The sequence below is a fragment of the Xenopus laevis genome, chromosome 3L (assembly GCF_017654675.1).
Source record: "Xenopus laevis strain J_2021 chromosome 3L, Xenopus_laevis_v10.1, whole genome shotgun sequence".
Lineage (NCBI taxonomy): Eukaryota > Metazoa > Chordata > Amphibia > Anura > Pipidae > Xenopus > Xenopus laevis.
Window position 1 is genome coordinate 151305162 of NC_054375.1, and position 60948 is coordinate 151366109.

Here is a 60948-nt window from a genome sequence, read left to right on the forward strand (position 1 = left end):
ACATTTGCTCCAAGATTATCTACATGAAGGTTGTGCTGGACTTTTGCATTTCCCCCCTCTCCTGCAGTTTCCTCATCATGGAGTGAGTGCTGAACCTCTGTTTCCCTATGGGTGCCGCCATAACTGCCTATGAACTCATCAAACACTAGTCACGGCCCAGGGCTGCAGGAACATGCATGGAAGTTGTGAGCCACCAGAAGCAACCTGGAGTTGCAAAGCATGTCAGAGTTAGCCAGGAAAAGCTAAAAGAAGGATCCAGATCCAAGGAAGCTGGAATCTTTTAGGGCGATGACTGCCCTGGGCTTGGAAATCCCATAGATTTGCCACCTTTTTGCTGGTTTCATATCAACCAGATGGGGGGGAGTCGATTTTTCGAAGGGGCAGGTCCATGATGTCACTGGTGGAGTCGTAATGCAATCAGGGGTGGAGCAAGACATTATGGAGGCCCCCTTAAAAAAATAGTGGGTTTCAGCAGGCTACTTGGGGAGCAGGTGGATCTGGGAGTGGGGATATGAGGTGTGCAGGGGGAGGTGATCAGTGGCCGGGCTGTGTATAGAAAACGGATCCGCAAACACACTGGTTAATGAAGTCCCTGATGAAGGGTGGGTGTCCCCCCCCCCCCGAAACATTGAGTGTTCCCCCCCCCGAAACATTGAATGTTTGGTGGCTGAATAAAAGGGGATACTCCCAGACTGCATTAACCGGTGTGTGTGTGGATCCGTTTTCTATACACATGCGTTGCTAAGGGACCCGGCCGGGTCAACGGAAGAAACGCACCACCAGTTGCAGGATTGGTGAGCTACAGGTGTGCGGGTAGGAGAAATTACATTGTGTGGCCGGGGGCACATGACTAATTCTTACTAATTTACCTGCAAGTACATAGCCAGTAAATTAGTCATACCAGATCCGGCCTTGGATGGTATTTTACTGTCTAGGTCTGTAAAATATTGTCTGGGTGGCAACCCCAAAATCCCATCTCACTTGGGTACAATTAAAGGGTACAAAACATGGATAACAGGGACAGATTTAGGGCCTTACACACCTGGAGCAGTGCATTAGCATCGACCTATTAAAGGAGACAATAAAAAATACTATATGTACAGAGACAAAAATGTACATTTTAGGAATTGTTTCTCCCAAAGAAATATATGTCCTGCCCCATATTCTGCCCCAACCCAGTTTTACCATAATATTACACAATAGTTCCATTTAATAGAAATTAGATGTGCTTGTTGTTTTTGGAAATTGGAATTCAGTGGGATTTTAGCTATGATGTCACATTCTCAGCTGTGATGTCACTTCCTGCCTCCTTCCTGAGCTAATTGGATTTTGCTGCCGGGAGTCCTATTCTGAAAGCTGAATGTAAGAGCTTCTTGGTGGAGTGCAATTCCCCTCTCACTGCGAGATACTTCTCTTTTACCCGACTCAGCAAACAGAAGTCATGTGGGGAGAGATTACACAGCGATGTGCATTGTTCTGTGCAGTCACATGGCTTTGCGGTAACATGAAAGTAGCTCAGACCTTTATCATCCAAGTGCGAGGGAAATGCCCTGCTTTATAGTCGAGCAACCAGAGAATGGGTTGGTGCTTGTGGTGAGGGAGACGAGAAGGTTAAAGGGAAGGGGGGCAGCAGTGACACTTTGGGCTGTCTTTAAGGGGAACTTTTTAAACTTTATTTGTAATTGTAGCTGTTATTGAAGTGTTTGATTATCCCTTTCTATTCTGTCTCTTTGGTTCTGACTCTTTAAACTGATTAACAAACCTCCTACACTGCCCTACTGTCCACACCTTGCCATACTGTCTCCATATTCTCCTCAGGCCCAGACTAGCAATTGTTTATTGTGCTTAAAACACAAGGACTATGGTTTAATTTCTGTCCAAGAATACTTGTTGTACATCTTGCTGTGCTGTCTCAGTCTTGTCATACTGACCATTGTTCCATATTGCCACCATCATGCCCTTTTGTTGCCATCTTGCACTACTGTCTCCAACTTGTCCTGCAATATCTGTCTAGCTCTAATCTCTCAATTTTATCCCCCTAGGTCCTTCTTGTCCTACTGTCTTAGTTTTTGTCCTACACTCTAAATTTGGCCCTACTGTCTCATGCTTGCCCTACTGTCTCAGTCTGGCCCCACTGTCTTGGACCAAACCTACTTGTTCCACCTTATCCTAATATCTCCATCTTGTCCTACTGTCTTCCTCTTGCCCTACTGTCTCAAACTTTTAATTTCAGTGCAAAAATGCTTGTTATACATTTTGCTGTGCTGTCTCAGTCTTGTCATACTGTCACCATTGTTCCATATTGCCACCATCATGCCCTTTTGTTGTGTCTCCAACTTGTCCTACAACATCTTTCTAGCTCTAATCTCTCAGTCGTATACCCCTTGGTCCTTCTTGTCCTACTGTCTTAGTTTTGTCCTACACTCTTAATTTGGCCCTACTATCTCACTCTTGCCCTACTATCTCAGTCTGGCACTACTATCTCGGGCCAACCCTACTTTCTCCACCATGTCCTAATATCTCTATCTTGTCCTACTCTCTTCATCTTGCCCTACTGTCTCAAACTTTTAATTTCAGTGCAAGAATGATTGTTATATATTTTGCTTTGCTTTTCATACTGTCACCATTGTTCCATATTGCCACCATCATGCACTTTTGTTGCCATCTTGCACTACCGTCTCTGCCTTGTCCTACTATCTCTGTCTTGCTCTAATCTCTCAATCTTATCCTCCTTGGTCCTTCTTGGCCTACTGTCTAAATCTGGCTGTACTGTCTCAGGCCAGCCCTACTTTCTCAATCTTGTCCTAATATCTCCATATTGTCCTACTGTCTTCATCTTCCTCTACTGTCTATAACTTTTCCTACAATCTATATCTTCTCCCACTGTCTCCATCCATTTCCTACTGTCTTAATCTTGCCCTGCCAGCTATTCCTAAATCTTTCTTCTTACAAAGGAGCATTGCCTCAAAATATGTGAAGCACCGGTTGAAACACTTGAGACAGCTCTAGTGGCGCTACATAAGTAATGTTAAGTTGGCTTAACTGAAGTTTCAGTATTTGCCCATTATCTCTCAGAAGCTGGACACAGGTGTTCAATCCAAATCACAGACATGGAGCCTCACAAGCAAGAGAAGGCTTAGAGAAGATTAGAGATGCTGACCACATCCGTGCGGTATGGCTTCTCGGTAAAAGTCCTCACCAACTGTAAGACCCATAATATAACAGTTGGGTTATTAGTATTAATCCTTTGGAATAGAATTGTCAGGCAATTGCCATTGCCAGCAACACAAAGCCACATAAGACACATTTCCGACCGGGCAGCCATAACATACACTTGAGGTTCCTTCTGCCCACTTTCTATGTATCCAGGACACTCACTGCAAGGATGGACATATAGTATAGCCTGTGCAGGTGAATAATTTTTCTGGACAGGAGCCTATTGTTGTCCTGGCTTCTTGCACACCTTTAAAATAATCCAAGTTGTTTTGGGGCTTTAGTTGCCCCTTTTAATCCTTAAACTAAATCAATACAAGAATAATTTTTAATAAAAATAATACATGAAAAAAACCTTATATGTATAATTTAAAATGTCAATATTGTTAAGGTGACTTACAAATGCAGTCAAAAGGTATTACAGCAAACCAAGTAATTTACAATAAATAAATGTGTGAAGAAAAAAAAAGTTGTTTTTAAATTAATATCGAAGCCAGGCTGACCCTTTAAATGTTAAAGAGTCTGATGTCTGGGCAAAAATTAATATTCTCTCCGAGTGGCAGAAATTGCAACTGAAATAAACCCTAAATAACGTGGAGACTGAGCAGAACAGGCAGAGAACTATAGCAAAAGGAAAAAAGGTGCCAATTTGTTCAGCTGTTTGGGTTGCATATTTCAACCTAAAAACCTAAAAAAGGTTCTTGAACGGGGAACACTGCAACACTATTATTTTCTTCGGCTCCCAGGTATTCCTTGCAAGGGCTTGGAATAGGAGCTTGCACAAAATGGCCATTCTCTTATGTCAGATACGACACATGGCCTTACTCCAAACCTGCATCAGGAATACCTAGGAACTGAAGAAAAATGGTGCTACAGTGGTCCCCAGTCAAGTATCCCTCAACTTGCAGGTGGATTCTGGGATTTGATGTTCCACAACAGCTTGAAGGAGCAAAGTGGCTTACACTAGATGCACTAGATGCTCTTTTTGCACTTGCAGCTTATATCAGTGCAGGTTTGGGCATGCTAAACCAAACTGAGACCTAAGGTCTCATAGAAGGAAACGTGTCAGAGTGAGAGAGGGGCTGAGCTTTATGCATGCAACCTCTTGCGGTTTGTTCTCTTCTATAGATAACTTTTACTTGACTTTGTGGTAAGTGACAAATGAGTGTGTTCGTTTGACAGAGAGGATGGAGGCAGGGAAGGAGGGGGGTTTAGCCACAGATATGATTCATTAAGGAGAAACATGACCAGAACAATGGAACACGAGCAGAGGGAACTGGAACAGCTACCTGCCAAGTAGCTTTAAAACCTCCAACATCAATTTTCTGGTCTGAAATAAGTTGGTTTCACACGAGGAAAGTCTATAGACTGTCCATTACATAACAATGTTTCCTATTTGGTTTATTTTTCATTGTGGGATATGTCTAGCTTGTTTGAAGACAACAACAACAGGTTCCAATGCAAGATGACTTGTATGATGTAAGATGATCTTGTATTTCCTAAGAGTAAGACGTTGCCTTCAGTGTAGACTGAGTTTAGTTCACAGTGTCTAGTCCTCTCTGTGCAGGGCAAATATTTTAAAGTGCTCCTCCTAGAGCATGAAAACACCAAAAAAGGTTATGGTTCCATCCTTGACCTGGATAAGTTCTTTATTGGACATCTTGACATACACCTCTTCGCCCTTGTCTATCTGAAACGTACCTCCAAGGAAGCTGCTTCCTATCCACATTTTACCACCTTGGGTTTCGCAGAACTGCTTTTTATTTTCCATAAGGATTGTCTCTTCCTGCAAGTGTGGACTTTTCTTGTAAACCCCATGTTGAAATAAGTTGGAGGCATCTACTCTGGGACAGTCAACAGACCTCAGCTGCAATTTGGAGTAGATAAAGTAGATCCCGGTCTTACTGAAGAGGAGAGAACCATTTCTGTATTGAATCTCATGGAGAAATGATGAACCTTGTCTTGGCTCCCATAACAGCTGTGGTCCTGTATTCTTGTTTGTCCATTTGCAATCTGGAATGGGGATAAAGGAAGGAAGGATAAGCTAAGCCTGAATGGCAATATATACATCTGTTTTGAATTATTTGGAAATAATATTGTCTACCTTATTTAAGGCTCAAAGCAAGTGAAATATTATCTTAAGCTCTACATTTGTCATACCTGTGACATGAGCTGAGGGTACTGGTGGGCTCCTTGTGTCACCTAGAGATGAAAGGAAGAGACATGTCAATCTCTGCACATACAGGACATATAATGACAGACCAGGGTTCAATGGTGTACACAACCCAGGAAATTAGACTTGCATTATGTAAGACAATTGTCTACACTCACTACTAACTACTGCAATAGAACTTTAACAGGCTGGACTAGCATGAGACCTAAGGGGCTCCATGGACATAAATAATTTGGTCTTTCACAACAGAACAAGCTAAAATGTGTGACATGAAAGGGCCATTTCACAATCCCCCACACAGGGCTTTAGAGACACTCTTGGATGAAGTCAATAGAATTATGAAATTAGTTGGGGTTATAGGTGTTAGGGGTGATAATTAGGAGGCCTTCAACAAAACTGGCAAAGGAGCATAAAGCTGTTCCCCAAACAACAATCTATATATATATATATATATATGAAGAATCCCTGTACATCAAACAATATCTATAAATCCAAGTTATAATGATTTGATATATCACTCGAAGCATTACACGGCAGATGAATGTGAAAAACCAACAGAGGCAAAATGTAACGCAATGAGATAAAGGAAATATAAATGGGTCAGAGGGCTGAGTTGAAGTTCAGGGTTTTAACGCTTGTGGTAGAGGCAGGAAGAGGCAACAATGGGCCTCCTTACCCAAAATGTAGGGGTTTTTTTCACCTAAAACAGGGGACTTTGTTGCTGTGTTGTTTTTACATTCCAACAATATGTCATTTTTAAATCATCTATAGTTTGGACCATTACCCTTAGATGAGGAATCCTAGTGCTTTTAATGGAAATTACCTATACCATAGATCAGTTATCGCCAACCAGTGGCTCATGAGAAACAAATGTTCTCCAATCCCTTTGATGTTGTTCTCAGTGGCCTCGAAGCAGGAGCTTATTTTTGAATTCCAAGCTTGGAGGCAAGTTTTGGTTGCATAAAAAACAGGTGTACCGTCAAACAGAGTCAACTGTACCCTGCCAGTTCACATAGAGTCTACCAAAGAGCCAATCACAGACCTTTTCAGACTTTTTTCATGATTGTGTTGCTCTCCAACTCTTTTTACAGTTCAATGTTGCTCATGGGTAAAAAAGGTTGGGGACCCCTGCTGTAGATAATGCACAGCTGATTTTAATGAAGGATTGTCGTTAAACACTGTTGCTTTAATGTTTGTGCTTCGATGGGCCTCTGTATGACCCCATTTTTAACCTTTCCACATATTAATCTTGGCTAATATACCTTGTGACCTGGTATTGCAATCAGCTTTATCAACAGTAAGCATACATTTCATAGGTTAATAATCATTTACATACAATAAATGTTAGAAAAAATAGATACTTACTTGATTTAGTCATGTATTGTGCTTCAAAATTTTCATGCATCTTGAAAAGACATTAAACAAGAGTCAGACAGTGAACAAAAATGTTTTTAATTATAATCTATTCCCAACCCCATAGGTCAGTGGGTCCCAACTAAGGGTTCAGTGACTGATTTATCCACTGGTGCTCAGGTAAGGACAGCATGAAAACCTGGACTGTTGTTGCTCCTCAAGGATTGGTATCATGGACCATTCTCATAGGAAGACATAGATGATACTCCCTGATACTGCCAGTTGGTAAAACAATACCCAAAAGGTGTGCTGACTATTAATGACACCATGGTTGGACTGGCCTTCCAGACTAGAAAAGGATCTTTTGGTGGCACATGCCCAGGTTGGTCCAGGTCTAGGTCAATTCCCCCTCGCTCTTTCTTATTTCATATTCAGCATTATCTAAACAACATTGTATTGGGAGTGGGCCCTTGGTAACAGGTTGTCTTGTGGGCCCAATGAGGTCCAATTACACTTTTATTAGCAATAAGGTAAGACTGGCTGATTATGAAGATGGTAAGTCAACAACACAAAAAGGAAAAATAAATAGTACTTGGTATTGCCCTACAAACAGGAAGGAGCCTATGGTACTATGTATGTAAGATAGACACACTGAAGAAAAGTCTTCAGCTCTTGTTCTACAGGGAACTATAAGAATAATTATACAGATGAGAAGGAGGAGATGTTTTTTACATCCTGCATTACAGGTATTGGCAAACAGTGAGATAAACAAGAAGAGTCAGTCAGTCAGTGACCCAGATAGGAAAGATATGTTGTCCTTGGCAGTCAGTCACTGCTATGGATTGGGCTCTGAACTGGCAGAAGTTAGCAATTGTGGATGAGGCCCAGCCTAAAGGCCAGTTAGGCTTAGAATTTAGGGTGAGTGGTTATTCATTACCCTGGGTACCCCTGGAACTATAGCAGGGTAACTTTTACCCCAATGTTTCTATATATCTGTAACCTTGTTATGAGCTAAGGGGGCCCAGTCTGAAGGTCAGTTAGGGGGAGATTTGGGGTGAGTGATTATTTGTGCCCTGGGTACCCCTGGAACTATAGCAGGGTGACTGTTACCCCAATGTTTCTATATATCTGTAACCTTGTTATGAGCTAAGGGGGCCCAGTCTGAAGCTCAGTTAGGGGGAGATTTGGGGTGAGTGCTTATTTGTGTCCTGGGTACCCCTGGAACTATAGCAGGGTGACTGTTACCCCAATGTTTCTATATATCTGTAACCTTGTTATGAGCTAAGGGGGCCCAGTCTGAAGTTCAGTTAGGGGGAGATTTGGGGTGAGTGTTTATTTGTACCCTGGGTACCCCTGGAACTATAGCAGCATGACTGTTACCCCGATGTTTCTATATATCTGTAACCTTGTTATGAGCTAAGGGGCCCAGTCTGAAGTTCAGTTAGGGGGAGATTTGGGGTGAGTGCTTATTTGTACCCTGGGTATCCCTGGAACTATAGCAGGGTGACTGTTACCCCAATGTTTCTATATATCTGTAACCTTGTTATGAGCTAAGGGGGCCCAGTCTGAAGGTCAGTTAGGGGGAGATTTGGGGTGAGTGCTTATTTGTACCCTGGGTACCCCTGGAACTATAGCAGGGTGACTGTTACCCCAATGTTTCTATATATCTGTAACCTTGTTATGAGCTAAGGGGGCCCAGTCTGAAGGCCAGTTAGGGGGAGATTTGGGGTGAGTGCTTATTTGTACCCTGGGTACCCCTGGAACTATAGCAGCATGACTGTTACCCCGATGTTTCTATATATCTGTAACCTTGTTATGAGCTAAGGGGCCCAGTCTGAAGTTCAGTTAGGGGGAGATTTGGGGTGAGTGCTTATTTGTGCCCTGGGTAACCCTGGACTGAAGGACAATTGTGTGAAATTTGGGGTGAGTACTTGACCTGTAAGATATATGTTTTATCTGCTCCCACAGAATGTTGGAATCCCTCCTGCCCCGTGCTTAAACAATGAAGATGTATTAGGCTTGTGCTAAGCCATATTAGGGCTCAATGCTGATACTAGAAGGGGAGTGACATCATTAGACAGATTATTGGTTTCCATTAACAAGACAATGTCAATAAACTTCCTATTGTGCCAGTACTAGAACATTACCCTGTTCCCCATCTCCCTAATACAACCAGTGGGACATGGGATTTTTTTCCCATCTTTCCGATACGAGGAATTGCGCTTTTCCAATCTTTCTAATATAGATATAGGACCTGTTATCCAGAATGCTCAGGACATGGGGCTTTCTGGATAACAGATCTTTGCATTTTGGATCTTCACTAGAAAATCATATAAACATGAAATAAACCCAATAGGCTGGTTTTGCCTCCAATAAGGATTAATTATATCTTAATTTGGATAAAGTACAAGCTACTGTTTTATTATTACAAAGAAAAAGGAAATCATTTTATGAAATTTGGATTATTTGGATAAAATGTAGTCTAAGGAAGATGGTCTTTCCATAATTTGGAGCTTTTTGGATAACAGGTTTCCAGCATAGCGTTGTCTCTGTTCCTTATGCCAATGATAACATTGGGATAAAGCTCTTCTTGGGTTACTTATCTTCCCAGTGCTACCAGCAGATTGTAACTTTATTACCCATTTCCCCAGTAGGAGGAGCAGTGATTTGTTCTATTACTCATCTGACTAATACTACCAGTAGTACATTGCTCCATTGCCCCAATTCTATAGCCATCTTTCAGATACAATTAGCAGAGAGTTACTCCAACTTTCTACCAGCAAAGTAACAAGGCAAGATAATTAATAGAATATTCCTATCAGAGTAGCATTGCTCTGTTACCCCCATCTGTCTGCCCCAAAGCAGCGCTGCAGGACTTACTATTTCTTGTGTAGATTCCAGACTTCTCTGTAGATTTCTCAGAATGTAGATCTCAATGGCAGCTCCGACAAGCGCCAGCACAGCAAGGACCATTAACGCCAGTTGAATCGCCCATTGACCAATGATCTTGTTCTGCTTCTTAAGAGGCTTATGATTTGGGGACACAGGAGCCACCTGCCCCTGCACTGTGAATACAGACATGGGGTATTGCACGCACGTGTCCATGACTGCAGGGGCTTCTGTGTCAGGGGAGGGAGCAGCACCTTCTCTAGCGGAAAGGAGCTCAGAGGGGGGCGGAGGAGATCTCACATGAACTGCTGTCACCACAAAAAAGGAAAGTTGACATGAACTGGAGAAAATGACATTGAACACAAAAGTGAAACAGTGACAAGTAGAATTCTATGTTATACACACAGCCAAGCAAATACGACCAGAGACAGAACAAAGGAGCAGGAGTCATAATGGCATGACATTTAGATTAGCTGCTGAAACATAAGGCAAAATCTTAAGCAACTTTCTTAGTTCTATGATTGATTGACCTAAATATCCTTATCATTTACAGTAGGGGGTACATTATCCCTTATAATACATGAGTGATACTCAGAGTTCCCTGTATAACTCAGCCTGCAGCCTTGTGCCTTTATATGGTCACAGAACAACCCCTCAGTGACTTCTAATATCCTTATCATTTACAGTAGGGGGTACATTATCCCTTATAATACATGAGTGATACTCAGAATTCCCTGTATAACTCAGCCTGCAGCCTTGTGCCTTTATATGGTCACAGAACAACCCCTCAGTGACTTCTAATATCCTTATCATTTACAGTAGGGGGTACATTATCCCTTATAATACATGAGTGATACTCAGAGTTCCCTGTATAACTCAGCCGGCAGCCTTGTGCCTTTATATGGTCACAGAACAACCCCTCAGTGACTTCTAATATCCTTATCATTTACAGTAGGGGGTACATTATCCCTTATAATACATGAGTGATACTCAGAGTTCCCTGTATAACTCAGCCTGCAGCCTTGTGCCTTTATATGGTCACAGAACAACCCCTCAGTGACTTCTAATATCCTTATCATTTACAGTAGGGGGTACATTATCTCTTATAATACATGAGTGAGACTCAGAGTTCCCTGTATAACTCAGCCTGCAGCCTTGTGCCTTTATATGGTCACAGAACAACCCCTCAGTGACTTCTAATATCCTTATCATTTACAGTAGGGGGTACATTATCCCTTATAATACATGAGTGATACTCAGAGTTCCCTGTATAACTCAGCCGGCAGCCTTGTGCCTTTATATGGTCACAGAACAACCCCTCAGTGACTTCTAATATCCTTATCATTTACAGTAGGGGGTACATTATCCCTTATAATACATGAGTGATACTCAGAGTTCCCTGTATAACTCAGCCGGCAGCCTTGTGCCTTTATATGGTCACAGAACAACCCCTCAGTGACTTCTAATATCCTTATCATTTACAGTAGGGGGTACATTATCCCTTATAATACATGAGTGATACTCAGAGTTCCCTGTATAACTCAGCCTGCAGCCTTGTGCCTTTATATGGTCACAGAACAACCCCTCAGTGACTTCTAATATCCTTATCATTTACAGTAGGGGGTACATTATCTCTTATAATACATGAGTGAGACTCAGAGTTCCCTGTATAACTCAGCCTGCAGCCTTGTGCCTTTATATGGTCACAGAACAACCCCTCAGTGACTTCTAATATCCTTATCATTTACAGTAGGGGGTACATTATCCCTTATAATACATGAGTGATACTCAGAGTTCCCTGTATAACTCAGCCTGCAGCCTTGCGCCTGCAGTTGAGTGTTGACTTGTAGAGGCTGGTCATCTAAGCAAAAACATTGTAAATAATTATGTAAAATATGTAACAAACAAGGTTATTTTTTGCACTCTAAATCCATTATTCAGGCAGCCAACATGAATGAATTTGATTCTAACAAAGGAATAACAACTGCAGTACCAGTTTCTAACCAACATTTTTAACCCAAGTGACATATTTTTCTGGCAATGCAGCAATTAATGTTTTAAGTAACTGCTTTTTGAATTTCAGGATGCCACCAAGTTTGGTAGGACTTCAGTCTGGCTTCCTTTTGTATCTGTGTGGCTCACATTCCTACAGAAGTGCACGTTGTTATTAGACTTATCATCCTTCTTCTTCAACCCTAAGGAAAGATTAATTTGATCACCAGGACCTTTGTCTCAAATACAGTTTTTTTCACCTGTCAAACCAGCTTCCACGTATCAAATTCAAAAAACTCTCAGGCGTTTATTGGCCGAAAATGCACTCGTATCTGAGGATTTAGAGGTTTTTCTAAAAAATCAATGTGCTGAAAAAAAACTTGGCGCATGCAAGTAAGTGCCTTCTGGATCTAAGGTAGCCATGTAGTCTACTTGCTCTAAAATGTTTCTTAGGTTTCTCTTAGTTTAAAATTTGGCGTCCACTTTAGTCAAAGTCAATGGACATTTTTTTTCTACGTGAACTTTGTATGCAATCTAAGATTGCAACTTGCATGGCTGGATTTTTTGCTTGAGGGGTAGTAAAGAAGCCTTCTTGCACTACTTGAAGGACCCAAGGATCAGATTATATTTGACCAATGCTGTGAAAAAGATATACTCTTCCTCCTACCCCAGACCTAGGGCCATTTTTCTGAGGATTTAAATGAAGGGTAGGAACCTTAGAAGGCCTAGACTTAGCCTATTTCTAGGTGGAAACCTCTTATGATTTGGAAGGACCCTTTCCAATGGCTCTTAGGCTTATTTTGAGGTCAATTCTATCCGTTGTCATTTAAGAGTTTTTATTAATGATCTCAGTGGTTCTAAAGGAATATTTACAGATGACAAACAAGGCTATTCATTGGGTAAATTAAACTTCCATTAATTTACTATGTGCAAGGCTGGGCGCAAAGTACAAAAGACGGGTGCAATCTTTAGGAGCCATCTCTTTGAGTCATACACCGAAAACAGAAAGTAGGCTGAATTAAGTTCCTACTCATCAGCATTTGTGGTCATCATTTAACCATAAAATTCATGGGTCTATGTCAATGCGAGTTAACTGCTGGTTATTTATTTATTATGCTCATTATCCCATAATTCAGCTTTAGTGTGCCTCATTATAGGGATAATGCCTCATGATGTTTTGTTGTTCCATTCTACATTTTTCACTTGGAGTCATAGATTTTGTTTCCTTTATTAAATAATAAAGAAGGTGGGTGCATCAATCATTCAGTTTCCTTCGACTGCTTGAATACAGCGAGATAATGGGTAGCCATCTGCATTTTTCCTGTGAGGAGGCATGCACATTCTTTTATGTGATGAGACACTGTTCCATAGCCTTGTAGGACCATCTCTACCTTCTAACCTTTCTACAGAAGGTATGAAAAACACAACTATTGTTCCAGTTTATCTACATTGATGATCTACATTATTCCAAAGAGCTTCACCCTACGTTAATGACCATATTAGAGCCAATGCAGTCAAGCTGTAATTGAATTATACTTCTAAAGACCAAAATAGCTCTTGATGCCTCAATGATGCCATACACTGGCTGATACTGGTTTTATCGGTGGATATCATACAGTTGGCCATACATAGTAAATATATGAACTGCTTAGGATGCTGGATGATTGCTATCCTGCTGCAAAGTATCTCTGAAATGCACCATACACCATAAAGTAGTACTATTCTACTGTGCTCTTCTGAGGAATAATGTACCCCTAAGAAGAAGCCATCAAAGAAGAACCAAGGAGTTCTTAGACCATAAGTGATGCTTGTGTCAACAAATAACCAGCTCATGCCCAACCGAAACCTGCTTTCATATGACCCAACCCAGCGTGCCATCATTACTTATATACCTAAGCACAAGTGGCCCACCTCTGATGCCACCAAAAGGGGGTTGGAATGGAGTACACAGAGTACATAATTTAGTGACAGCAGCCTACAACACAGGTCTCTGGCTCTGTTTTGGAGCACAAAGTCCTTTGGCCATTCATCTGCCTGTGGAGCAATAGACAAAGAGCCACAAAACAAAGTAAATTGCATTCATTTTTGTACTTTGTACCCTGCCCTGCACATAGAGTAGACCCCTACTAAGTAAAACAAATGCAATGTCTGTTCTTAGGAAATCCACACTCATTCACAAATAGGAACCTAGCTGTAGAAGTGGGTGCCAGGGATGCTTCTGGATCTGCTTTGCCTGACCCTAACTGGGGTTAACTAGGAAAATATTGCACATGGCCTATTTAATTGGTGGGAGGTATAAAATGGGCAGTTGGGTGCATTTGGTGAGTATTTGGTAAGTGGGTGTGGCTAGTGTGTTACTGATACTAAAGAAAGCGGCTGCCATTCTATGCTATCAGTTCTCCATATTAAGGCAAGAAAGTATTGGAAAGTATTGGCCAGAGGGGGGATACTTGTATTGGAATGTAAGAGGTGTCTGAAGCCAATCAGTGTAGGGGATATACTTAACCAGGCGTGGCCAAGCTGGATTGGGGTTTGGAGTAAAATGAGGCTGTAAAAAAAGTCAATGCCCCTTGGCTGAATAGAAGACATGAAAATTAGCAAGTGAGCATTGGGAATCAATCCAAATTCAAAAGAATCACGGTGAACATTTGAGCAAATTAGGATTTTGAATTGTATTTTTCTTATTGTTATTATTATTTTTGATATTATGTAGGTCCCAGTGCAGCTGTAAAGTGAACAATGGAGACTAACACAAGCATGAATCTCTTCAGTAAATACAAACGCAAAATAAGAAAACTATCACTGCCCTTTAAGTTTTTACTTTTCTTATCATCAATGATTGTACCATGAGGGTTTATGTATTTAAGTGCACCCTTCCTGTTTCCTTCCAGTCCTGTATCATTTGGGGTTCTAGACCCTGATGCAATAAAAGTAGACCCACAGCGGTAAATTCTTGGCATCTCTACCTTGCAAACTTGCATTCAGTTGGTTTTAAGTAACAATTGGTGAGATTTCCTTCATCGCTTGTCTCTGAAACCCTGAGTAATTATTACAGGAAATGGGGAAAGTACCTTCAACAGCAAAGGGAAAGTCCTCTCCACCTACGAATACCTGCTCACTAATATCTAGATTGGGTTGCCTTCAGAATCCCTTTCAGGTTCTCTGAAGCTTATTCCAGGACACCAACCTTTGGAATGCCGACACAGAAAGATGATGATCCTGGAGATTATTATTTTCAGTACAGCCACCAGAAATGTCCTAGCCTTCATAACCCTGATATATTTAATCCCTGTTGATATCAATGGCATGAAAACAATCATTGATACTTCAAGGGCTTTTAAAAAGATGGTTCCAGTGGAAATCCAAAGTAGACCATTTGTAGAAAGGACTTCTAGGTCCTTCATTTTTGTTCTTCCAAGTGCCAGATATGCGGGAAATGTGCCATCTGGGCACCGCTTTGAACCTCCCCTAGCTTGCCTTTCATTCACTTATTTATGTGGCATATTTTAATTCAGTGCAAGGTGCATGTGACATGTATGCTGTAAAGTTCATGCAATGCAGAATGGAGGTTTACACAGGTACAACATACTTTGATAAAAAGTTCTGCTGGGGTTGAGCACTGAAATTGTTAAGCCGAGCTCAGGAGAGGGGGGTTAGGAGAAAAAAAAGGATCAGCTAGAGTTTCCATGGGAACCAGCAATGCTATCTCTTCACTCTTCATTGGCTGTTATTAACCAGTTAAAAGGTATTTTTAGAGCGCCAACATATTGTGCAGCGCTGTAAAATGAATGTGTTTATACAAAGAAATCACATGAATTACATACATAGAACATACAGAGTTACATACATAACAACCAGTATCGGTACAAAAGGTGAGGAAGGCCCTGTGCAGAAGAGCTTACAATCTAAAGTAGAATTTATTCCATTAAGGAGTAAATGTAGAAGCTCTAAGAAACACCCTATGTGGCTTAATGTAGAAGTAAAGAAGTTAATAGAAAAGAAGAGAAAGGCATTTAAAAACTACAAGTCTGTAGGGACAAAAGCTGCATTTAATGAATATAAACACTGTAATAAATGTTGTAAATCAGCAATCCGGAAAGCAAAGAAAGGAAATGAAGAGTTAATTGCGGCAGAGGCTGAGGGGCAAATTCACTAAGTACCGAAAATACGCTAGTGACACCTTCGCTGCACTTCGCACACTTTGCCAGGCGAAGTTTCGCCAAGGCGCCGCTAACTCACTAAAATCCGAAGTTGCGCTCAGGGAGGTGAAAGGTATCGAAGTTACATAGCGTTAATTTGTCAAGCAAAGTGAAGTTACGCTAGAGATGCCTAATTTGCATACGGCGCAAAGTTAAAGTACAAAGTACATATATGTAGCAGCAAATACATTACACTACACAAGCCTGGGAAAGCTTCATAAATTAAAATAAAGTTGTTATATTGCCCTACACATGAGCCCACTGTATAGTTTAGGTGCCATATGTTAGGAAATGTAGGGGGGAAGGAGGGTACCCCAACAAAGATTTATGATCTTTTTCAGCCTATCACCCTTAAAAAAGTAAACAACGCCAGTGTTTTTAGGGACTTAGAAACAATTTCAACTTTTTTTGAAGCAAGGCCTATCTACTCTATTGCACTTCGCCTGGTCTGAGGTGGTAAATTGGCAAAGTAACGAAATTACGTCACCCTGGCGATTTTACGCTAGCATAAGCTGCTTCGCGCTTTAGAGGATTTGTCCCTCAGACTAACCCCAAAAAGTTTTTTAAATATATTAATAGTAAAAAGATGCAAGTTGCATTAAATAATGGTACCAGTATTGTTGTAACAGATACAGAAAAGGCAAATGTGCTAAATCAGTTCTTTTCTTCAGTGTATACAATAGAGGAGTCTGAGTTCACAGGCTCACTTAATAACTGCACTAATGGCTCAGCTCAATCTAGTCAGTGGCTGACTCAGGATATGATTCTAGGGCCTGATGGCATACACCCCCGGGTTTAAAGAGAGCTTAGTTCAGTTTTAGACCAGCCCCTATTTCAGATTTTTTCAGATTCGATTTCATCTGGTATGGTGCCTATGGATTGGAGAAAAGCTGATGTTATTCAAATATTTAAAAAGGGATTACAATCTCAGCCTGGCAATTATAGGCCAGTAAATTTGACATCTGTGGTGGGCAAATTATTTGAAGGCTTGTTAAGGGATCACATTCAAAATTTTGTCCAAGTGAATGGCATTATGAGCAGCAATCAGCATGGCTTTATGAAGGATAGGTCATGTCAGACGAATTTGATTGGTTTTTATGATGAGGAAAGTAAGATGCTGGACAGTGGGGGGGCAGTAGATGTGATCTATTTGAATTTTTCCAAAGCATTTGATACTGTGCCCCACAAACTAAGGTCTGTTGGGCTTAATAAAGTCGTCATGGATAGGAAACTGGCTACAGGATCGGGTACAGAGGGTGGTTGTTAATGGGACATTCTCTACTTGGAGTAAGATTCTTAGTGGGGTCCCCCAGGCCTTGGTATTGGGTCCACTTTTATTTAACTTGTTAATTAATGACTATGGGGAGGGTGTTGTAAGTAATGTATCAGTGTTTGCAGATGACACAAAATTATCAGCCCAATTAATTCCATCCAGAATGTGGCACTTGCAACAGGATCTTGACAAACTGGCAATCTGGGCAGCTAAGTGGTAAATGAGATTCAATGTTGATAAATGTAAAGTCATGCACCTGGGATGTAAAAATATCCACTTATACCAGGGGTGTCCAACCTTTTGGCTTCCCTGGGCCATATTGGAAGAAGAAAAATGTTCTGGGGCCACACTCGAAATACATACAAACACTAACGCTAACTTTTTATTTATTGTATTGTAAAAGAAAAAAGGGGATCATAAACCTAGTGGGATTTTTGACATTGTGTTTGAGAAACTTATGTATCAATATCTGGTTGAATGGAAGCTTCCCGCCTGGCCACAAAGTGAAAGTGGGCAACCATAATGGCTCCTTCTTGAGACATGACCTATCCTATCCTTCATAAAGCAGGTAGTTCTACCTGCTTCACTAACAAATTCCTTTAACCAACCCTTGACTAGCCCAGTCAGGACTCCTTCCAGCCACGCTGCAGGCCCAGTTGAAGCCCATTGTGTAGAATCTGATTCTTGCAAAGACAGAAGGACTCGTTTATAAATAGGTGCAGGGTCTTGGCATTAATTGCCATCTAATTTTACACATTAGTGCCCCATACCCTTTGTCCTTCCATCTGCTCTTGTCTATTCCCACCTCAATAAACAGAGAATTATTAATAATCAATTTTACTTGATCTTACTGGGAAAGAAGTTTGCTGAGACCTGAGAATGGATTTGTACCAGTCATTTCTCGACTTTCAACGACTCATAAAACTCTGTAGGTAGAGCGTAATATTTGTATCTAATGAGAAGAGTATCACCCTACTTTGATGCTGCGGGATGGATTTCAGTCACCGCATAGAATACAGGAAACAGAAAATATACAAGTTTAGAAAAAAATGTGCATTTTGGTTTTTACACCCCCGCATTTTCCATAAGAGTAAACAACATTAAGCAGGTCAGGTCTATTTAGCTGCACAACATTTAGATCAACCATTTGTCATCCGAAATATTTCCTTCTCCCCTCCTACTCTTCCTCGCTTCAAGCGATGTCATGGCCGTACCCCACAATCTCTTCCATTTAGACTATTACTAATTATTAGCTTTCAAATGGATGGAAAGCAAAGAAAAACAATGTAAAAGCCTTTGATCTATATTAAAACCTCAGAGATGTTTATTTTTCATGGAAACAGAAAATATATTGACACCGAGCTCCGGTTCCATCTTGTTCTGCTCAGTTCTAGCTAAAGAAGCCATAATGTACAAACGCCCTACTCAGAAAAGGATGATCTACCTGAAATTCTTCTGAATGGGAACTTCACTGAGAAATGTAAAGATGAGATGTATCTAGAGCAGAGATCTTTGGACTTTTTGTTTCAAACCACCATTGGAGTCAAGAATCCCATTAGCTCTGCAAAAACTCTTTCCTCTAAATCTCTGGAACTTCAAACTGAGCTTTCAGGAGTATCTCAGATAGGCATTCTACTTCACCCCGGGTACCCCTGAAACTATAGCAGGGTGATTGTTACCCCAATGTTTCTATATATACGTAACCTTGTTATGAGCTAAGGGGCCCAGCCTGAAGGCCAGTTAGGGGGAGATTTGGGGTGAGAGCTTATTTGTACCATGGGTACCCCTGGAACTATAGCAGGGTGACTGTTACCCCAATGTTTCTATATATCTATAATATTGTTATGAGCTAAGGGGGCCCAGCCTGAAGGCAAGTTAGGGGGAGATTTGGGGTGAGTGCTTATTTGTACCATGGGTACCCCTGGAACTATAGCAGGGTGACTGTTACCCCAATGTTTCTATATATCTATAATATTGTTAGGAGCTAAGGGGGCCCAGCCTGAAGGCAAGTTAGGGGGAGATTTGGGGTGAATGCTTATTTGTGCCCTGGGTCCCCCCTTGAACTATAGCAGGGTGACTGTTACCCCAATATTTCTATATATCTGTAACCTTGTTATGAGGTAAGGGGGTCCATCCTGAAGGACAGTTAGTGGGAGATTTGGGGTGAGTGCTTATTTGGGCCCTGAGTACCCCTTGAACTATAGCAGGGTGACTGTTACCCCAATGTTTCTATATATCTGTAACCTTGTTATGAGCTAAGGGGCCAGCCTGAAGGCCAGTTAGGGGGAGATTTGGGGTGAGTCCTTATTTGTGCCCTGGGTACCCCTGGAACTATAGTAGGGTGACTGTTACCCCAATGTTTCTATATATCTGTAACCTTGTTATGAGCTAAGGTGGCCCAGCATGAAGGCCAGTTAGGGGGAGATTTGGGGTGAGTGCTTGTTGTGGATCTGTAGAAGGATAACTCTTATATACAATAACATTTCCTTCTCTAGATGTTTAGGTAATTGAGCCTTGTCCTAATATTTTATAACAAAGAGGCAAGTTAACCATTTAAGTGTGAAAACCATTTGTCCAGCCAAATCACAGCCAATCCACATCTCTTTCACACAAAATTGTGGACGGGTAGACAATTAGCAACTCAAATTATAATGACCCCCCTTGTCCACAGATAATGTGAATGCAATAAATAAGCAAAATATTCTTAAATCAATACCTAATATTGTCTTATAATCAAATGCAACCTGTCCCAGTGGAGAGCCCAGACAGATATGAGATTCCAGGAGACATTTTAATTTTCCCACTAACCTAATTCCCCCCCTCACCCAGTCACCCACAGAAACAGGCCCATACCCAGGCTATGTCAATAATTTACAGTATACCCGATTCCTTGTATTTGTGTCCCACTGAAATGCCTAGAATCATCAACCAAAATCTGGAGCAGGGAGTGAGATTTGGTGGGGTTGCAGTTCTCTCTATCGGGGAGAACTATATCAACAACCAATATGTCCCTCAACAAATGAGGGACAAATGAGGGACATTTAAACCTGTCTGAATATTTGGAAACAATGATAGATTGGAGGACTGAGACATTTCCTTTAATGGGAAGCCATCCTACAGTTTTAGCAAGCTACCAGTAGGAGAACCAGAGAGAATGAGCCAAAAATGATAGCCAATAATAATGTATTTGGGAGGGCTGTAGGTCTGGGAACCCTCTCTGCACTTTCTGGCAGACTATCACTATAGGGAGACCCAAATGTTATTCTGAATAACCAATAATATTGGTTAAGGGAAGGAAGAGTGGTGGTGGGCTGTAGAGAAGACAGTAAAATAATGTAGAGAGAAAAGTAAATCATAGAAGAGAGGACAGGTAACAAGACAAGAGGAGGCAGCAGAAGAGAAATGAGAAGGATTATTCCCGTCTTGTGGGAAGGTGCAACTAAGGCAAGCATAAAACAAAAATTAAGGGATAAGAACACAACTTCAAAGGGAAGAAGAATGAAGAACTCTTTCCTGTCTGCCTAACCTTAAGTTAGTAAAGATCAAACCCTTCCCTAACCAAAATCCTCCTGTGACTAAACTCAAACCAAATTTATGGTTTCTTTTGATTCTGCCATACAGATTTTTCCTTCGAGGTAGCAGTGGTACCTGAGAAAGTGCCACCAGGGGAAGGTTTGGAGTATGCTTCCTTGTGGCCGTCCTATTCTTTGTCGTTGACAGGTTCATTATAGAGGTGGAATGGGGTTTAGGTCTTTAAGTTCCTGGCCTGGTTTCCTGCTAAATTCCTAACAAGATGAAGGCACATGGATAATTTGGTGGGATCAACCTCCAAAACAGTCAGCGAGTTCATTCAAGGATTTTTAGATGGGAGCTCTCACACTGAACAAAGCGTTGCCTCTCTGTTGGAATACAGAAACCAGGAGGTCCCTTCTGGACGTTCTTTCCCAGGTCTTTTGTTCCTGAGAATGCGGTGCCTGATGGTGGCCTCAGCAGGTCTAGTAACATGGGCACAAATGGCATGTGCCTCAACATCTTTCTGAAGCCAGTGTATATGTCAATCTGGGGGGAAAATTGGTATTTTGCAGTCCCAGTTCCAGAGAATTTAACACAGGGCTGCCATCAGGGGGGAACAGGGGGTACTACTATACCGGGCCCAGGCCTATATGGGGGTTCTGCTGTGCTGCACTTTTCGAAATAGCCAGGCCCTCCTTGGCAGCGCCGAAGCTGTGCCAAATTATCGTAAGTCCTGAACTGCCAAAAAGTCGAAGTCCCGAACTGCCGAAGTTCCGAAAAGAGCCAAACTGCAGAAGTCCCGAAGCCGCGAAAAGACCCGAAGTCACGAAAAGACCCGAATATGAAGTCCCAAAAGCCGTGAAAAGACCGAAAGTCCCGAAAGGAGCCAAAATTTAGGCCCTGTAGCAACGAGTTCAATTCTACTGAACACCAAATTCTGTGTTTTCTTTTTTTTTTTTAAAGCCCTTGCCACCAATGTATTATTTTTATACTCTATAGGCCCCTGCCACCAATGTTTTTTTTTTTTTTAAATATTCTCTGGGGCCCCAATGCGTTTTTTAACTTGTAAGGGGGCCCTGGGACTAACATTTTTTTAACTTATGGGGGGCCCTGACCAGCAATGATTTTTAAAAAACATTTATGGGGGTCCCTGGCGCCAATGCTTTTTCTTTAACTCTTTGGGGGGGGTTACCGTTTTTAGTGCTGATGTCTGTGTGGTCTTTTAACTGTGGTGTGGGGTGAGTGGGTTCTGGCATGGGGCTTGAGGGCAGTGGTGGACGGGGGCGCCAAAAATGTTGTTGTACGTGGCCATGTGATTTTTGGTACATATGGCCACCTGTTTTGTCTTGACCCAGTTTAGTTTTTCTTAGTTTAGGTTTCAGCCATGTGGAGCCTGTACAATAATCAGGCAAATAACCACCTCTGATGTCATGGACCCACCCTACAAGGCACAAACATGCCCCCAATTGTATAACTACACCCCCATATATCCCTGTTCTGCCCCTGAAGTCATCATCCTGCCCTCTTGTCCAGTTATTGCCATGGTCAAAGGTCTAATCTGGTGGTTGAACGAGTGCAACATTATAAAGGGAACATCCCTCTTCCAGGAAATTTATGTCAGAGCTTTGTGGTGCTAGAAAATAATTCCAAGGTGGAATAGATGTAGGGTGGGGTGTAGGAGGCCCACTAGGGCTGCTACCCCAGGAGTCTCCATACCCCCTCCCCCTACCTTACTTACTTTTGCCAATCTGGGGAGGGAGAGCAGCTTGATAATGACAAGGACAGGGGGGAGCAATGATGGTGGGTAGGAGATAATTTGTTTTTTACCCCAGTGTCCCGCCAGCCCAGTCCTACCCTGAACAGATGTACAGGATTGGGAAAAAATACATTGTGGACTGTAGCAGCTCTTGTACCCCTACATTCAGGGTAGGGTGATGGTTCATCCCAATGTTATTTATAAGGGAAAAAGTAAAATATAAAGGAAGCTCAGTATTTTTTCCCAGAAAAGTTGGGTGCTTGTTTTTCTGCACTTTTCTTCTTGACACCCTATTATTATACAAGCCCATAATATTCTAAAGGCATTTTCTTAACTTATTGCAGATGGATCCGTCAGTGAGAAATAAATACGCTTTCGCAAGATGGCCAAGATCTTTCGTTTTTTTTTTTTATTCCATGTGGTGTGTTTCCCCCTAGTGGCCACTGGAGACACCATCCACTTTAATTTGTTGTTAATTACTAATGATTTATAATAGCAATTCAGTTCAATGTTCCTACATGTTTTCATTCTTTTCTTTCATCACACCAAGGCCGTTATATTCCTGAGGAGGGCGAGCGCTTGTATTATTGCGACGTTTTATTTGTCTTTGAGGCCACGTGTCCTTGTGATTTTACGGGAAAGGGTTCTGTGACCTTTTGGGGATTAATAAATCTCTGAGGTTAATGTTTTACTATATTGTTTATAAATCAGGGCTAAAGGGGGTGGTTTTCTCTTTTCCTGTTTTTTTCAGGAAACTAAAATACTACATAGTAGAGCTCCCCCTAAAGGCCATGTTTATTTGGTTCCATTGCTTGATTGTATGTTCTGTAACCTATTGGTGATTGGACACTACCCGGCACATTGAGTACTCCATGGTATACAAGAGAATGAGGACAGGATATATATTCATTAAAATTAACCAAAAATATTAATTGTAATGTTGCTTTGATTGTTTTGCTTACTTCCCCTTTAATAGCATACCTTTGCTAATGACAGAGCAGATTTTCCAATCTCAGATATTCTTATGCCAGGCTGATGGGCACAGAATGGGCATGGGATTTAATTTAAATGAACTATGGGTTGGGCCCGTTGGCTCCGCAGTCTAGAGGCAGATTTACTAAGGGTCGAATTTCGAAATTAAAAAAAACTTCGAATTCGACCCTCGCATTGAAATACTTCGAATATCGCAGTTGAAGGATTTTTAGCGTATTCGATCGATCGAACGATTCGAATGATTTTTAGCGATCGATCGAAGGATTTCTATACGATCAAAAAAAATCTTAGAAAAGTGCTGTTGAATGTCCCATAGGCATTGCACTTCGGTAGCTTTAATTTGGCGAAGTATGAAGTCGAAGTTTTTTTTTAAAGAGACAGTACTTCAATTATTGAATGGACGAGTATTCGAATGATTTTTACTTCGAATCTAAGTAAATTCGAAGTCGTAGTATCCTATTTGATGGTCGAAGAATTCAAAAAATTACTTCAAAATTTGAATTTTTTTAACTTCGAAAATTTACAACAATAAACAATTATTTCTCATTTATTTTATATTGATGTTAATGTCCCTCTAAGTATCCATTATAGCCAGGGCAAAATTATGCAGCTCTTTGCACCGCCCAACACCCCCTCTTAAGCCAATTAAATGAATGCCCGCCCCCTCTATTCATGTAGCGGCCCGCCCTACTTTATTTGTGAGGCAGAAGCACAGAGGGCACATCTCTACCACTGAGAACCTGATCTCTGCACAGAAAGCTGGTGAGTAGGGACAAGAGGGGCAAGACAAGTCGAATTGGGGCAGATAAAGCATTCGCAGGTTCCACTTATTTTCCTTAATTCATTTTCCTACATGAAGCCCCACACTATGAACCACAGGCACTTAGTTGGGAATCCAATACTTGGGGCTATTGTGCTAACACGGGGGGGGGGAGGGGTTTGGTATTAGGAATTCCCATTTACATGAACTGAATGCTTGAGATGTCTTCTCATTGTCTGAATCTAAATTTAACAAACATGGGTATTTTTATCCTTTAGGGTAAGGGCACACCTGGCGATTCTCGGAGATTAAGTCACCTGGCACATGCGGCACTTCGTATTCCGAAGTCGCCCAACGTTGCCTCACGAGGAAAGTTTTGGTGACTTTGGAATACGAATCGCTGTGTGTGCCATGCCTCAGGCGACTTTTCATTATAGCCGGCGCAAGACAGAAGGAAGGCGTTCGGGAGATTAGTCGCCCTGAAGAAGAGGCGATTAGTCACCAGGCGACTAAATTTCCCCAAATCGCAAGGTGTGCCCTTACCCTTAAGGAGAATAGATACCCTGTAGAGATCTAAGGATCCAGATCTTTATCGATTACAACCCAAGGAGCTGCCCTATTAGTTGCCTCAGCTGAGCCATTATTTGTGCTAACGCCATTTCCGACCAAAAGGTGGCGTATTTGTAACGGAGAAGGCAAGCTACAGGGCAGTAAATGATGTGAGATGCGTGGCTTAAGCTAAACCCTCATACGCAGAATATAAACCCAATCAGTGATGCATTTTCCCTCTGTAACAGGAGGTACCTGAGCCCATGTATCTCTCTCAGGCTGATGGGTTGCACAAGATTGTACTTTCCCCCGCTGCTGATTTTGGCTGCCCTCCCAGTTACTGATTAATGGCATTGTTTGCTGAAGGTCTTAATCCTTTATATTTTCCTTCCATCCCACAGAAAACACACATACCTGCACGGACTGGACTGCACCATGGGCACGGCCGCTTGCCTGTGCCTCGTATTGCTACTCGCCGCCTGCTCTGCTCAGACTCCGTGAGTACAAAGAGCTGCAAGGAGCCAAGGGCTTACTGTATGGGTACTCTTAGCTGTACGGGTGCTTTAATGGGAATCATGATCATTTTAGGGAGGAATTCCACTTTAAGATGAGGCTGTACTCCTTTAACAGCAGTAGGAGGTGGGTTCCTATCCATAGAGAGCTGAGAGAACCAACCAACTCCTGAAATGAGGATCTTTCCAGTAAAGCTGGATGGGCTCTACAGTGTATTGATTTCATTTTTTTTTATAAAAAAAACAAACATATTTACCCTTTGAGCTACAAAACAAGGTGCTATGTACCTTATGGATGTAAGTTGTGAAAAGATTGTGCCAGTGTAGCTAATTTGTTGCCCAACACTAGTGCTCCAATGTTTATTGGGAGATACAGATTTAATGAGGAAAGAAGGGCCCATTAACCTTTGTTGGGGGGAATCAAAACACTCCAGACTACAGGCCTTCACCCAAAACCCCCATTTGTACCCTCTACCCAAGCACTTTACTGACAAGCTGACCTGGTGCCCACCCTGAAACTCCAAAGGGACGTCATCATAAACCACAAGTTTTCATTTCTGAGTTGTGGATTGATCTTGAAAATTTCCTTAAAGGGGACCCTTCACCCAAAAAAAAACATTCCAAATCCTTGTTTCCTTCAGTCTGGGAATTCATAATTATAGCAAGCAGGCAGGAGCCATTTTGTGGACACTGTAATTAAGTCAAGCCTTGTATCATCTCAGAATCTTGTTTGTGCACCAGAATGGGGGACCTGATGTCCATCCCCATGTCCTGGCTACACAATTAAATGGTGATGAGATTGGGGGAATGTGGGGAGAGCAGTGACATGTAGGAAGTGCTGAATGGAAAGTGAAAGTAATTGTCTGCCCCGCATCTATGGCTAAGGCATAGAGGAGGGGCAGACAATATTTGATTGACAGCTGAGAGTTTTAAATGAGCTTACAACAGCTATGAATGCTTTAATAAAAAAATAGAAATTGGATTTCATGTCTAATTTTAAAAGGACTTTTATTATACAGATTTTTGTGTCTGGGTGACAGGTCTACTTTAAGGACAAACTGAATATTAATCTTAATTTGTCTCCTGAATTTGCACTGCTTGATTGGCAGGTAACATCTTCTGTTGTTCTTATTCCAAAGACAAAATTTTGGAATAATTATAAGAACTTTGTACATCTAGCTATTGCTGCTACCCGTAAATCCATCTTTTTATATTGGATCCAAGACACTTCTCCAGATCTAAAGGTCATTTTATCTTACCTTAAGTCTCTCTGCATAGATCAAGCAATAGATTTTAGGTATGGGAATCTTGGTTTTAGAGAAAACTTTCTTGCACGGTGGTCTCCTTATCTTGAAATTCTGGAGTCTGAAGATAAGGTTTATATAGAAAAATGTATGTATAATTCTGACGAGAACTCCTCTCTTTATGCTCATTGCAATTCCAAGATTGACTGAAGAAGTGGTAATTTTGTTTACTGTTTGGCTAAATTTTTAGTTGGTAGAGAGGAAAATCTTATCTTATTGTACTATGCATTTTTTTAATTTATTTTTTTCTTTGTGTAATTTCACTTTCATTGCTGAATTTTGTTTTTATCTTTATTTGATATTTGGCTATGAATGACTTGTTGTATACTAATTCTCTTCTTTTTATGAAATTTACAAAGGTTTTGCTGAGCCATTGCTTTGCTGTTTTTTTGTTTTTTTTTGTTCTTTTTGTTTATTCAAAAATGCCAATAAAAACAATTGGAAACGAAAGATAAACCACAAGTGACATCATTTGATGGTGGGCATTGCGGTAGAAAGAAATAGCGCAATATACAGTACTTTACCGGACCAGATCCAGCAACTCACACTCTACCCGTCTTTGTATTTATTTGTCCCCTCAAACAGATGCATATTAATCACCCCTGGGGTACTGCATGCAGAAATGGAGGAGACTTTTGTGCTGGAGGCTCCATTACAAACCGTAGATTTTGAGGCCATCATCCAAATCCAGGATTTCCCCCAGAAAGTGAAGTCTCTGGCCAAGGCAACAGTGCAACTAAATGCCGGTAACAATTTCCAGGATGAAGTGAAAATAAAGGTGAGGCACGAGGGAGACCATGGGGGCAGCCATGTTTGAAGTGAATCTGAGAAGCCAGCATTACATAGAGTGAAGGAGAAGAAGGAGCTTTGTGTAATTTTAGAGGGAGCGGGGACATCTTGAAATAAGGCTAAATGACAAAAAAAGGGGCAAATGGGAGGCAAACAGATACAGCAAGCTATCATTGATTTATAGATCAATATCTGTATCTATCCAAACTCCATTTTAGTGTTTGTTCTGTCCCTAGTTTTCAGAAAATGACTTGCCCAAAGACTCCAGCAAGAAGCAATTTGCCTACATTACTGTGAAAGCCTCCAAGGCCGACTGCAATCTGGAGAAAATTGTCCTCCTGTCCTTTGAAAGCGGATACGTCTTCATACAGACCGACAAGCCTCTCTATACTCCAGGATCCAATGGTAACTCAGCACAGGATCCCATAAAACCCTCAACCCCCATAAGTTATAAAAGGCACTGGGGCTCATTTATCAACACTGGGCAAATTTGCCCATGGGCTGTTACCTATAGCAACCAATCAGTGATTAGCTTTTTAAAGCCAGCTGCAAGAAGAACAATGAATGCAGCAATCTGATTGGTTGCTATAGGTAACAGCCCATGGGCAAATTTGCCCAGCATTGATAAATGTACCCCACTGAGTTTGCACAGGTGTTTTAATCCATAACAACCAATGGGATGTTTGCTTTTAAACAGGTGATCATTAAATACTACCTTCTGATTGGTTGCTATAGGTTACTACACCTGGGCAAACTTAGTGAGTTTAATTACAAAACCACTGTCAGATGTACAAATAGTAGCTACCATACAGTGGTGTATTGCTTTAACCATGTATTAATGTATGTATTTAGTTAGGTTAACACACTGGGCTATCCTGTCCCTATTTTCTTAGTTGGTTGGGCCAAATTGCTTGGTACTTCTCAAGCTATTATCACCTTCATTTTTTCATTTCCAGGTAACAGTTGCTTGACAAATACTTGCACATTCATTTCAAGATAACTTCAGTAGAAATCAAGTGGGGAATTTTCGGACACAAAACAGTTATGAAACAGGTAGCTTAGTAACTAGTTGACTGTGTAAGCAAGGAGAAAGAGTTCATGTCAGTGACTGATTAGTCAGAGGAATAAACAGTTACAAAACAAGCAGCTTAGTAATTAGTTGGCTAAATGAGCAAGAACAATTGTTTATTTACTGTAAGTGGCTGACTTGTCAGAGGCATAAACAGCTACAAAACAAGCAGCTTAGTAATTACTTGACTATGTGAGCAAGGAGAAAGAGTTCATATTAGTGACTGATTAGTCAGAGGCATAAACAATTATAAAACAAGCATCTTAGTAATTAGTTGACTAAATGAATAAGGAGAAACAGTTCATATAAGTGACTGACTGTTCAGAGGCATAAACATCTACAAAACAAGCAGCTTAGTAAATACTTGACTGTGTGAGCAAGGAGAAAGCGTTCATATCAGTGACTGATTAGTCAGAGGCATAAACAATTATAAAACAAGCAACGTAGTAATTAGTTGCCTAAATGAATAAGGAGAAACAGTTCATATAAGTGACTGACTGGTCAGAGTCATAAACAGCTACAAAACAAGCAGCTTAGTAAATACTTGACTGTGTGAGCAAGGAGAAAGCGTTCATATCAGTGACTGATTAGTCAGAGGCATAAACAATTATAAAACAAGCAACGTAGTAATTAGTTGCCTAAATGAATAAGGAGAAACAGTTCATATAAGTGACTGACTGGTCAGAGTCATAAACAGCTACAAAACAAGCAGCTAACTGCTTGACTGCGTGAACAAGGAAAAAGAGTTCAGTGACTGAAGTCAGAAGCATAAACAATTACAAAACAAGCAGCTAATTAATTGACTAAATGAATAAGGAGAAACAGCTCATATAAGTGACTGACTTGTCTCAGAGCCTGAGGCATACACAATTACAAAACAGGCAGCTTAGTAATTAGTAGCAAAATAAACAAGAAGAAATGTTTATATACTGTAAGTGACTAACTGGTCAGAGGCATTAACAACTTAGTGATTAGTTGACTAAAGCGAGGAGAAAAAGTTCATATAAGTGACTGACTGACAGAGGTTTAAATAGTTACAAAACAAGCAGGTTAGTAATTAGTTGATTAAATGAGCAAGAAGAAGCAGTTTATATAAGTAGAAGCAGGGAGAAACAAAAATAACTGACTGGTAAGAAGCATAAATAGTTCCAGTAAGGAGAAGCAGTTTCAGAAAGCCCAATACCACAATGTAGTCAAAAGAGATTTATATTCAAGCCCAGGGGGTCTACTTTAGGGAGAAACTTTGCACATAGAGTTGGTTAATTACTAATGAGCTGCTTCCTTTGGAACTGTTTATGCTTCCCACCTGTCAGTCACATGAACTGTTTTTCCTAGATCCCTGTTCACTTTGTTTTATACATGACTTTGTGGAAACTGTTATGTTTTGGGTAGCTGAGGATGAGTAGAGTATAACAGTGCTTTATTAGCAAAGTCATGCAGGCATTACATAACAGAAAGCTTTCACTTTTAAGCTACCAGGAAGTATACACAGTATAAGTATGAGCACAGTGACATCTACAGGCCATTTGCATGGACACCACATATTCCCCCTATAGTAGGAAAGCATTTGGACAACTATAATAAACAGCAACATTAAACAGTATGCATTTTAAAGCAATAATATACATTATTCACATCACATAGTCCTTGGTCCATGCAGGTAGTTTTCTGATTCTCTCAGTATGCCTTATAGGTTCACTTTCCTCAGGCTTATTGCAGTTGACATCAGGATTCCATATGCGTCCATCAGACAGTTCATATGTGTATGGTCCTCGCTGGCATCTCACTTCAAGTGGTGTAGTAAATTTAGATTGTCCTTGTTTCAGTATTTCTGGTTTCTTAATTCTGACTAAAGATCCAGGCGGAAAGTGTACTTCTCTTGCACCACTTTTTCTGTCAGTATAAGCCTTACATTTGGCTTGGTGACGTTTCACAATGTCTGCAGCAGATGATTTTGTAGGCACATTATTTTGTGGAAGTTTGATGTCTGCAACATGTAACTTAGTGCGCATCTGTCTGCCATGTAATAATTCAGCTGGAGATGATTGGGTTGTTGCATGGCACGTTGCTCTGTAGTTATGTAGGAACTCTGTTGTAAATACTTTCCAAGATTTCCCAGTAAGATTTGCTGTCTTTTGTAGTATAGAAACAGCTGAACCTGTATCAGCATCAGGTTAATGGAGTGTACCTTGTCAGCAGAAGCAGTACTGACACTGACAGTGCATATAAACTTGTCTGGAATAAATGTACCAGCTTTATCCTCACTTAATACTGTAACATTTGTATTGTTGTGTTGAACCACGGCGAAAGCAGTATTTTCTATTTGTCTTTGCTGCACGGTTTTGCAGTGTAGGTGAATCCCTTTCCTTAGCACTGTATTTTGCCTGTGGCATTATTAGGCCACAGTGCTGAATTCACAGTCTGTACATTCCCAGCAGTTCCTTTACTGAGAGTTTCAGCCTCTGCCACTGCTGTTTCAATTTGGCTAGCAACTGTAATAGCATTTGCAAGGGTTAAATCCTGCTCTAGGAGCAGTCTCTCTCTAATGTGAGGTGAGTTTGTTTTTTCGACTATTTGGTCTCTTAGCATTTCATCTGTTAGATTCCCAAACTCACTGGTAACAATCAGCTCTCTCAAAGCTGCTACAAATTGTTTTGCGGATTCACCATTACGCTGTCCACGTTGGCGGAATTTATATCTTTCAGCAACCACATTTACTCTTGGCATTTACTCTTTATAGCAGTAAGAGCAGTTTCATAAGTATCATCAGGTAATGTATAGAATATACGCTGTCCCTCTGCTCCCAGGCAGTGAATAAGTAAAGCTTTCTAGCAGCAGAAATCTCCCCTTGGTCAGCAGCAATAATGTAATTTTCAAACATACGGATCCAAGCAGTAAAAGGTATGGTAGGCTCACTAGGGTTTAGAAGAAAAGGTGCAGACTGCTGCAGAGGTAGAAGAGACATCCTTGTCACTATTTGTAATGTTTTGGGTAGCCAAGGATGAGTAGAGTATAACAGTGCTTTATTAGCAGAGTCATGCAGTCATTACACAACAGTAACTTTCACTTTTAAGCTACCAGGAAGTATGCACAGTATAAGTATGAGCACAGTGACATCTGCAGGCCATTTGCATGGACACCACAGAAACCAATTTGTAATTTGTTTTGCAATCCTAAAGCTGTTCAGTTTTACTATAATACGAGGGAAATGTATAAGATAGTAACAAGTTCACTGACCGCTTTTAAGGAAAAGTAAACCCAAAAATAACATTTTGTATCTTTAAAGCAAACTTAATTCTGGTGAATATGGTGAATATTTTGAGTAAAGTTCCTCTCATGGAGCCTATGACTAAGTGTTTTGTACACAATAAACCTTTTTACTTAGTTTGAATAACCTAGTGGAAGATTGCCTTATTCTGAGTGCCTGCTCCATTGAAAATTTTCTCTCGTCAGGAATCACTAATACATTTGGGAAACCAAGTTCTCCCAGCCATATTGGGGAATTTTGCTGTTACCTCTTTGCTAACATTTGCAATTTTCTGCTTTCGCAGTTTTATATCGGCTTTTCATCTCCAACCCCTCATTAGTACCCGACAACCGTACAGTGATGGTGGAGATTATGGTAAGTTCAAATCAATTGCATATTACATATAAGATAGGGTTGTGACTGCATACACCCCTCAAAACCAAATGCTGGTAGACAATACAAATTGAGTGTTCCCATGCCATATTCCAAGTCTCCTAGTGCACCCAATGGTTTCAGGTGGTGAGATAAGGCATGATCTGATACACTCATCCTACTCCCTACCAGATGGTTTTGTGATGCTCAGGGTGACACAAGACAGTGGGGAAGTGAATAATGGTCCATAGGGTAACAGTGAGTAAGATAACATGTCTCTCTCTTTGTAGAACCCAGACAAGATTGTGGTGGAAAAAGCTTCATACACTTCCACCAACGGCATTGTGTCGAAGAACTTCAACCTGCCAGATATTGCAAAGTCAGTTGTTTTTGTTGTCCATGGGGCATATTTAAGGGTGAAAAGAAAACTCAAAACAGTTCACCAGAGGGGCATGTGTATCAATCTAGTCTAATGGTTGTCCTACATGAGGTGGTGGCACAGAGCAAACCTTTGAGGCTTGAGGAGCCCAACCATATATTGGGCCATAATTTGGGGAGGGGCAATTAAAAAATACTTCCTTTGTTCGTTGATCCTTTTTTACAGTATGATTTGCCATCTCATTGCAGTGTGGGAACATGGAGGATTGTTTCGAGATTCCAGGCAGCACCTCAACAGACGTTCCACACTGAGTTTGAGTGCAAGGAATATGGTATTGTGGCTTTTTCAATGCATTCCCAGTGCTTCACTTATGGCCAAACCCCATGAAATATCTTTATGCCTAGGAGTGGGCGCTGCCATTTTGAATTCTTGAAGGGCGATAATTCAACACTATTGCTTTTTGTGCTATGAATTCCAAGTAGAGGAGAACAACGTGACAGCTCTTCTAAAGATGTAGAAAGGGCATTATGAAAATCAGGACTGAAAATGGAGAGAATGAATACGTTTGGGATGTTTAACCTTTCCTATAGCACTGATTGGAAAAGAGGGTGGGGGTAATGTAGTGAGATGGGCAGAGTCTGAATCCCTCCAGTATTATGCAATAACCAATTTGATGTTCGCTTTCTTTATTCTGCATTAGACTGGCCAACACTAACTGCTTATTGGTTGCTATGGGATGATAGGCCAGGTCTAACCACCCACATTACTCTGTAACCCCAGCACTTATTTCTCCCACCAGTATTGCCGACATTTGAAGTCCTCCTGGAGACACCACAGCCATATTTCTATGTGGATGAAGGTGAATTTGTTGTGGACATAACTGCCAAGTAAGATCCCAGAATTTCACTAATATGTCTTAAACCTAATCTTTTTTATGAATTTGTAGGTGCCCATTAGGTGGCACATTGGAACTGTAGTCTTAAGCTCAAGTAGCTGGTGGTTATAGGCAAAGTATATCTGTGCATTGTGCTCATCTGGTTGGTTTCCAGTGGCCATTGGCTAGCAAAGAACATTAGCTAATCTGCAGTCCAAAGGCAACAGGCAGAATTCTGATCTCGGAACTGAGACCTTGTGATTGAGCAATTGTTCCATCGTCTAGACCAAAGAGAACGATTGCACCTGCAAAATGTAGCAACACTAGGGGGCAGATTTATCAAGTTTTGAATTTTGAGTTCATGGGAGTTACTTGAAACTCCCATGAACTCGAAATTTGACCAGTCTAAATTAATTGTAAAACTTTATTATGAAACTTGAGTGAATAAGATTGACCTGAAAACTTGAATCGAATTCAAAACAAATTCGATTCAAGTTTTTCAAACTTCAAATTTCTCTGAAAAAAACTCGAATGTCAGGAAGGCTGCAAACAACTCCAAACTGATCTCAGGACGTCTTCCATAGGCTAAAACCGCAATTCGGCAGGTTTAAGGTGGTGAATAGTCGAATACTAACTAAAGGAATTGGTGCAGAGTGCTAAAGTGGGCACTACCTTCAGTCAATTAAATTTTTTTAAAGGTTCACAGCTTGGGATGTGGGCCCAAAAATGTAAAAAGGATGACTATGTAGAAGATCTAGACCAATATTATACTGCTAAAGGCATTGGTGCTCCCCAGATTCCTGCACGGGAAATTGGTTGAGGGCTCAGGATATGTAATGTTCGGGGCGGTGATCAATAATGAGAAGCTGAATTTCCCAGACTCTCTGAATAAAATAGAGGTAAGAAACGTCATCACGGGAAACCCATCCATAATGAAATAATATAGCTGTAATATTAATACTGGAGCAACTTTCTTTACCATAGGTGGTAAATGGAGAGGCCAAAGCTGTACTGAAACGGGCTGTGGTCATGAGACGGTTCCCCGAACTCTCTCTCCTACTGGGAAATTCTCTGTTTGTCACGGTTACTGTCCTCACCAATGCAGGTATGAACACAAAAGACCATTACTGAGCCTGTGTATGTATTTACTATGTATTTACTATGTTTCAGCTCATTGAAACGTCATTCCTCAGCCTTATTGGCTCCCACCGGTTTCAGGTATCCACCACCCTTTACATGTATAATGCACTCTAATAGCAACTGTCCACATCAACAATTATTGATATCATGAAACAAAACAACCAGCAGGAGACTGACCAGAAGCACATGTCCAGGTTACTGACAACAACCCTAAGGGAACCTACTGATGCCTGATGTGTCATTGTATCTGTTGCAGGTAGTGACATGGTGGAAGCAGAGAAGACTGGGATTCCTGTAGTTGAGAAAGCATTCAAATTGCTTTTCACCAAGAGCTCTAACTATTTCAAGCCCGGCTTGCCCTATACACTCTTGGTAAGGAACATGCATGATACACCAAGAGTAAGAGCCTTCCTCATAATATACTGAGAGTAAGAGCCTCACTTATATTATACAGATAGGAATACCCTCACTTATATTATACTGAGAGTAAGAGCCTCACTCAAAATATACTAAAAGTAAGAGCCTCACTCATAACAGAGTAAGAACCTCACTCATAATACAGTATATTGAGAGTAAGAGCCTCGCTAATATTATAGAGAGTAAGAGCCTCACTTATATTGTACTAAGAGTAAGAGCCTCCCTCATATTATATTGAGAGTAAGAGTCTCAATTATATTATTCTGGGAGTAAGAGCCTCACTTATAATAAATGGAGTAAGAGCCTCACTAATATTATACAGAAAGTAATACCCTCACTTATATTATACTGAGAGTAAGCACCTCACTCATAATATATTGAGAGTAAGAGCCTCACTTATATTATACAGAGAGTAAGAGCCTCACTCATAATATACTGAGAGTAAGAGTCTCACTTATATTATACAGAGAGTAAGAGCCTCACTCATATTATACAGAGAGTAAGAACCTCACTCATAATATACTAAGAGTAAGAGCCTTGATCATATTATTCTAAGAGCAAGAACCTCCCTCATATACTGAGAGTAAGAGCATCGCTTATATTAAACTGAGAGTAAGAGCATCGCTTATATTATACTGAGAGTAAGAGCGTTGCTTGTATTATACTGAGAGTAAGCACCTCACTCATAATATATTGAGAGTAAGAGCCTCACTTATATTATACAGAGAGTAAGAGCCTCACTCATAATATACTGAGAGTAAGAGCCTCACTTATATTATACAGAAAGAGCCTCACTCATATTATACAGAGAGTAAGAACCTCACTCATAATATACTGAGAGTAAGAGCATCGCTTATATTATACTGAGAGTAAGCGCCTCACTCATAATATATTAAGAGTAAGAGCCTCACTTATATTATACTGAGAGTAAAAGCCTCGCTCATATTATACTGAGAGTAAGAGCCTCACTCATAATATACTCAAAGTATGAGTCTTGCTAGTATTATACTGTGAGTAAAGGCTACACTCATAATATACTCAGAGTAAGAGCCTTGCTTATATTATACAGAGGGTTAGAGCCTCACTTAAAGTGATACTGACACTAAAAAAATACTTTTTAAAATATGAATGAACATTAAAAGTTACCTATAGGTCATGCTGATTGTTTTTTTGCTGAGAGGTTTGTTTTTGTAAGTAATTGTTAGTTAAAGGTACTAAACTGACTGTTTTGCAACCTGACTGTCCCATCTCAGCCTGTCAGTTAGAGATTCTAATACTAACGGACTCCTGCTGCACAAATATGGCAGCCCCCTCATACAGGAATAGGGATGTAGCGAACGTCGGAAAAAATGTTCGCCGACATGTTCGCGAACGTCCGGACAAAAATGCGAACGGTTCGCGAACGTTGCGAACCCCATAGACTTCAATGGGAAGGCGAATTTTAAAAGCTAGAAAAGACATTTCTGGCCAGAAAAATGATTTTAAAGTTGTTTAAAGGGTGCAACGACCTGGACAGTGGCATGCCAGAGGGGGATCAAGGGCAAATATGTTTCTAAAAAATCCATTGTTGACACAGCGCTGCGTTTTGTGCTGTAAAGGGCAGAAATCACACTACGTCACTCAGGTGATGTTTCTGGAGACGGTATTATTATTGATATTTAGACAGAATGTGAAAAAGCTCACACAGCTAGGTGGCAGTGGTTTGAAGAACAGATGCAGATGAGAGATCAGCAGCAGGACAGACAGCTGCCCACAGCAGCTACATACAGAGCACTGCAGTAGAAGGTAGATTACTAGCCAGCAAAGCTACCTAACCTAAAATGTCCCTCAAATCCCTGCAGAGTTCTGTCCCTACAATACAGAGCAGTATCAAGTAGATTACTAGCCAGCAAAGTTACTATCAACTGTCCCTCAAATCACTAACAGCTCTCTCCCTACACTAGCTCTTCCAAGCACACACAGGCAGAATGAAAAAACGCTGCAGGGCTTCAGTTTATATATGGAAGGGGAGTGGTCCAGGGGGTGTGGGGGTGGTCCAGGAGGGAGAGCTTCCTGATTGGCTGCCATGTATCTGCTGGTCTGGGGGAGAAATGGCAAAAAAAAGCGCCAGCTAAGGCGAACCCAAATTGGCGAACGTTGCGTTACGTTCGCGAACATTCGGCGGACGCGAACGGTCGATGTTCCCGCGAACAAGTTCGCCGGCGAACAGTCCGCGACATCCCTATACAGGAACATGGGGAGTCAGACAGGTAATGTAAAATCTTTGTGCAAATACTTTATGGCAAAGTTATAAGTAGCTTTCAAAGGCAATATTATGATAGATGTAAAAAAGATTTTAATTTCTGGTGTCAGTATCTCTTTAAATTATACAGAGTAAGGGGTATATTTATCAAAGAGTGAAGTTAATAGTGAAGTTCCACCACTAGAGTGAAATTCCGCCACTCTCCATTCATTTCTATGGGATTTTTATAGGCGTATTTATCAAAGGATGAACTTTCACTTCACCCATTGATAAATATGCTTTTCAAAATCCCATAGAAATGAATTGAGAGCTGCGGAATTTCACTCTAGTGGCGGAACTTCACTCTTTGATAAATTTACCCCTATGAGCCTCATTCATAATATACAAAGATTAAGAGCCTCGCTAATATTATACTGAGTATAATACTCGCATACGTTGTTCTGCAAATTTTACATACTCTAATTTAAAGGCAACTATGTCACATATTTCAATATCACTCTTGTTTTTGTTATCTTCAGGTTTCAGTTCAGAACCCTGATGGATCTCCAGCTTCTTCTGTCAACGTTTGCACATTGACTAACGGGTGTAGTAAATCTAACGATGATGGAACCGCAAGCATAGTCATAAACACCGCAGGGGACAGTACAAATCTGGAAGTGAAGGTGAGTTCCTACCAGTGAAAAATACAAAATGGTTGTAGGACATTGGGTACGCCAAACTTCAAATGAGGAATGAAGAACTTGGTTCCAGCCAGATATCAAGAGAGCGCCATGTACTGGCCAGTAAGTTGGCAACTCTTTCTGATGGGCCAAGTTCACTGTTTTGAATGGGCCACCCAAGAGAGTATACATGAGTGAAGTCACTTCAAGGTGTTGTGTTACACTTGCACCCAGTCATTGCCTTGATGTATTTTTCTTTCTGCTAAAATCTTCTTTGCTATCATCTTTATTGATTTAGATGCGGACAGAAGCTGTAGATGTTACTCCTCAGCGGCAAGCAATTGCCACTTTCAATGTCCAGGCCTACAAACCACAGGGCAAAGGGAAAAATTACTTGCACATTAACATCATGTCCCCCAAGGTGCGACTGTATGAAAACCTGGCGGTGAACTTCTATGTGAGGAGCACAGACCACAAAGTTGATGAGAGTATCAAGAAAATATCCTTTCTGGTAAGAAAAACCTAAATGCTGAAACTTCATCAGAATCAATGTTCTTGTAGCAAACCAGATTGTACACACTGGATTTCCCATGTTCTCTACTGTCTATTTGTTTCTTCTTTATCATCATGTCACATTGATCATTAGCACCATTGAAAAACAAGTCCTAGCATCTGCTTGGTGCAACAAACTTTCTCTACTTTACCATCGCTCTCAACTGCTTTCCTGCAGGACCTGGGCCTCAGAAAGTGTAGGGCCCAGCTTCCATACACTCCATCCCCTCTCCAAAGCTCTGCTCTGTCCTAGACCATGACCTGTAGTCTTCTCTTTTCAGGTTCTTAGCAAGGGCAGGATTGTCCATGTGGGAAGAGTAAACCGGCAGACTGGGCAGGGATTTGTGGTAACTTCTCTTTTTATCCAAGAAAAATTCCTGCCATCTTTCCGAATTGTGGCATATTACCTAGCAGGTAGTCCAAAAGATCCATATGAAATTGTGTCGGACTCAACCTCTGTGGATATCGTGGATTCCTGCATGGGAAAGGTGAGCAGGGGCCTTTGTTATGTCCATGACTTCTACGTTTTTTAACTGTTCTGCGGTGAAGAACTTTTTCTTGAACTAGATCAAGAAAAAGATCTTCAAGTCTTCTAAGGTTCTTCCGGGTGAATAAATTCTCCTTAAACTAGAGAGAAAGCTTTCCGCATATTTACATACATGTTTAAGGAACCAAGAATCTAGTCTTTTATCTTAGTGGCTGTAATAAAATCTTGGCTAAGCTAGAAGACCATATTCTATAGTCTAGAACAGTGATCCCCAACCAGGGGCTCATGAGCAACATGTTGCTTACCGACCCCTTGGATGTTAGTCTCAGTGGCCGCAAAGCAGGTGCTTATTTTTGAATTCAAGGCTTGGAGAAAATTTTTGGTTGCATAAAAATAAGGGGGCAGTTTTACTAAAGGGCAAAGTGGCTGACGCTAGTGACATTTCACCAGAAATCCCATCCACAGGGACATTGCCAATTTACTAAAAGGTTTAGGCGACAATTCGCTAGGGAACTGGACCGTTGCTTGCGTTTATTTGCACTCAATCAGCAAGCGCCAAACGGTTGTTACTCTGCAAATTCAGTAAAGTGCGAATTTTAAAATAAAGCTAGCTCTTCCTCAATCTTATGTCAGTGACATCATATCCTGTCTGCCGGAAATGCATTAAAGTTGTAAAAACGCTGGCGACTTGTCCTTTTTTTTGAGCGGGATTGCCTATAAAAGTCCTAACTATTAAACTTTTTTGGGTTAACTTTTTTCCCCAGACATTTGAGGGGCGTGGAACATTCATTTTAGGGTGAGCTCATGTGTAGGGCATAAGAGGATCTCTTTTGCCTTTATTCAGGTTCCTTGAACATTTGTTATAAAAAGTGCCCACTTCAAGCATTTGTACCAGTATCACTAATAAAGAAGTCCATATTATTAAATTATCTCCAGGTTTTGCTTTGTTGCTTCTAGATGATAGTAGGCTCTCTTCAAATTTTAATATAGAATTTAAATCCCACGAAAATAAAATATTGACAATTTTGTTTTTGGCTGCCTCCAGAAAGGCTTTATTTAACTGTTGGCTACAAAATGAGTCTCCCTCATTGACAGACACAATGGCTTATATGAACCAGCTCAGTTGGCAGGAAGCTTTATTAGTAAAAACCAAAAGAAATAATTCCAAAGAATCATTTAGACTTATGTGGTCTCCTTACTTTGAGTTCTGTGACTCCAATACTAGAAGTCAAATATCTCAGTTTCTTCAATTGTAAAATGTTCATAGGGGGGGTTATCTGACATTCCCAAGACAATGGGCTTTTTCTTTCTTCTTTTCCTTTAAGAATGTCTATGCATCCACTGGCTTAGTTAGTGATAGTTCGTTCTTGTTAGTTTCTATTTTATTTGATATATTTACATATTTACTTACATTGTAAGTTATACATTCTGTATAATATGTCATTGTATTAATCTTCTTATTCTGCATATTATTTGTTATTATATTGATTTTTATGGTTTATTGTGAAAACCAAATAAAATATTTCAAATCTGAAGAAGTCCATATGGCTTTAATGTACCCACTCTATTCAAATTGACCTAAGCGTAAGAGGACTAATGAAGTTTCACTAGGAAGAAGCAATCACTAGCGAAAAGTCACCAGCGTTTGAAACCCAGGACGCAACTTCACATTTTAGTGAATTAGCGTCATTTTCATCTGGTGAAGTGTGTGAATCGTTCTTTGACCACAAATTCGCCCTTTAGTGAATCTGCCTCAAGGTGTATTGCCAAGCAGAGCCTTCCGTAGGCTACCAAATAGCCAATCACAGCCTTTATTTGGCAACCCTAGGGACTTGTTTCATGCTTGTGTTGCGCCCCAACTCTTTTTACATTGGAATGTGGCTTTTGGGTAAAAAAGGTTGGGGATCTCTAGTCTAGAATAACAATGTTTCTTCTTCTGCCCCAACAGCTTGAGTTTCGTCAAAATCCCAAGAGAATGTCCATTAATCCACAACCGGGAAATTCCATAAGTATGCTGATCACCGGTGAACCTGGGACGTATGTTGGACTCGTGGCTGTAGACAAAGCAGTTTTTGTTTTGAACAAGAAGAACAGGATTTCCCAAGCCAAGGTGAGAAAAGGTCTCAAAAAGGTCTATAATAACTTTGAATTAGGTCACTGAGGGCTTTCCATGTTTAGGGTTGGCAGGTAATGAACAGGATAATAGGCAAATGGGCCATGTATGCCGGCAGGGTTAGATATAACCTGTAGCCAATCCAAAGTCACATACATACATAGCTTGACAAGGTCACCATCAGAGCACCATCCAAACATCAAACAGTAAAACCAACTGCCCTGTTAGTAGAAACAGCAACATAAAGTTCCTTGGTTTCTGCAGGTTTGGAAGGAGCTGAAAGAGCGTGACCTGGGCTGTACCATTGGAGGGGGAAGTGATAATGCAGCGGTGTTTACAGATGCTGGGCTCTCTGTAGTGACCAACATTGGCCTCAACAATCCCACAAGACAAGGTAAGAAGGTGCTGCAATCTACTGCAGATATGTCAATGAAGTATGAGAAAATAATAGCACCAATTATATCTGTAAATAATCCCAATGTGTGTTACCATCATCAAAATGTCATGAAAATCTAGTCATTCACAAATTAAGAGTTTTATGGGGACTTTAAGATTCATTGTGACCCAATGATCTGCCTCTGCAGAACATCGCTGCTCTCAGGGTCAAAGGAAGCGACGCTCTGTCCCTCTGATTGGATTAAAGGCACAGAAAGGTATTTATGGCTGTTATTTTCTCTTTAATAGAATTTATATCAGTTTAGGAATAAAATAATTCACTTAGGGGTTCTGTGACAATTTATACAGGGAACTCTGAGTATCACTCATGTATTATAAGGGATAATGTACCCCCTACTGTAAATGATAAGGATATTAGAAGTCACTGAGGGGTTGTTCTGTGACCATATAAAGGCACAAGGCTGCAGGCTGAGTTATACAGGGAACTCTGAGTATCACTCATGTATTATAAGGGATAATGTACCCCCTACTGTAAATGATAAGGATATTAGAAGTCACTGAGGGGTTGTTATGTGACCATATAAAGGCACAAGGCTGCAGGCTGAGTTATACAGGGAACTCTGAGTATCACTCATGTATTATAAGGGATAATGTACCCCCTACTGTAAATGATAAGGATATTAGAAGTCACTGAGGGGTTGTTCTGTGACCATATAAAGGCACAAGGCTGCAGGCTGAGTTATACAGGGAACTCTGAGTATCACTCAGGTATTATAAGGGATAATGTACCCCCTACTGTAACTTATAAGGATATTAGAAGTGACTGAGGGGTTGTTCTGTGACCATATAAAGACACAAGGCTGCAGGCTGAGTTATACAGGGAACTCTGAGTATCACTCATGTATTATAAGGGATAATGTACTCCCTACTGTAAATGATAAGGATATTAGAAGTCACTGAGGGGTTGTTCTGTGACCATATAAAGGCACAAGGCTGCAGGCTGAGTTATACAGGGAACTCTGAGTATCACTCATGTATTATAAGGGATAATGTACCCCCTACTGTAAATGATAAGGATATTAGAAGTCACTGAGGGGTTGTTCTGTGTCCATATAAAGGCACAAGGCTGCAGGCTGAGTTATACAGGGAACTCTGAGTATCACTCATGTATTATCTATGTTAATCCGAGATACTTACCCTGTTTTACCCCCCAAGTCCAGCAGTATACAGATGTGCGTCTTCGACGCTGCTGTGAGGATGGAATGTTAGAGAATCCCATGGGATATTCCTGCCAGAGACGGGCCCAGTATGTACTGGAGGCTGGCGACTGTTCAGCCATTTTCCTAGAATGCTGCAAGTATATTTATGAATCACCGCCGGTCAGAGGAGGCTCCAGGAGAGGACCCAAAAGGAAGCCAATGACATCATTCAGTAAGGATTGGTCTTCTTGGAGCAGTACAACCCTCACCTTCACATTGCTCTTTTTACACATATAACACTAATTTGGTTACTGTCTCTTAAAATAGCAACTTACCCTTGGCAATCCAGGGGCCCTGAGTTGCTTTTGCATATGAAAAGTACTGGGAATTACAGCGCAAGGCCTCCACCTAGTGAACACTGAGGAACACACCTCAGGGGGGTTCCACTAGGAATAATAAAACACACAATTGGCAAATGAACAAACTTTATATAAACCGTTTAACACTAGGGCAAACTAATACACACTTCACTCATACACTGGGGACACGTGGGACACTACCTAAACCACTATTAGGTGCTTAACTGTTGCTTTACACAGTCCTTGGTAAATATCACAGTCCCAATCCTCTGGAAGGGGTTGATAACCACACAGTTCAAATGATTGTCCTTTCCCCAGAGCTCTTATTCCCCAGGTAGCGCTACCTTATCCCCCAAAAGTACCTCTCCCTTTTGAAGTTGACAGCATCTCCCTCGTAGCAGGTAAATGGCTAAAACTTGTCTTCAGTATGGGGCACCACGCTTGTTTCCGTGCCAGTATCCTCCCTTGTGTGGCTCACTCACCGGGGTGCTCTCAGAGGAATTCACACTGGAGATCACATGCAGCTCTGCAGCAGAATCAATTTCAATAGTGGCACCTTTCTCCTTCTGAGTTTGCAGCAACTTGGCAGGGGACAGGCTGGTCTTAATCTCCCCATATTCAACAGCTTCTTCTCTGTACCTTACAGTCTTAAAGGCTACTCAAGCTGGCTCTCTCTGCTCTCTCTCTGGGAGACCCCGTGCATTTGGCTCAAAAATCAGGCACACCCTTTCTCCCAAGGATGCACTGGGGTTCCCAGCCAATCGGATCGCTATCCAGCATGCAACTGGGCTGGATGATGTCACAGGCAGACAAACAGGGGAAGGATTTCTCATGTCCCCTACACACACTTTCATCTTCACACACTTATAGAACAATAATGAGTTACATTCACTTACACAAGTGCACATTCCTTACATTGTCTCACTATCTTATCCCTGCCATATGCATTTTATTTCCTTTTCCAACCATATATCCCCTCTCAGAAAAGACCTTCTCCCTCTGTTCCTTCCTTCTCTTAGTCCATTTGACGTCTAGTGTAGACCAGGATGAAGATCCCTACATGGATATAAAAGACATCAGCTCCCGCACAATTTTCTCGGAGAGCTGGCTATGGAAGGTAGAATTACTGCCTTCCCGGGTAGAAAACACTGGGTGAGTATACTCTATACTGTACTCAAGCAGAGCTACTGGGCTGTCAATACTTCCAGATTTATACACTGGCGGAGGTTGAGTGGGGCGATATAAATACTATGGTAGGTTCTCCATGGGGACTGGTTGATGGGATATGATGAGGCATGGCCAAAAATCTTCCATATATGACCCTCCAGGATGTCCCTGGTTATAATTTTATCACTACGTGACCTACTCCAGTGAGGACACTTGGAATATGCTCAATGTGGTTGAACCTTAGTTAGTGTCTCCTGCTCACTCTGCCAGTTAACCAGACTGTTGTGTTGTCACAATGTTTTTCACCCAAATCCCTTTCAGCTTGGCTTCCAAAATTATATCTTCTGCGCTGCCAGAGTCAATCACCACTTGGGAGTTCCTGGCTGTCAGCATGTCTCCTAACAAAGGTACTACTCAGGAATGTTTTACAGCATTCAGGAACATTGTCAGTAGCAGGTTCTTACCCAAAACATTGTCTCCTTGAAATTGATATTAAACCAATACTACCAGGCAGTAACCAATCAGTGACTTGAGGGGGGGTCACGTGGGTCATAACTGTTGCTTTGAATTGCAAACTCACGGAACAGTTATGTCCCATGTGGCCCCCCTTATAGTCACTGACTAACTCAGAGTTAGAGAGCTGAAAAGCAGGAAGTAGTGTTCTCGTTATTATGTTACACATCCAGTCACTCCAGCCTTTATACATTACATTTTTGCCTAACTAACTATATTAGATACATTTTTTTATTTTGCACAGCCTATTTATTTACCCAGTTTTTATTTTTACACTGAACTGTTCCTTTAAGTTGTTGGAAATAAATGCAAAAGCATTAAGCAGCAACACATGTGGTGTATCTCAGAAATAAAGGATTACATGAGGAATATGTTGGTTTTTTAGGAATACATATTATTATTATTATTATTATTAATAATAGCTAGGATAAAGAAAAACAATCAGAAGGGACAGATGTATCCTGTAGGACCTATGCATGTTATGTGTTAGGCAGCAATCAAGAAGGAAAATAAAAGTAAATCTGATCGTTTTACTTGCAGACCAATACACCTAATAAGTGTACTTATCGATCAGGGTCATCCCAGACTCGCTCCCTGCACTGCCGCTGCTGACCCAGGCCGTGACGCGCAGGAAAAGATATGCAGGAAAATGTGCGGCTGGGATGGGGGAGAGGGGGCTCTGCGGCTGGAGGGCCTGGGGGATGGTGTGGGGGGCCCCTGAAGCTGCAGGCCCGGCTGTTAATGATTCCTCATTATATATATATATATATATATATATATATATATATATATATATATATATATATATATATATATATATATATATATATATAGGGGACAGTTTGTCAGCAGCACTTACAGTATAGTACAGAAGGCTTAGGCAAAAAACCTCTCAGTGGCCCTAACAATTCGGTACCTACATTTTTAAACAAAGTTATTGCGAACAAGACTTTAGGACCTTAGGAGAACTAAAGCTTAACTAAAGAAGTAGCTAGAAATGTTGTATCTTATCTCCAAAGATGCCCCAGTAGCTCCCCATCTTCTTTTCTGCTGATTCACTGATTCACATGCTCTGTGCTGCTGTCACTTACTGAGCTTAGGGACCCACTCACAATATACAGTACACATAGAATAGAAATGTCACAATATAAGGCTGATTAGTAATTAATACACATAATTACTACATGGCAGCACAGAAACCAGTGCAATTAGCATCAGAATTTAATAATCAGCAAACCTGTAGCATCAGCTTATATTACAGCCAGGGAAGCTCATTTTCTGCTGGATAATTAGTGACGAGCCCTAAGCTTAGCTTCTCAACAGCCAATCAGAGCCCACTGAGCATGTGAGTGTCACAGACACTTTCCAAGATGGTGACCCCCTGTGACAAGTTTGAAGTCCTGGATCATTGCTGCTATTGACAAGCTCAAACTTTAGCCTCGTGCAATAAGTTCACTATATAAAACGTGGCATTTTTAACCCTATTCATTATGAGGGTTTAGTTCTCCTTTAAAATACCCGATACCCTGAAACAAAAATGTTATTTTGGAACCACACTCTCAAACTCCATCTTTCCTTTGTTGATATACTTTTTGGGGTATTGGTCGTTGCAAGTGAAACAATCCGTTCCTTATTTACATTTATTTGCCTTCTGGGTCGCTGCTCTATAACAAACCTCTTTTCTAGACTTCACTGATCCTTAGTGACTTTTTTTGACTTTCCACAGGTGTCTGTGTTGCCCAGCCGTATGAACTCACTGTGAAGAAACTATTCTTCATTGATCTTAGACTTCCATATTCAGTGGTGCGTAATGAGCAAGTAGAGGTCCGTGCTGTCCTATACAGCTATTTACCGGAAGACATTGAGGTAAATATGAAGGGATGGGAGATTTAAAATCACAGTGCTGGTCTGGTGATATCAAGCAGGAACCCTATTATCACACTACTACAATTGCTTTATTGGGGCATTTCAAACAGTTTTTTGTTGATACTTTTGGCAGGTGCAGGTGGACCTCCTTTATAATAAGGACATGTGCAGCTCCGCCACAAAAGAGAGTACTTACCGTCAGGTGGTGAAGATGGGGCCCGGGGCTATTGTTGTACTGCCCTTTGTCATTGTGCCCTTGGTGGCTGATGATCTGCAGGTGGAAGTTAAGGCTTCAGTTAAAGAAACAGGATATGACGATGGAGTAATAAAAAAGCTGAAGGTGGTGGTAAGTGGTGGACACCTCGTATCATCTGATCTATCTAGGGTTGCCTAAAAAATACCGGCCTTCCTACATAATTATCTTATTTCCCTATTAATAACATTGGGATCAACCATCATTTTTACCGGCCAAGCCTGCAAAATACCGGCCAGATGGCAACCCTAGATCTATCTGTGCTTGAGCTAAAGACAAAAACTTCCTACTACTGTCCAGTAAACATTTTTTTTCTCTTCTAAAACAGCCAGAAGGGATGAAAATCTTTAAAACGATCCACAGCATCATCCTGGACCCCTTGAAATCAGGTAGGTGATGGCTCACTAAATCAGATTTCTGGAATAACCCCAGGATGTTCATTCTGTGGGACCCAATTATTACTCTAAAGGAATCACCTGACAGGCAGCAGGAACGCCCGCCACCGCCTACTACTGCGCTGGTGCATGAATGACCGACTCTTCTCAGTTTCGCGGTGCTTCTGGTAGTTCTGGAAATACCCGAGATCATGTGATGTCATCACGCAGTGGCGCGAATTTCAAATATTTAAAAGTCCCACTGACTGTAATACATTGCCCAATGTAAAGGTTCCTTACAAGTTCCTGGGTGCTTTCTAATCAGTGTGTATGACCTTGGCTTGTGACCCCGACCTTGCTCCTGATATTCGTATTGAGACCTTGTTACCCGTGTGGTTTGACCTGGCCTGTTCCTTGATTTCGGTATCTGCTCCTTCGTCCCATCCATACACGTTTGGTTCCCATGCTCGCCCAGAACTCTCTCTCCCTTGTTCTCTTGCATTAAGACCTGGCAGCATCTAAGTAGCGGAAGGTACCACCCGAAACCAGGCAGCTGTTACAGGCAGAAGAGCGGGCTTAGACCAGAACCTTGGAGTTAGTTCTGGGTTTGGGATTCCATTTGTTACAATTACATGTTACAATGAGGAGTAGAGAAGAACCATCTCAAACCATATTGCTCCACATTCAATTTTGCTCTAAATTTGGGTTTCTTAAGGTGTTCTCCAAAGAACCAAATTAACCAAGAGCTTTGCAAGCCAATAATTACTTCAGTACCAGTTCCACTAATTTTTCTAAATGCTATTTTCTGTTACCTGTAGAAATGTTACGATATTAAAGTGAAGTTATGGAGACACAGTCTCAACAGCATGGGCATACATTTAAGGGTCCCTATCCAGAAGTTGAGAATCTCTGTCCTTTCCATGTTCTGTTCAGTCCTTGAATACCTCTAAACTTGTATTTTTCTTTCCTTTTGGCCTTCAAAAGATTCTGGGAAGCAGACAGAATTCATTAATCTTACCCCACGGAATGACATAGTGCCCAAGAGTGATCCAGTGACCTATGTCAGCGTAACCGGTAAGAAGAACATATGTGTGCCAAAAAGTTGGTGTTACCAATAGATGGGATGAATAAATGTCCATGACGTATGCTATCTAGAAATGTGGTGCCAGCTACAGAAAGCCAAGGTGCCTACTATAATATTGTTTGTATTGGGAACATCTCAACCTCATAGACCCTTAAGCACCACCTAAAGAAACACCAAGGTTGCCCCATCTAGAACAAAATGACAAAAAAAGAAAAAAATGGACAAAAGGGGAAATAAAGACAGGAATTTCATTCCAAGCCAAATAACTTCCCAACTAATTACTCTTGTATGTTGGACAATCACAGGAAACATCATGGGGGAAACACTTGAAAATTCCATTGACGGCTCAAAGCTAAATCATCTGATAATGGTGCCATCTGGGTGTGGAGAGCAAAATATGATGACCATGACCCCTAGTGTGATTGCCACACGCTATCTGGACGCCACTGGCCAGTGGGACAAAATTGGGCTGAATCTCAGAGAGAAAGCTATCAATGCCATTAAAAAAGGTAAGTATGAGGGTATGAGGCCTGGTAATGGACAGAACTGCTTGGTTATATCTTTTTTTGCTGGAAATATACGTAGATGATAAAGCTAGTACATTTAGCAGACATTTTCCCCCAGATATGTATTCTGTGTAAGGTATAGTTCCTTTGACTCTCCATTTCTCAAGTGACTCTCTCCTATAGGATCTTAATAAGGACTAGGTCTTAATGGACCTATGCAGTAATTGACTGCAAGAAGGTCTTCTCCTGTAAAAGTTCTATTACTTTATTTGCTACAAGTTGGTCTACCCGGTGAAAGTTTGCAAGATAGCAGCAGTTTGTACAAGATAATAAATTGCATTTGAAAGATCCACCACCACCTGGTTAATATCAGCTGACTACAGTTGGATGAGAATTACAGTTTTGTGATATGTCTATGAAGGTTTTCATTCATCCAGGTCATGGTATATCTAGTAGAACTCAGCATATAAACTCTTCCAATAATTGGAAGAGTTTATATGCCGTGGACTTCCCACACCAGTCAGTTGAACTGAAGAAGCTGCTCGGATGAGTAGTGAAATGTCTTCAATGATTACTCAGCAAGTCCAGTTGCTCTAGATTTACTTCTACAATATCATGTTTTGTGATGTTGCTGTGCTCAGAACTGAACAGAGAAGCATCAGATGACTCTTCTATGATAACTTACTTCATTTTCTAAGCAGAGAAAGAAGTTCCTTCTCAAAAGTTTAATTTTCAGTTTGTTGAAATGAAATGCAGGTTGTGCTGTTGATTCAAATTTATTGCTATTATAGGCCTGCTGGACCTTTGGAAGGTACAGTACGTTGGATAAATTGTATTTTTTTTTCTTCTCAGGATATACCCAACAGTTAGCATACCGGAAAGCTGACAACTCTTATTCAGCATTTACTAATAGACCTGGGAGTACATGGTGAGGAGGTTTAAGCCATATTCTAACATTTTATCTCTCTCTTATTTTCTTCTCTAACCCCCTTTTTATCTTTCTCATTTTTCTTCTTTTTGAAGGCTGACGGCTTATGTGGCAAAGGTTTTTGCTATGGCCTCGCGGATGACTTATATTGAGAAGGATGTGCTCTGCGGATCCATCAAATGGCTCCTTCTGAAACAACTGCCTGATGGGATGTTCCAAGAAGATGCCCCTGTCATTCATGGGGAGATGGTTGTAAGTATAGAAATTATCCAAAAAGGCAGGACTTAAACACATCTGTTTAAGTACATGTGGGCCAATGGAATTCTAGAATAGGATATAAGAATGGATAATAGAATAAATAATTAATTGAGGAAAAGTGTAGACACTCTAGGAATATGTTGAGCATACATTCCAGATGTCTTAATGAAGAACCAAATATTTTTAGGAAACAAGTGAAAAGTGTTTTGATCATTTCTAATTACAGTGACAAAATGGTTTTTGTTTAGGGCGGGTCTGGACAGACGGATCCTGATGCCTCTCTTACTGCCTTTGTCCTTATTGCACTGTTGGAGGCACAGAGTTACTGTAAAGAGGAGGTGCCGGTGAGTTTTACAATAACTTCTGTGAAACCTTTAAAGGGGTACTTTAGGTCACAAGTTGTTTATTCAAACTCTCACAAGTTTCTGGGAAACCTATCTAATTTCTGGATGACCCCTAGCAATCACACTAGGGGCCATGGTCAACTTTTTGGGAAATTCATCCAATTTCTGAATGACATCTAGAAATCACATTAGGAGTTATGGTCAAATGTCTGGGAAACTCATCCAGTTTCTGGACAACCCCAAGCAATCACACTAGGGGTCATGGTCAACTTTCTGAGAAACCCATCCCGTTTCTGGATGATCCCTAGCGATCACACTAGGGGTCATGGTCAACGTTCTGGGAAACCCACCCAGTTTCTGGACAACCACTAGCAATCACAATAGTGATCATGGTCAACGTTCTTGGAAACCCATTCAATTTAATGTCCCTATGAAAACCTGAACCATTGTGAGACATAATGTTAGTTAGCTCTGACTTGCAACGTGTCCTGGGCAAAACAACTGACTTGATCCATGTAAGTGACAGTAAAGGCCCCCGACAGTTTATTGGCCCATGTGCGGGGCCATCCAACGGGCTTTCCCAATCGATATCTGGCTGAAAGTCGGGCAGATCTCGATCGGGCAGGTTAAAAAATCCCATCGGATCACGGCCGCATCTGTGTGTTTATTTGGTCCCAGGATCCGACCACCCATATCGGATGCATTATAATCAGCCCGATATTGCCCACTTTAATGTGGGCATATCGGGGAGAGATCCTCTCGTTTGGCGACATCGCCAAATGAGCGGATCATTACATCTATGGCCACCTTTAGGCTGGAAAAAAGATAAATAAGGCAGTAGTACAGGACCCCTAGTTAGCCCCAATGAATTAACTGCTGGCATTCAGAATTTACAGGACTGTAAGTCCTGAGTCCTGTAAGTAAGAAGGGCAATTGCAATTGGCTACAGCTCCTACAACCTGCCTGGCTACAGAACTCTACAGGCATATGCACTTCTCATGGAGGCACTGGTATGTAATGAACATGAATATTATAAATATACACAGAAGCTAAATTCACTATTTATTTGATTTAAATTCATTCAGTTAGATATAAACAGTCATGGAATTTAATGCAAGAGGAACAAGACTTCAGTCCAATTACCACAAGGTCCATTTTTCCAAATAAACATTCTAGTTTAAACTTTTGGAACTTAATATAAGAAAATGTTTCCACCCCCAGAACCTGGACCGAGCTGTGAATAAAAGTGCTGAATACTTGGAAATTCGTCTTACGACTCTGAAAAAGCCATATTCTGTATGCATTGTGTCCTGTGCTCTGGCTCTAGCTGGGAGACTGCCAAATCACAAGCATCTGATGAAATTTGCACAAGGTACATGGTATCATATAATCATATGCTTTACAATTTAGGTACCATCACATGTATTAAAAGATTAAAACTGGCTTTTAAACTCTCAAATGTGTCTGCTGCTTCCCATTGATACCAGCCAAAGCACGGCTAGACCACTCCCAATGATAATAAAACAATAGCAGCAGGTAACAGGGAGGGAGAAGATTAAGGCCAGATGACCTGAAGCAATGGCAGCTTTGGAAAGGTGAAACTGCAATATATTCCAGTAACATATTCCATTAGAAAAACTACACATGCATGAAAGCCATATTCACATGAAAGGCATAAATATGGAAGACAAAAGGCTGAAGGTTGGGGAAGAGGAAGAGCAATGAAGTCAAAGCAGATGGGGGTAAAAAGAGGACATTGATATTAGGGAAGGAGTGAATGGAGCTTTAGAGAGGAGGGTGAATAAAGATAAGCAAGATATAAAGGAACCAGCAAAATCACAAAAGACAGAAGGGAAAGCAGTGGTGGCAATGGTAGAAACGCATGACGAAAAGGGAAGGATGGAAGAAGCAAAGAATAAAGTGGAAAGGGAAAGGCAAGCAAGACTGGATAGGATGACATCAGAGATATGTAAATAACACATTAAAGATAAAGGGGAAGGGACAATTAGCCAGGATATAGAGGAGAAAAAGAAGAAGGTTAATAAAGAACGTACGAGAAGAGTAAAAGGAAGAGGGATAAAGGGAGAGAGGGAAGCAAATGAGGAGAGAAAATTAGGAAAATGTGAAGCGCACTTATTATAAAAGAAAAGCAAAGAGTAGAGGAGAGGCAGAAGAGTGTGAAGTAGACCTATGATAAGATGTGGGATCCAAGTTGCACCTCCATAAATATGGGGTCTTCTGTACCAACATATATATATATATATATATATATATATATATGTGTGTGTGTACAACAGGAACTTCTTTTATTTGTAGGTAGGACCTTAAAAATTATTTGAGGATTAGCTCTCTAACTCCTAAATCTCAAATTATGTTTTTTTTCATTCTTGCTTATGATTTAAGACCCGCCAACTGTTCAATGAGGGACAGTCTTGGCCAGCCCTGTGAAAAGGGTACATAAATATATAATATACTAAACCCTACAAGTGCGTTGCTGTACACATGATCATTTCTTTCCTAGATAACCATGAGAGATTGACTGCATAGTCTAGAGAATGCTTCCTTTTTATCTTTGTTTATAGGTGGTACACACTGGGCAGATGCCTCCCCTCATCTTTATGCAATAGAGGCCACATCTTATGCCCTTCTTGCTCTTCTCAAACTCGGTGATTACCACTTGGCTGGACCGGTGTCCCAATGGCTGGCTGAACAGAGGTTTTATGGAGGAGGTTATGGCTCTACTCAGGTAAGTCTTCTGCTGCTTCTGTTGTTGAGGTTTATGGTTTGAACATCAGTCAATTATAAAGCCTTGGACCCTTTTGCAGGCCACCATAATGGTGTTTCAAGCTCTGTCAGAATACCAGATGCATGTTCCCATTATGAATGATGTTGAGATGGATGTAAGCATCAGCCTTCCAACGAGAAACGCACCCCTGACTTGGAGGATTGATTCTGATAATGGCATGGTCAGGCGGAGTGAGCAAGTGAGTATGAAGAAGCTTTGTTTGGATTGTTGGGGAACATACCTGAGCTAATTCTCAGACCTCATTACTCTTGCAAATCTATTGAGGCCCTAGGAAACTCATCTGCCTGCACATTGCACCAATTGTTCTTAGCACCCGTTACTGTTGTGGCCTTGCCCAAGATTCCAGTGTTCTCTTACTGCCTTCGCACAACTTTCTTTATCATCTAGTCATCTTTTTACAAGAAGAAACAAAAGGGTAATGACCAGGGGGTTGGCCTGATGTCAGTGGTGGATAGGGTTGGTTGTATGCAGCCATTAATGGAAACTCCATGCACCAAGGCAGTTGAAACACACCTTATGTTTGCTACTCCTCCTGCTGCTTACTTAGTTAAAGGTAAGTCATTTAAAACTTTTTTCATTTTAACTTACTCAACTCCTTTCTCTTTCAGACATCAATGGAAGGCAATATTACAGTGATAGCAACAGGAAGGGGCAAGGGCACAATGACGGTGAGTAACAGACCTTCTGCAGAACCTTAGGTACCCTACCAGCAAGCTTTGGATCTTTGGGTATCCCTACTAGGGATCTGCAGGGTTTTCTGTGCCCTTGAATCCAACCTGCAGAGCCCTATGTATATCTGCCAGCTATCTGCAGAGCATTTGGTATGTCAATCAGGGACTTTCTATATGCATGCCAGCAAATTGCAGAACCTTTAATATACTTCTACCAACCTGTAGAGTGGTTTATGTACCTACAGAGCTTTGTGCGTCCACACTACAGGTCAGATACCACCATCCAAATCAGTTGAGCAGAATGTGTCCAATAGTCGTAACCATAAACCCAGAGAATGTAATGCCCTCATTGATAGTCTTAATGTATGCATTTTCCACCTTCTCACCACTCACAGATAATGAGCGTGTATTATGCCCCAATGTCCGAAGATGCAGTTGAATGCAAGAAGTTTGATTTCTCTGTCTCCCTTCAGGAGGTGCCAGCAGGTAAATACTGATATGGGGTATGGCATGTAGCCAGGTCCTGCTCTTTATGTACTTGTCCTAACCACAGATTTACATTCAGCTCAAATGTTCCTGCCTGAGACTAATGGAGCCAAGGGCAAGGCTAGAACTGAAAGTACCTTCATAGTAAGTGGGTGAACAAGTTCAAATTATTATAATTTGCGTCTTGCAGGAAAGAAAGCAGATGGGGTCATAAAGTCTATGTACATGAACATCTGTATGAAGTGAGTACTCTGAACTGTAAACTGTCTGTTGTCACATGGCTTGTGTCAATTTGTGAAGCCCATCTGTTTTCCTTGCATGAGTCACAGAGGTCTCATCTTTGCAGGTTTCTTGGAATTGTTGATTCTACCATGACCATTGTTGATGTATCGATGCTCACTGGATTTACACCAGACACAAATGACCTGGATATGGTTAGTAACCATTTCGTTTTGAAGATGGAACCCAAAGAGGAACAGAGTTAGGCTTCTATTATAGACAAAGAGGGCACTGAGACTACTGAAAGAAACAGGAAAGTTTGTTCATGTTTGCACTTAGAGAAACTTTCAGGTTTTGGTGTCTACCAAGGTAGGTAGAGTATGGACTTGAGGACTAATTGAAAACCAGTGAAAGAGATGGGCACTGGACCAAGTAGAGATCAGATGAAAGGGCCCTACTGTACACACCACTGGCTAGGGGAATCTTACTCTATGGATAGAGTAAATGAGGATAGCATGTCATAATTAGAAAGCTGAGGGGATCCTTGCATGCTGAGGGAGAAGGGGATGGTATGTGCATGTTGTGGGGTCTTGAAGAGATTAGGGTGAGCATTGGCATGCTTGCTTGAGATGATGTTTACTGAGCACCTACACCTCTCCTACAGCTAACAAACAGGGTGGAAAAATACATTTCCAAGTACGAGATGGATAAAGAAAGATCAGAAAAAGGTTCCCTCATTATTTACCTGGACAAGGTAAGGCTCCTTTCCCTTGACGCAATGCTTATACAGTTAAGCACACTGGGTCGTCTGCCTGTGGTGATTCCTTTACTGGAATCCTGATATGCAGCTTGATGCGTGCATTTGTCCCTAGGTGTCCAGGACAGAGGATGAATGTTTGAAATTCAGGATTCACCAGAATTTTGAGGTTGGAGTTCTGCAGCCAGCAGCCATCACAGTGTATGAATATTACACTCAAGGTGGGTGCAGAGGCCTTTATTTCTTTATTTTCCCATCGATAGGAGGGAAATGAACATTATCGTTTTGTGTTGGCTCATTGGGTTGTAAGACCTGAATTATCCCATATTTGTCTTCCTCTCACAGAGTATCGTTGCACAAAGTTTTACCATCCAACAGAAGAAGAAGGGCAGTTGCGCAGGATCTGCACAGGAATAGAGTGTCACTGTGTGGCAGGTATTGCATTGTGTATCTGTAGCACAGAACAGCTTGTACATTTAACTTAATGGATAAATCAATGGACAATCTGAACGGCATATACTCATGATATGGAATCCAGTGGGGCTGTTTCCTATTAACAGAAAACTGTGACTTTTTAAGTATTTTTTGGTGGTTTGGTAGCTTGAAGTCACTAAACACAATTTATGCAGCTGTCACAGGACTGTTTTGCACACCTGGTCTATACTAAAGTAGAACATGGAGACCCACTGAAGTCATTATATCAATATTACTGTCTTTAATTAGCTACATACAAGACATGATACATTTCTGCTTCTGTCGATAGATTTTTGCTTGTAAAAATATTACTGTGCATGAGTTTCAATAATGAATGTGGTTGTAGATGTGTTCCAATACAAAATGTAAATATAGATGTGTTCCTATAGAGAAAGTCGCTGTAGATGTGTTCCGATATAGAATGTAACTAGATATATTCCTTTAAATAAAATAACTGCAAATGTGTTCCTAGCCATTAATATATGTCTATATTAATATATAACATATGTAACAGTACACACATTCTATAAGAGAGTAACTTGAGAATAAAACTGTAAATATGTACAGTATCTATAGAAGTGCTTATATAAAGAAAATCACTGTAGATGTGCTCATATAAAGAAAGTAACTGTAGATGTGCTCCTATAAATAAAGTAACTGTAGATGTGCTCCTATAAAGAAAGTCACTTTAGATGTGTTTATATAAAGAATATAACTGTAGATGTGCTCCTATAAAGAAAGTAATTGTAGATGTGTTCATATAAATAAAGTCACTGTAGATGTGTTTATATAAAGAATATAACTGTAGATGTGTTCCTATAAAAAAAGGAATTGTAGATGTGCTCCTATAAAGAAAGTAATTGTAGATGTGTTCATATAAATAAAGTCACTGTAGATGTGTTTATATAAAGAATATAACTGTAGATGTGTTCCTATAAAAAAAGGAATTGTAGATGTGCTCCTATAAAGAAAGTAATTGTAGATGTGTTCATATAAATAAAGTCACTGTAGATGTGCTCCTATAAAGAAAGTAACTGTAGATGCTTTCCTATAAATAAAGTAACTGTAGATGTGTTCCTATAAATAAAGTAACTGTAGATGTGTTCCTATAAAGAAAGTAACTTTAGATGTGCTCCTATAAAGAAAGTCACTTTAGATGTGCTCCTATAAAGAATATAATGGTAGATGTGCTCCTGTATAGAAAGTAATTGTAGATGTGCTCCTATAAAGAAAGTCACTGTAGATGTGTTTATATAAAGAATATAACTGTAGATGTGCTCCTATAAAAAAAGTAATTGTAGATGTGTTCCTATAAAGAAATCAGCATACATTTTCTTCGGCACACCACTTACTTTTCTTACTTTTTCTCCTTAGGGTGCATTCAACTCCTCCAGCTACTTCCAAGCCCGATTTTCATACAAGAATTCCCATAGGGAGGAAGCACACCAAACATTTGGCTTTGCCTTTTAGAACATTTATTCAGCAGAGTTGGCACAAGCTTTCGGGGTCAACCCTTTGCACTTGCACCCGAGGAAGGGGTTGACCCCGAAAGCTTGTGCCAACTCTGCTGAATAAATGTTCTAAAAGGCAAAGCCAAATGTTTGGTGTGCTTCCTCCCTATGGGAATTCCTATAAAGAAAGTCACTGTAGATGTGCTCCTATAAAAAAAGGAATTGTAGATGTGTTCATATAAATAAAGTCACTGTAGATGTGTTTATATAAAGAATATAACTGTAGATGTGCTCCTATAAAGAAAGTCACTGTAGATGTGCTCCTATAAAGAAAGTATTCGTAGATGTAGTCTTATAAAGAAAGTCACTGTAGATGTGTTCATACAAAGAAAGCCATTATAGATGTGCTCCTTTCAATCATGTGACAATGGGAGTGTTTATATAAATAATAGGACTCAATATAGTCAGATTATAAAGCAATAGTAGATATTGAGCCTGTGAATAAGTTCTCCATTGTGAATACTCTAATGCTGCTTTCCTGCTTCCACGTTTTTTCACCAGAGAGGTGCAATCTCAAGAATGGATTCAAGGAGCAGTTGAGTGTTGAAGGACGCCTAAAGTCTGCGTGTGAAGCTGGAGTGGATTACGGTAAGACTAGACATATTCCTCTTAAGAGAAGTTTAGTAATAAAGTAATACAAGATGGAACTGGCCATTTACTGTGTTTCAAAGAAACCTAAAGGGAGGGTACCCCTGCTTGAACCCCTCTAAAGCCAACTAATATATTTTCATATAAATTCTTGTGCCCCTTCACAGTGTATGAAACAAGACTGGACAAAACTGAGAAGAATGGGGCATATGATGTTTTTAAAATGACCATCACTAGGATTGTGAAGTTGGGTAAGTTTATTCCTTGTCCTGCCCCACCTTTTTCTTGATCTAGGGACCCAGATATTTCTGCACTGCAAAGACACCCTTTAGGCAAGAAATATATATTGAATAACTGGCAGTGGCCACCAAGTAATGTCAATGTCTTCTCCTAACGTCAACCATAAATCAACCAGGTGTTCACAGTGTTTGATGGTAGGGTTTGCCTATACTTTGCCAATACTAAGGCCTAACGTTACCATCCTACAGGCACTGATGATACAGCAGAAGGAAAGCAGCGCCAGTTCTTTAGTCACCAAAGCTGTAGAGATTCTGTAAAACTAAGAGAAAATCACACGTATATCATCTGGGGCAAAACAGCTGATATGTGGGACTTAGAGAAAGGGTGAGTATGGATCTGACCTCAACAACAAACACCACCCACACAAACATACACTAATACCTTCTCACTAGACATATACCAGTAGTAAAGGTACCTTGGAGCAGCTGCCTACATCTTGCCAACCATTCACCCTAAGTACATAGATATTAGCACATACTGTACCTGTCCTTTATTATGAGTCTCACATTCCTTTTCCCTTACATGAAGTCCTTTTATGTATGTACATTTGGCTAACTCCATGATATATTCCTTTACCCAGGAAAGCCTATGTGATCAGTGGCGACACATGGATAGAAGAGGTGCCCAATGGCAAAGAATGTGCCACAACACATGCCAACCTGTGTGACGAAATATCAAAGTTTATAGATATATTGACCCTGCTTGGCTGCTCGAACTGAGCCATGGCTGGATCCAAAACCATGTTTGCCAGCAGATCAACTAATTTTTTATTTTTTTATAAATGAAGGGAATTTGAAGGAAACATTTTCTATTCTATTCCTACATACATCACCCACAAACCCTAGCCCATTCCTTTTACACTCTCTCGGCCCACAGAACAGGGAATGTTCCTGTCCAAGGGCAAGTCAACAGAATCTTCTGCACCTTACTCCCTATTGTGTAAGAGTTATATGGAGGGGCATAAGGCTATAAAATACAATTCAAGCAGAACCATATGTGCTGCAAAGCTAATGCGTTTGTATGCCTTGTTAAACACCTAATAAATAATGTGTCTTTATATGTATAAAGCAGTCGTCTTTTTCCCAGCAGGTGGAGCTCCTGCATCATTATGGTTCTTTAATTGGTTAGAAGGAGCTGATCTCTGATTGTATCATTGCCTAGTTGTTTCCAAAATTATGCAAGAGGAACTGGGAGGGCAGCAGTCAATTGCCCTGGGTGCTGCTCGGAGGAATGCTCCTCCAACTTCTAAGCCTCCTCCTTTGTTGGGAACAAATGTATCTTGGGTTTATTAGGGGTCCATGTTAGATATAGCATGGGCTTGGCATATATGAGGGAGGAAGGAACCACTTTGCAGCAATACTCCTATATAAATCTCCAGTACCTGCTTCAGGTCAGTTCCTTGAGCTTCATGGTTGGTATCTCTTTACAGCAGTTACATCACAGAGTTGAGGCAATGGCCTCGACTGAATAATGAGCCAATGGAAATTCATATCTTCTGAGATGGTTCAATGGGAATAGCTTTCTTCCAACCCTAATTTCCGTCCCATGTCTATTGAGGTAGCTGATGGCTCCCCTCTCTAATCTGGCCAAGGGGCTTCTGAAGTGAAAGACCTTTTGCTTTCTTTTGTCCCCAATAAAGAACAACCCTTTAAAGGAGAAGGAAAGGTTAAAACTAAGAAAGCCTTATCAGAAAGGTCCATCTAAATATACCAGTAAACCCCCAAAGTAATGCTGCTCTGAGTCCCCTCTCAAAAGAAACACTCAATTTCTTTCCTTCTATTGTGTACTCATGGGCTTCTGTATCAGACTTCCTGCCTTCAGCTTAAACCTCATTGCCCTGGGCGTGAGCATGCTCAGTTTGCTCCTCTTCCCCCCCCCTCCCATTTTCTGCTGTAATCTGAGCCCAGAGCAGGGAGAGACTCGGGCAGGAAGTGATGTCACACCACATTAATACTGCAGCTCCTATCCTAAACAAACAGAGAATTTCTAGAGCTTTTTACTCAGGTATGGTAAAACATTCTACAGAATAAATATAGCATTCTAGCTTGCACTATTGCAGCTAATCTATTGGCAATAAAATGCCTCCGTAGCTTTCCTTCTCCTTTAATTGGGTTAAGAGACAAGTCAAGTCATGTTAATCGTAGACCACTCGATAAACTCACACACACACACATATATATATATATATTCCCCTTAAAAGTGTGCCCCCCCATGATTGCGCCCTATGCGGGTGCCTAGTCTACCTACCCCTAGTTCCAGCCCTGTTGGTAATGTCTTGCAAATTGGGCAAAAAATAATTCATGTTGATGGCAAAAGTGTTTGGAAGCAATTTTACATTTGTTTTGAGGGTTTATATTTCCTTTTTCACTTATTCTTCTGCCTTGTCTATTGTTCCCTGATTGCTAGGAATTTGCCGTCTAACTCTCCTCTGTACGTCTAAGTTCCTACCAATTTCCTTAAAGGTATTTTGTTACCAACTCCTCTGAGCTTGTACCAAAAGCATTCACATTACTTGCTTTTCCTCTCTGGACTTTGTAGCTACTAACCCTTTCCTGGAACTTAATTACTGCTTTGCTAGAACTCAGGAGGCTTTTTTCAGGTCTCAGCCGCTGGCATCCCAAAATCCATCTGTATTATTCACAATATTAGCCACTAGAGATCAAGGAAGTCTTGTGCAGGGCTGAAACTGCAAGTAGTATAGAAACCTGATAAATCCATACAAAAGCAATTACAATTTAATAACATAAATAATAACATGAATAATGAAGATATAATGGCTCTTTAAGGGCCAATGTGCCCTTAAATGCAGTTTGCTCATACTGGGCTGGTGGTACACTGGGGAAAAAACCTGGTGGGCCCTGGAACTTGTGAGACCCCATCAACCAGACCCGATCCCCTTTTGAAATCTTGTGTACTGCCCCCTGACCTCCCACCCGCCCCAAGAAAAGGAAATAAGGTATAAACTGGTGGGGGCCTAGGGGGGTTGCAGTTGGCCTGGGGGGCGTATGGGGACGTATGGCGTATGGGGACCCCTGAACTGCCAGCCCCTGTGGGTCGGACACTGCATGTG

General features: G+C 40.9%; 2 protein-coding genes across 2 annotated transcripts; one reads left to right on the forward strand and one right to left on the reverse strand.

Annotated features, from left to right (window-relative positions):
• Window positions 1-4757: 4757 nt before the first annotated feature.
• LOC121401648 (tumor necrosis factor ligand superfamily member 14-like) lies at window positions 4758-9872 on the reverse strand. Its single transcript, XM_041587315.1, has 4 exons — window positions 9620-9872; window positions 6752-6791; window positions 5374-5415; window positions 4758-5226 (listed from the first exon to the last, which is right to left on the reverse strand). The coding sequence occupies exons 1-4, from the start codon at window positions 9842-9844 to the stop codon at window positions 4805-4807; spliced, it is 729 nt and encodes a 242-aa protein (XP_041443249.1). The 5' UTR covers window positions 9845-9872; the 3' UTR covers window positions 4758-4804.
• Window positions 9873-24021: 14149 nt separating this feature from the next.
• LOC108711733 (A.superbus venom factor 1) lies at window positions 24022-58935 on the forward strand. Its single transcript, XM_041587316.1, has 42 exons — window positions 24022-24116; window positions 25065-25160; window positions 27065-27257; window positions 27505-27673; window positions 31889-31959; window positions 32247-32335; window positions 32584-32666; window positions 33135-33222; window positions 34006-34108; window positions 34194-34314; window positions 34606-34721; window positions 37527-37670; window positions 37966-38178; window positions 38501-38707; window positions 40655-40816; window positions 41084-41213; window positions 41404-41472; window positions 42431-42646; window positions 43793-43925; window positions 44262-44347; window positions 46180-46319; window positions 46453-46665; window positions 46901-46961; window positions 47931-48020; window positions 48336-48539; window positions 49389-49464; window positions 49560-49716; window positions 49971-50066; window positions 51288-51438; window positions 52649-52812; window positions 52892-53050; window positions 53481-53540; window positions 53939-54029; window positions 54220-54271; window positions 54376-54463; window positions 54913-55002; window positions 55121-55226; window positions 55351-55440; window positions 57492-57578; window positions 57746-57829; window positions 58067-58202; window positions 58459-58935. The coding sequence occupies exons 2-42, from the start codon at window positions 25099-25101 to the stop codon at window positions 58595-58597; spliced, it is 4989 nt and encodes a 1662-aa protein (XP_041443250.1). The 5' UTR covers window positions 24022-24116; window positions 25065-25098; the 3' UTR covers window positions 58598-58935.
• The last annotated feature ends 2013 nt before the right edge of the window (window positions 58936-60948 follow it).

Bases quoted from the DNA above. Each gene is read 5' to 3' on its own strand.
- LOC121401648 (XM_041587315.1), bottom strand. From the start codon at position 9,844: ATGGACACGTGCGTGCAATACCCCATGTCTGTATTCACAGTGCAGGGG. The intron at 5,416-6,751 runs GTAAGTATCTAT...TTTCATCTCTAG, and splicing joins ACAATACATGACTAAATCAA to GTGACACAAGGAGCCCACCA. The intron at 5,227-5,373 runs GTATGACAAATG...TCCCCATTCCAG, and splicing joins ACCCTCAGCTCATGTCACAG to ATTGCAAATGGACAAACAAG.
- LOC108711733 (XM_041587316.1), top strand. From the start codon at position 25,099: ATGGGCACGGCCGCTTGCCTGTGCCTCGTATTGCTACTCGCCGCCTGC. The intron at 52,813-52,891 runs GTAAGTCTTCTG...ACCCTTTTGCAG, and splicing joins GAGGTTATGGCTCTACTCAG to GCCACCATAATGGTGTTTCA. The intron at 54,272-54,375 runs GTGAGTACTCTG...TCATCTTTGCAG, and splicing joins TACATGAACATCTGTATGAA to GTTTCTTGGAATTGTTGATT.